The following is a 60948-nucleotide window of genomic DNA, read 5'->3' on the forward strand; positions in this document are numbered from 1 at the left end:
CCTCTGAAACTTCATCACCCAATAATAAACCATTTAGTGAAAACATGGGGTGTGAAATTGCAGGAGAAGATTAGGCTTATCTCTTTAGGTCTAATGGTATGAGAAGAGTATCGTTTCAAGTTCACATTAAGTACGGATCAGGAATGGGTTTGGTCACTTGCTTAAGTATATGATTCACAACAAATGAGTTAAACAATTATGCTGATTAAGCCTGGAATGAAACGTAATACAACTATCATCTAATTGTTCTCGTTCAATAATAATTATAATTCTATATCCATAAATGTGTTACAAAATAATTCATACCGCAAAATAGCAGAACTGTTTTTGACCACTTCTCGATTTCCATCTTGATACTGTATATGCACAAATGATGTGAATATGTGCGAAATAAAATGTACATACTATATATCTATTTCGCTTTAACTACACGTCTATTGAAAAATCGTGACTGTATTATTATTTTATTCTGATTTAGATGTGTCCTCTTTACAGCAAACCTCAGCGTTAAGAACAGTATAATGGGGGTAAAAAATAGCATCATGGGGTAAAAACTCTAACCCTAACTCTAACCAAGTCCCTCCATATCCCACTGTATATAAAAATATGTTAATTAAAAAAAGTCAGTCAAGCACCATTTGTTCTTATCATCCATCACAGTTTGGGAGTAGCATAAAAACAAACAAAAAAACATCTGATAAATGCACTATAAGAAAGGGAAATATTATACATATTGACTCCCTATGCATTGCTCAAGTGTTTGGTAATTTATTTTCCAATCTGACTCATTTTCTATTAAGGGCCTAAACAAAACTACTCTAACTAGTATTTTTGCTTTTTTCAAAATTACACCTGTAGATGTTTTAAATATTCTTGATCAAATTAGCCCTACCAGCAACGCAGGACCTGATGGGATTGAACCCAGATTCCTCAAAAATGCCTCACGTATTCTCATGTACCCATTGTCTGAACTTTTTAATATGTCTACTCAAACCAGTGAAATGCCTGCTATTTGGAAATACTCTCGTATCATACCAATTTATAAAGATGGGGATATTCTTGATCCACAAAATTATAGACCTATTTCAATAATTAGTCAAAATATTTGAGAAAGTAATTTACAAACAGATATTAATTTTTTTTTTTATATTTGATCTACTTTCCAGTCAGGGTTTAGACCAAATGATTCAACAACAAAGTGCTCCCCTGAAATTGACTAATCGTATATTCTCCATATTTGACAATGGTGATGTTACTGGGGCAATTTTTATTGACCGAAAGAAGGCATTTGTTTTATTTGTCATGGTACGCATGAAACAGAACAGAAGTGCAGACAGCGCTTTACAAAAAGACTCTTTATTTACAAAGGACAAGACACAACTCAAAATCCCTCGAGGGGGAAAAACAGAAACAATAAACATGAGAAAATTTTACTTGACTTAAACTTAACTTAGACGACAGACCAGGGGTTACAAGACAAGATGATGAGGAAGACAAACGATCCAACACAAGACAGCAAACACAAGGGCATTAAATAGGAAAGCAACTAAGAAGGTAATGAGGAAGACAGGTGTAGGGGTGAAATAATAATGGTCTAATGAATAAGGAAACAAGGGGGCAGATCTTAGACACAAGACATGGGGCTGTCATGATCTTGTCAGCCTGAACTAGGAAAACAACTACAAAGAGGACAGGATCATGACAGTACCCCTCCCCCATGATCGCCTCTTGGCGACCCCTAGGGGCAATGTAAAGCAAAAAACAGGTCCCCCAGACAACAATGCACTGTCAATGCACACCCACACAACAGGAACAGGTATGGTAACCCATGGGCAGAAACCCACACTGAAGGGCCACAAACAGGAACAGACTCTGGTGGGGAAACCGGTGGCCTCCACCCTGGAGAGGGGACTCCGACAGCCTTCGGCGCTCGAGAGGGACCCGGTAAGTTGTCTGCTGGGTTCATAATTGGCGGTTTTGCTCTGTCATGAATGTTCACCGGAGAGAAGCCAAATGCAAGGTAGCTGTGCGTGAAAAACTTTATTTAAATAAAAACAAAACCCATGATAGGGAGCAAAACAACATAACGAACATAACTCATATATTTAAACTTGAATCAAAAACTTCCCACAAGGGGGCAAAACACGAGCGAACAGGATAACTAAAATAATTTGTAAACGGCGGAGACAAGACTAAAGAACATTCATGGCATCAAGACAAGGAAATCCAAACTGGCAAGGTAATCCAGCAAGGTATGGCAAACCAACAAGACACAGGCATGAACAAAACGAAACACCACAGGACAGCAAACACAAGGGCATTATATATAGGGAACCAAATCAAGAGGGGATCAGGTGAGGGGCATGAAATCATTAACAATCAATGATGAGGAAACAAAGATGGGACAAAGACGAGACAGGAGGACACATGGCACGTCAAAACCAGCAATGCCATGTGTCTCACACAAAACACGTGGGGACTGCCACAATTATTTATTATTAGATAAGCTTTATTCAGTCGAGTTTTCTCGCAAAGGTGGTTCAATTCTTATTTACATAATAGTAAACAATGTGTGTCTATTCAAGGGAATCACTCTGATTGGTTTATTCAAGAAAGAGGTGTACCAAAGGGCTCTACGTTGGGCCCTGTTCTGTTTTCTAGTTTTATTAATAATCTTTCTGTGACTTTGTCACACTCTTTTGTTCCTCTATACGCTGATGACATCATAACGAGACTTGTGCCATGTATTTAATATTTTCCAACTAGATTCGAATTTGGAGAACTGGCATGAGTGTAATAAACTTTTACTTAATAAAACAAAATCACATCTCATGGTCTTTTGCACAAGGAATATGATAATATTAAAATCTCATGATCTGAATTTGTAATGACAGCACACAGGCAGAGTAGATCAAATTAAATATTAAGAATTTTGATTGGATCCTTAATTAACTTTCAAACCACATATTGACTATATACTTATATACTATATACATTCTTTTACATTCACTGTTCGTAAAAAACGTGCTCTTCAATTGATATTTCCATCATTTTATAATGCAGATATAGTTTATCAGATTGAATCTAAATCTTTAATCTTTTGTCTCTTATTGCTGCTCACAATAGTGTGTGCAGATTTGTTTTTGGATGTCCTTTTATTACAAACCATGGTGTTCTGTATGATACTTTAAAATGGTTTCCATTAAATATTAGAAGACACTTACATTGGTTACAATATTCAAACATCTTAACTATCCCTGCTATCTACAACAGTATATGATGCCTTACACCTCACAATACCAGTTAAGACATTCAACTCTATATTTTTTTTCTACTCCCCTAGTTAGATTGGAATAATTTACCACTACATATATGCTCTTTGACTTCACTTCACAGGTTTAAAAATAGCATTTTTCTTTATTTTAAAACACATTGTAACTGTTTTAAATGATATAATGTTAGTTTACACCTAATTACCGTCTTCTTAGTCTGTTAGTTATTTGTTAATTGTACTTTGTCTATTGTACCTATCAGGACCCCTTTGAAAACGAGATGGTGCATCTCAAGAGGTTTATCCAATAAATATATTTGAATTATCACATTTAAATGCATAGTTCACCCAAAAACTCAATATTAAAAATATTAAAACAATTTCTACTATGGAAATTGATGATGTTCCAGAACTGAAAATGCTCACATTCTTCTAAACATCTTTCTTTGTGTTCAACAGAATGAAGAAATGTTTACAGGTTTGAAACAACCTGTGGGTGAAAAAATGAAGACAGAATTATCTAAGGGATAACTAACTAACTATCCCTTTAAGACCATCATATTATACACACAATCAGCAAACACTATAATGAAAAACACAGACAAAACGTTTTTGTTAAATTAATTAATGGGGCAACACAAGGTTGAGTCAGTAACACAGTTGACTTTAGAGTGCAGACCAATTCAATTGCCTATTGGGTTTTGCTCTTTCTCATTCTCTTACTCTCAATCCATCATCTCTCTTCGACCTCTTAGATTGTTTGCATCCATTGTTGGAATTAACATTGAATACACCACCTATACCTGTTTATAATGTTATGTACAATTGGCTCAGTCTTAGTGTAATTGGTGATATCTGTTGTAGTTGTGTTTAACTTTTGCCACCTTTATTCAGGTGTTTCACCTTGTGAAATCTGTTTTAGTGAGGGAGAATGTGTTTCCAAATCTCAAAGCAGATAAGGTTATGTTTTCCAAATGCATTGTTCGCCATATGGTCTTAACTGCTGTCATTAATAGTTCACAATTAGGCGTTTCCTGAAACCATAGTTCCAATTAACACTGGCCAACTGCATGGCAAACTTGTTTATTTTGAACTACAACACTTCGTGACTAACGTATGGTTAGAAGCATAATTCCCTTTCCTGTTAGTTTGTTAATATGCTTCCTTGCTTTGGTTCTTAGCTGAGTATTTTTGTTCATCATTTCTTAACAGAGGTCCATCATGCAACAAAAAATCTAATTTAAAATACAATATACAGATATATGCCTATTTTTTCATTTATAAAAGTTAAATGTTGTTCACTATACATATGACTTACATGCAACATATGTGCAGATGTTTGAGAGAAATGTCAAAAAGTACTTTGCAAATGTTAAAGTCATTTATTCACATATTTGAGAATATAACAATTTATAATATAAAGTGTCATTTTTAAAAGGTCAGGCTAGAGGAGAACTGATGATAAGGTCGATCACTAGATTTGGGGGCTTAACATTGAAGACACAGGCACCATGTATCTATTCCTCCAAGAATCCATTCCAATGCCTCAGGTACCAGTTTATCCAAAACTTTTTTTTTGAATTGGAGGTAAGTCCTATTCAAACAAAACCAGCAACAGGTTCAATACAAAACAGTTAGATAAATAACTGTATTATTGTGCCAATATATTTAATATTGAAGAGCTTTATTTAAACCATCTGTACTTTAGTACAACTAAATTCTTATTTCATTCATTGATCACAAGAAGGATGAGGTTTTTAGCTTCAGTCTGTAGACCCCTCCTCTCCTACAATATTTATAAATGATGATGATGATGATTAATGCATGATAAATAGCATGGTCACAAGAACCTTACACTGCACTCCTGCAGTTACATTTTGCAAGCCAATTGCAAACGCAAGTGTACATTGACAAGCTGGGGGAAGCTGAATTTAGAGGAAGATTGCATAAAGAAACACTACAGTATGACTAAAAGTGCTTAGTACGCCCTGTGTCAAAGGTAACCTGTCGCTATCAGGCTTGCATTAATCCTATTTCATAAGATGACTCTGAGAAACAATGGAACAGATGTTGTTACTAAACAAGGTTCGTAGAAAGTAGTATTACATGTAAATGCAATTGTTGCAATAACATCAAGTTTTCGATGTCACTTTGAGATTTACAAATAACAGCTATTACTAATGTTTCTGATGCTCAGTCAATCATCACAAGTTCTCCATATTCCACTCTTTTGCACTGCACTGATCATGTGACATAAAACATGAATTGCATTTGTGCATTTTTGTGTGGTTTTAACCAAAGCTACTTCAAACTATTGTTGGTAGAATTTATAGCCAAATATTTCACTAGGTTGCAAATATATGAACATTACGACCCATTGCTCAACGGACGCAACCAATACGAGGGACACACGCAAACCAAGTATCTGGCCTAAAAAAAACTTTATTATTAACAGAAAAAGCTGAAGTTTAACATTAAATTGCAAAGCAAAACAATATTCAAATAAAGTCTACAATATATCTGAAGCAATCAGTAATGTCAGTGCGTAGTGTTAGATGCATGGCTGAGAATGTAATGGGAGGTTGTGTATAAAAATGTATATGCAAAAGAACCGTCCAACACAAAAACCCGCCCCCGAACTTCAAATGAATGTCCTCCCCAAAAGGAATGTCTCCCAAATGACTGTCTTCAAAGCCTCATAGGGAAGGTCTTTTAAGAGGAGCTTGACGACCACAACAGGTGCACATCATTGACTGCTAGTTTGAGCTACTTCTCGTAGGCAACTCCAAAACGAACAGCAGAGGTCCTCGCAATGTATAATACCTCATTCAGTTATCTTATAAAGCCAAAATCTTATAAAGTTCTGATGGGGGAATTCAGGAGAGATGTTGTTTACTGTTTTAAGGTATGGGTTTCGGCAGGGACAGGTCTTAACAGGGCTCACACAGATTCAAACTGTAGTGAAGTCAGACGGGACAGGTGCGGCTTTGACAGTTATGCAACAAACCAAAACTCTTCTGCATAGAGTGTGGGAGATGAAAACTGATAACAAGATTAAATAACTCCAGTACCTGGATACGGAGGATAAACATCATCTTGTAGATGCATCTTTTTGATGATACCCCTTTGCTGCTTTGGAATATTCCAGTAATTCAGCTGTGACAAACATATTGCATAATGTTACAAACAACACAGACACAACAGTATCAGGTTGAATGCATTTAGTCATAGAGTCATGTATTTGCTAACTAAACGGAAGAAAATGCATGTTTTGCAGTTATGTTCCAACCTTTTAAGTTGTGGTTTAGGAAATACCAGTCAACCTGGAAACCACAAGTGTGATGATGCAGGAGTCACCGCTCGCTTAGGGAACAGGTAATGTGAGTCCAAAGTTTAAGTAACAAAAAAAAAGATTTACGGTGCCAATAAAAAAGACAGGCCCCAGTGAATGTCCTCAATCTGTTTCTGACATTCTCTAATTATTTCGCCCACATTCCTATTAAAACACATTGTGCACCGTTTTCTTGGCTGTTGTCCATGAGCCTTAGTTATCCCTGAAATGAAATCTAAGGCAGGAAGTTCAGGAAGAACAAGAGATTTAAGCTTGAACACATAATTCTGCATTGGGTTAATGTGTGAGGCTCAACACCAAAGTCTGAACCAGTTCTAAGCATAAGTGCCTATCCTCTCCTTTTCCTTTTCCTGTAACTCCATTGTTTTCCTTCTGTTTTCATGCCTTGTTTGCTGTCCACACTATTCACATACTTTTCAAAGCTTACTTACTAATGGCCTCAGTAGTCCATTAACATTGGAAGACAACATAAGCATTTAGTCTTACATTTTAAAGGGCACTTGTTCGTTATAGAAAGGAAAATAATCGAAATATTGGTTAATAACAAAAACAAAACAACAAAACAGATGTAATGCTAAAGAACACAATTCAAAGTCACTTTTATATAACAAATCTTTTACAGTTATGTTTACACACTAAAACTAGACCTTGAGACACAAACAAAACCTGAAATTCAGGTTTTTCATTCTAGTATGGTTTCGCTCAGTTTACTCCCACGTCTGTCACGGTAGTTAAGTAGAATCTAACGCATCTTGTTGGTTACATCCTGCCTAGTTTTTTTCATCCGCATGCTTCTGTTTATATTATTAATTCCTTGTTGTAGTTGGTAATGTTTGTTTCTCGCTGTTCCATTGAACCTAAAAACTGGCAGGGTAACATTTGTTCTCCCGAAAAATTATTTTATCATACTTTAGCACACATACAGTATCTCTGATGTTCTCTTTATTACATCTACAAACACATTTACTTTCTGAGGACTCTAGATTGAAATTTTAGTGAAATATTTTATTCCAAATACATCTTTTATTGTTTCAAACAGATATTTTACAAGTTTATTATATTGATTATTTAATTAAAATAGTTGATATGTTAGAATTTCAGATTTTATTGTAACCTATCACTCACTCCACACAGAACTTTAGATCACATTGGCAGGGAACTGTAACACTCCCGTCCGTTTCCCTACCTGTTTTTCCATATGGACTTCATTTCTCACGATCCCGCACCTGTTCGTCATCCGTAATCACCTCGTTTCCCGCACCTGTCAGCCATCATTGCCATCACCAAAGACTTTTTATACTCTGTGTTTCTGTTAGTCCCGGGTCGGTAAATGATTGTCGTGTAAAGTCTTGCGTTACGTGTACCAGTGTTTGTTTATTAAAAGATTACCGGTTTTTGGATACCTGGCTTCTCGTCTGTCTCGTCCGGCACGTGAGCCGTGACAGGAACAGGGCCACATCTCGAACAGGGCCACATATACGCTTCTTTCCCAAAAGCGAAGTGTCTGAAGAGCAGTTTGTCGGTTAAGAGCTATTTTTTATTCAAGGGAATTTCAAGGGAACCTGTGGTGTATGTAGATAAAAATAGCTCATTCTAAAGTAATTATACCATAACGCTTCGTTAAATTCTTTTTACACCTCTGAAGACATAGTTATGTATATTTTATTACATTTCTATCAATACATTCAACATTACATTGTAATGTTACATACATTACATTCAACAGTTCCAACAGCAAACACATTACCACGAAAAACAATCTGAAGTGAACATCGTCTACATCGTGCTTTCCATCCTTGGACATCTTTTTTTATATTTTATTACATTTCTATCAATATATCAGGCAAAAAATACACATTGGACCTTTAAAACACTTTTTGGATATACATCTTTTTCAATCAGATGTTATATTCATTGCTCAGTTAAATACGCATGTCAGATTTTATGTAAAATGTTCATTAGCAATAGAATGTGTATAAAAAGTTGACTGTAGAATGTGAATTTCTATGGATGTCAAGATGCAAAAGATGTACATTAGCAGTAGTAACTGTTAATATAAGTGTCTGTGGGATTGTAAACAGATTTTCAGGCAGCATCGTGTGTAGGCAGGTAACAAGATATGGTAAATAGTGAATGCTAAATGGGTAAATCCATGCATGCAAGGAGTCAAGGATATGTAAGAACGAAACTTGGAAGGCAAGAAAGACATCTCACTTCTAGATGAGCACTTTCAACAGTTTTGACAGTATTCAACAGTTCCAACAGCAAACACATTACCACGAAAAACAATCTGAAGTGAACATAGTCAACATCGTCCTATCCATCCTTGGACATCTTTTTTATATTTTATTACATTTCTATCAATATTTCAGGCAAAAAATACACATTGGACCTTTAAAACACTTTTTGGATTAACATCTGATTGAAAAAGATGTATTATTCATTGCTCAGTTAAATACGCATGTCAGATTTTATGTAAAATGTTCATTAGCAATAGAATGTGTATAAAAAGTTGACTGTAGAATGTGAATTTCTATGGATGTCAAGATGCAAAAGATGTACATTAGCAGCAGTAACTGTTAATATAAGTGTCTGTGGGATTGTAAACAGATTTTCAGGCAACATCATGTGTAGGCAGGTAACAAGATTTGGCAACATAGTGAATGCTAAATGGGCAAATCCATGCATGCAAGGAGTCAAGGATATGTAAGAACGAAACTTGGAAGGCAAGAAAGACGTCTACAGATTAATATATAAAATTGAAATTAAATAAAAAGTGTCTATACTACACCAACTCCAACGGTAATGTGATTCAGTGTCACAAATCCCCAGACAAATATGATGCACGACAGATTGGAAAACGTTTTACCAGTTTATTAAATCCAAGTTAAAAAACAGTTGACTGAAGGGTATAATCCACAATAGGGCAAAAACAGACAAAAAACACCTGGAAAACAAAGACAATATATATTTAATATTGTTGTTTGTGATTAACTATTTTCTCAGTTTGAAGAATCAATTAAATGAAAATGAAATTAAATCATTTACAGTCTTTGAGTCGTCTTTTCATATTCACACAGTTAACGTTACTATCAATGCAACAACTGGAAAACTTCACTTACAGTATGACAAGTCCCATGAAAACAAACAAAACACCTGCATTCTGTAAACTTTTAACCCACTTAAGGTGAGTGCAAAAAGTTTCAACAAATCACCTTAAAACATTTACATTTATTCATTTGGCAGACGCTTTTATCCAAAGCGACTTACAAGTATTTTTTTACAGTGGCACATTACTGCAGAGCAATCAGGGGTAAGGTGCCTTGCTCAAGGGCACTTCAGTCATGACCTGCTGGCACTGAGATTTGAACCAGCAACCTTCTGATCACAAGCCCAACACTCTAACCCCCAGGCCACAACTAAGAAATCTAAGTATTCAACAGTTCCAACAGCAAACACTACCACGAAAACAAATCTGAAGTGAACATCGTCTACATCGTTGGACATCTTTGGACATGTTAGGCCAATAGTTAAAACTTCTCATTAATGTTAGAGTACTTCATTCACCAAAATGACCACCATGCTCATGCTGATTGACGTACACTGGATGCCTTAAGGGATCAGGAACAACCAGCTGGCATAATTACATCTGAACAACACTCAGCGATGCATCTGAACATGTCCAATATCTCTAAAAAGTTTGAGAATATTGCTCGGCTGGGCACAGGGTCACTTATTTGCAGTTTCATAATTTCAGCCCAGGTGTAACTATTCACCACTTTCATGACGGATGCTTGTACAGCTAGCTGAACACCAATATCTTCCTGCTTTGTTCCACAAGCTGGCCACAGACATGCATGCACTTCCTCAGAACTGATTCGTCTGAAATCCTTCTCTGTGTCATCTCGTTCAGGTTCTTCCTTAGTAGGTTACCTTGACAGGGCATCTGGATTTGTGTTCAGTTGACCAGACTTATACAATATTTCAAAATGAAACTCTGCCAACTGTGCCACCCAGCTCTGCTCGACCTGTCCCAAGATAGCGCAGAGGATAATGGTCATTCAATACATTGAACTTTGAAAACGGAGAACCAACAGGAGAAATTTTATTTTACAGCCCATTTAAGTGCCAGCAGTTTGAATGCACTGTAATTCTTATCATTCCTCTCTGACCCTCTTAGACCTTTGATCGCAAATGCAATGAGTCTCTCAAAATCCCCCTGCTTTTGGCTTAACACAGCTCCAAGGCCCTGGTGACTGGCATCAGTCGTGAGAATGAAGGGAACACAAAATTAGGGGTAAGCAAGGACAGGTGGGGACATCCGACATTGTTTCAGCTTGATATCCGAAGCTTGGCACTCATTAATCCGGATGAAGGGTTCACTTGCCTTTCTCTTGCTCAGTGGAGCCCATAAGTGTATGCAATGGTTTAGCTATTTGGTAAGAACTGCCTGTAACTGTCTCACTTCTTGGGGACGGGTCTTTCTCTGTGAGCATCCCATCAGTGTTTCATTCCTGTCACCTGCCCTTCACCGTTCCCTTTGGTATTGTCCCTTCTTAGTTTTCCCTATATCTAACCCCAGTTCACTTTGACACGTGTCGGTTCGTTAATTGTATCTTGGTGCTTTGTGCCTGTGCTTGTGCCACCCCGTAGCACATCGTCAAGGTTCCTGTCTTGTCTTGCCTGCCTTTTGGACTTATTATTTATCGTTTTGGGACTTCCTTGTTTTGCCCCCTTTCCCCCAGCAGGAAGTATTTGTTTTTCATCTTGTGCAGAGAAGTTTTTCCCCATCGTGGGTTTTTGTTTCTGTTTATCATAATAAAGTATTTCATCCCGTTTTCACATGGGTTCTGTCTTGCATAATCATGACACCTTGATTCCTTCTGAGAAGATTAAATGACCCATAAATTTCACGTCGGATCTTAGGAGGAAGCATTTGCTTGGTTTCAACTTTAAACCATGCTATCGTAGTTAACTGAGGATGAGCTCTAGTCTTTCACAGTGGCTCTGGATGTCCAGGAAAACACAATGACATCATCGAGGTAAATCAAGAGCACATCAAATGTCAGGTCACCAAGCACCACCCCCATATGGCGCTGCAATGTGGATGGTGTATTGCACAGCCCGAATGGCATGCGTGTCCACTCATACAGTCTAAACGGAGTAGTGAGGGCTGTCTTCACTTGATCTTTTTCACATTCAGCTACCCAGAAATCACCTCCTGTCAGATCTAGGGTGGATAAGGGTTGAGCATTGCCTAGGGCGTCCAGTGATTCTTCTTCTCTTGGAAGTGGGTATGCATCTTTGCACGTGACAAGGTTTAATATCCTGTAGTCAGTTAATATCCTGTCTCTGTTTATTCAGTGGAGCATCACCAGTGGGGATGTCATGCGTCACTGCTTGTGTCTACCCATAGAGTCGGACTAGTAACTAGACGATTGCAAGTTTGATTCTCAGGGCCGGAGGGTAACGACTGAGGTGCCCTTGAGCAAGGCACCTTACCCCTACTTGCTCCCTGGGCTCAGCAGTGATAGCCGCCCACTGCTCTGGGTTTACGTGTTCACGACTTGCTGTGCTCACTACTCTCTGGATGGTTTAAATGCAGAGGTGTCATTTCAGGTTTGGTTCACCAAATCTGACAAATAGGTCACTTTGTTAATCATTGTCACTCTTTCAAAATATATCTTTGTATTTTGTAAATAACCTCTTTAATGTGTGTGTGCTGTGTGGGTGTGAGCCCTTCGTAGTTTACCTGGACAGGTACTGGAAATTCTTCAGACTTCATCAGCTTGGGTGTACGTCAACTGTTTGACATGTTCCATTCCCTCCTCCTCTTCCAACTCCAGCATCTCTTTAGGTAACAACTCACATGGTTTAGACAAGACTAGCACTCTGCATCTTGGGGTAAGTCTCTCACTTGAGTTCATTACAGGGAAAGGAACTTTACTACCCTCTGTTCTTGTAAACATGTTGGCCCCTAGTAGGCCCTTGGGTAGACTTGCTTCCACTGTGGGCTCAACCAGTACTTGGCACTTCACTTTAGGCGGTACTCTACAGCAGCCTTCAAATACTCTTTTGTGATGGTGATGGCCTGCTTTCCACCAACTTTGACGAACCCAATCTTGGCATCTGGACTCAAAGGTTCTGCTTTCTCAACACTGGCAAGCACTCTCCTAATCTTTGCGTCTGGCTGTTGTCTATTCTTGTTGATCTCCTATACACCCTCTCCTGTTATGAACCATGACTTCAGCTGACTGCTGAAATTCATTCCAATGATCTTGGAAAGCCCTCTTATCTCTTTGGCCTCTGGGCTGTTGTCTATCAGCACAAAGATGCAATTCCCTGGGAAAATTTCCCCATGCATTCCTCATCAGCTTGCAAACACCCTAGGACAGGACTATCGAGCCCATTTGCTGCTTTTAGTATGACCCAGCTTCAGTTCTTGCTCCCTGAAGTGCCTTCTGAAGTGTGACTCTGTATTTATGGAGACTTCTGAACCTGTTTCAAGTGAGCAGTCTTTCTTTACACCATTTTAACATCAATTGGATTGCCGGCATACTGGATGAGACCAGAGAGAGTGTATGGCAAGCCATAAGGGCCAAAAAGAATTATGACATGTCCATCACTGTCTTTCACAGGTTGTCTTTTTGGGCAGCTCTGCTCAGCCTTAACCCTACTGTTGCCATGAACTGCCTGATAAAGCTCTTCTTAACAGACAGCAATTCTTTCTTTGGCCTCATGCAGCTTTTTAAGAGTCAATGTAGATGAACCATGTTCTGCATCAGCGTTTACTACTCAGACACAGGTACTGGGTTTCAAATTGCTTGGGCAATTGTGTCTCCTTTTCTTCAGACCATGTGATTGCAGCTTGCATTACCTGAACAAACGTTAGATTTGTGTCAGCTTTAACTCGCCTCTTCATCTCACGCCTGAGAAAATCATCCCGAAGACAGAAAACAAGTTGTTCCTTTAACACACTTTCAACATCGGGTACTCAGTTTGGCTCGCTGCGCTAAACTTTACTCAGTCTCTAAGTCTTTAAGTCTGGTTCCGATTGGCATTTTATCTCTGTATGTCTCCAGAAGGACTTTAAAGATGTTTTCTGCAGAACCTTCCTTGTCACCCAGCATGAACCTCACAGTTGCTTTGGTTTCATCTTTGTGATGCTGCTTTACTAACTCTAGGTGGTCTTCTGCCGGTACCCGGCAGGAATTTCATTGATGAAACACCATTCTTCACTGTTATGTCCCCTGGTTTTGTGGGGGCAGCCACGATTTAAGCTTCAAAACTCTTCCGTAAAATAAAACATTCTCGGACACGACACTGCAGGAATTTACATGTGCAAAATCAGATCACTTTTCAAAATAAAAGGTCTCCAAATATAAAAATATGTATATATATAAATATATATGTATACATAAGACATAAGCTGACAAAAAAAATTGAATCCTGTATAATGTTGGGGTTATATATATATATATATATATATATATATATATATATATATAGCTTATGTCATTTAAGTCATAAAACATCTAAGAAAACTGTTGAAATGATTACATGCCTGTGCAGCATTGAGAGGATTCACGAAGGGCGTCATGAGCCATTGTCGGCATGGGTAATCACTGCCCCAAGCAAGAGGCCACTGTAGATTTCAGTCTCGAAATCTCTCCCGATCTTGCTCTCTGACAAAATCTGGGAGTCACGTGTACTCCCTGGCCACGATGCAATGACATTTCTTATTCTGTACAGATTATCACAAACTAACTGCACATTAACTGTATTTTTTTTCTGTTCACATATTGATCTTTGTGTCAGGAATGGTGTCGGATGGAAGAACCCCAATGCAGGCAGCGACGATGAAGGGTTTAAACAAAATACTTTAATAACAACACAAAACAAACACCCATGATGGGGGGGGGGGGCTGAACTAAGGCAAGGTACAAAAACAATGACTTCCCACGAGGGGGCATAAAACAAAAGTCAAATGCTTAAAGCTAAAAAGACTAGGACATGACTCACTACAAAAACATCCAAACAAGGGTCAAGGTAGTCCACAGCAAAACAGGACATGATACAGCAATAAGGCATGTGAACACACGGAGAGAACACATATTATGTCATGACTGACAATAATATGTTTCTCTCCACACAAAACACTTGGCCCTGTCACGATCCTGCCACTAGACCAGGAAATCAAAACATGAGAAGGCAGGATCGTGACACTTTGTGCATGCAGGGCGCCTGAATTCTGACATGTGTGCCATCAATTACTTATTCGAGTAAACCCTGCTTTCCGAAAAAAATCAGTTTGAATAAGATTGCGAGATGATCAAAACTATATTCTTGCAACAGTTTTATGTCCTTAAGATGGTCCAGCGGGTTCTCCCGATCACGAAAAATTCACCCCTCACAAAATAAATTTCATTAACAGGATCCATAAACTCAGTCATGCCATCAAATTTGTGTTCGTGAAACTCTTAAGGTAAAGTTTTCCCTACGTTATTATACTAAGGGAAATTACAGTTAAGGGGCTTTATACATCACTTACTTAAGTGAAAATTATGTACTCACAGGAAATTCTAAGGGTTTGTTATGTTTCACTTAAAAAACATCTTAAGTAACCCTTAAGGGTTTTTTCTGCAACACTCTAAAGTTTAAGGGAAACTTAAGGGCGAACTAAAGGGAAAATTACACTTAAGGTGGCCCTCCCGGTTGAGACTGGTTTCTAACATGCTTTTTTTCTCCATTTATTTATCGTTAGAGTTTGGGTTCCTCACCGGGAGAGTGCTTGTATTAGATATTATTTATTAGAACGATCTTGCTTGTTCTATAAAGACCATGTAGTGTACTGTGTTTATCTTTTCTGTGTTTTAGTGTTTTTCTTATTTTCTCCTGCTGCTTTGGAACATTGCACGTTGTAAAAAAAAGCGCTATATAAATAAATTGAATGTAATTGTTTTGAAATGTGAAAACTTTTCATAAAATTATTATCTAAGCAATTATTTCTGCAATTACAATTAGGTACAATAATAATTAACGTTGTTGCTGGAAATTGGCAATATACAAACTCATTTGTACGTTTTAGTATGATACATCTTTCCCCGTGATGTGGATGTGATCAGGGGTGGGCCTTGTGACTATGTCACAACCTAATCTGTTAGGTTACAAATGTAATGCTAAAGTGAACAGCTGTTTTGTGTAACGGCAAAGATTACATAAATTTTCTTTCAGTCTCTGAGGAATGTTCCAACATTCTGTCACTGAAGTCAAGATTCAAATATGTGTTCCTGGAAAATGTTTTCAGAGAAGATACCTGAAGTTGGTTCATAAAACAACAGGTCAGCACAATGTTTCCAAGTGAATGCAAAAAACGTGTTCAACAACTGATTCTAATGTTCCAAATTATGTTCCTAACATTTCACTTGTTTAATTTTCACATTTTTTACCCACAGATCAACATGCGTATATTTTAATGTCAATCCATTATCATCAATTGCGTATAAATAACACGCACTGTGTAACGGCCACCTAGTGTTTAAGTATTCATAATGTTGGAGGTTGATGTCCCTTTAAGACGTATGTTAATATATGCGCGCTGTTCTTGGGAGCGCATGCGCGGAGAGAGTGTTCGCGCAACGGGCAGAGGTGACCGCTCTACTGCTGACTTGCTTTATGTTGATATGTTTTTTTCGTTTATTTGATTTGTAACGCGTTTCGCAGTGTATTCCCTTGTTAATACTCACCCATTAACATGTGTGTGAAGAGTGGGTTTAACTAATGAAACCATAATATAAACGATCCGTGAAACCAACAGTCCGGTTGTACTGTCTTCTATTTTTCATCTGGGCAACCATCAAACTCTGCGAGACGTTACAAATGTTGCAATATAGTGTAAAACGTCCACCAAAGTTCAATTCATACAATAGGCCTATTTGTTGTATGAACCTGCCCAAACCCTAAACCTTATGTGCGTGCATATTATAACCTCTACCAAAACCCTAAACCTGACGGTATTATTTTAATTATTTCAGTGTTTCCTTTTCATGTACATTTCTAAATGGCTGCTCTCCCCCAAGCTAGAAGCAAACACTGGCGTATCCTATGCACGCACAATTGAACTTTGCCGTACATATTACACAATTGCAACTGCTTGCGTGTTATTTACATGCAGATCCATAAGAATGGGTCGTTTTATGTTATTACATTTGAGTTTGGAAAAGATGTAAAAATGTCTTTCTACTTGTAATATGTATTCACAATTTTGCTTTCATCTTCATGAACTTAATGCACTCAAACTCATTTTGTGTACGCCTGATAATTAAATACAGGATGTTTGAAGCTCCAAGAAAACTCCCTTTCTTCTTAGAAAGGAGATGACACATGAAGCAACACGCTCAAACCAAAGACATAAAGACCTGTGTTTTACAGAAACATGACTGACTCGTGGTGACATGCTAGTGGTGACAACTCATTCTATATGTAGTGCAAAGTAATTCAATTACTTTTCTTTGTTCCCTTTTTTATCTAACAAACCGAAAAGGGGGTGTAGTATAATTTCTATTGATTTGTAATCTTTAATTTCATCCTTACAGTTATTGATCTAAGGTGTTTTTGTTTATAATCATGCCCTACCTTACTATTTATCTTCTCATTTTTTATTATTTTGACAATATTTTATAATTATATAGGAGTAAGTTATGACTATAGAATTTGTACATTATGTATAATTATTTCCTGGAGCAACTTACACATTGTTTTTATAAGGTCTGTTTTATTTTTCTAACATGCAATGTGTATAATATGGACATGCAGCAGTACTCTTTGGGTCCCAATTTTACTTTGGAGATTAGAAGTCACAATGACATCATCTTTGTGTAATAACATCCTGTATGACTTAAAACCACAGTTACTGACATACATATTGACAATGTCCTGTGACAACTACATTTAGTCATGTAGCATATGCTTTTGTCCAAAGCTAACCTTTGGTGTCAACCACTGACTTAAACGTCTTTTTCAGGTTTATTTAACTCCAAAAAAAAACTTTCCTTACAATTATTACATCAATGAATTAGACACTCAGAGGGTTGCCTGAAAACTATTGTCACAAGGTAAAAACCTCTAAAACAAATGTGTTTAGTATACTGACGTTTGAAAGGAAGAGACATTTACTCTCATCTCTTATCACACCCCTTTCAGAACGTTTTTTTTGTTTTTTCTTTACTAAGGCGAGGCATAATTATGACAGCATATTACAAAAACACAGTCCAATTTTAATTCAGAAACAGCAAACTCACTCACAGGTGTGCATGTTTACAGACTCACAAAAAAAAACATAACGAAAAGCAGATGTCATTCTGAGTGTATGAGCAGGCAGGGGGTTTTTCATCTTCTTCAATTTGAGTAAAGCTGATCTTTTAATCACTTGTCTGTTGCACTAAAGGCCTAGGAGTAATTCATCAGAAAACGTAGTAAAGCACAATATCAGTTTGTCCTTCTTATCTTGTGACATGTGAAACATTTATTTGTTAAACACCCCTGAGTAATCCAGACCGTCTGGTTTCATTATTAGGAAAACAATCATCAGGTAAGGTTTCTTTCTACTATCACTTATGCTCACTGAGAGACTACATATATTTATCAAAACAAAGGAAAAACTTAGCGCTATACATTGTTCTGTCAGAGAAGAATCAAAAATACGTTTTTCACTGCATGATTATTTTAGCCAAAATAATTTACAATATCGATGTTGTCTTTTTTGGCCAAAGAATCACACTCAGAATATAAGCACAGGGAGAAAGAGAAAGCCGTTGTGGTGCTGGCTCTCAAAGGAACATTTCACCCAAAAATGAAAATTCTGTTTTCATTTACTCACCCTGAAGTTGTTCCAACTCTGTAGAAGTGTCTTTATTCTGATGAACACAGAGAAAGATATTTGGAAAAGCTTGCAACTGTTCTTGGCATCCATTGACTACTATGGTAGGAAAAATGCTTTATATATTTCTTTGTTCTGTTAAAAAAGAAGATTGTAGAGTGAAAGCCGGGACGATAGCCGTGAGGTAACGTGCGGCCGGTGACACGAGTGATATTTTGTGTCAGCTGCACGTTGTGCCGGTCTCCTATCATTAGGCTGTGGCCTAATGGTTAGAGTGTTGGGCTTGTGATCAGAAGGTTGCCGGTTCTAATCTCAGTGCCAGCAGGTCATGGCTGAAGGGCCCTTGAGCAAGGCACCTTACCCCTGATTGCTCTGCAGGAATGTGCCACTGTAAAAAACTACTTGTAAGTTGCTTTGGATAAAAGTGTCTGCCAAATGAATAAATGTAAATGTGAATGAAGGCGGAATTGTTATTTTGAGTGAACTGTCCCCATGTGTTTTCTTCCACAGTTTCTCATGTTAATTATGGTTTAATGAGGATTTCAGTCTAACCTCACAGTAAAAAAAGGTCTTAGTTTTACTTCCCTTCAGAAGCCTCCATGGGTCTGTAATATTAACGTCTTGGTTATGTATGTAACCTCGGTTCCCTGATGGAGGGAACGAGACGTTGTAACGAGACTGACAGAATGGGGTTTGACTTGAGAACCTATCATCTCCAATTATACGTTTGAAAAGGCCAATTAACTTGGTGAATGGGATGATACGTTCATTCACCTTTTTAGGCTGAGGAAAGTGAGCCGGCGTCTCATTCCCTCCATCAGGGAACCAAGGTTACCTACGAAACCGAGACGTTCCCTTTCTGTCGGTCTCTTGACATTCTGCCGAGACTGATAGAATGGGGTTCATATTTAAAATGCCGCTGTGCTGCGCCGTGTCACGATTTTCAGCGGAATGACAATGACCAGCCTAGGCGCATCAAAATGAGCGTCCCCGTGAACTGTAACCATCCAGTGGTGTGGTAAGGCATCAATTAATGTGGTCACGACGAGAGGCTCTTATTATTGGCCGTACAGGCGGTGGCATTGTTACTCTAGAGGCGAGATGGCCGCCTGACACCGTAAGGAGCATCGGGAATCGCTTGGGAATTCCCTCACTGAGGAAACGTGCTACAGAGCACTTCCTACCGCAGTAAGGAGTTTTAGTGGAGACACCTACATGGTCTCGCCCGTAGGGGAGAACTCATGGGAACTGTAGCGAGGCCAACCAGTTGGAGTGGAAAAGGGAAATGACGTGCTGTACAAAAAATGTATGCAAAATCCAAAAATGGTGTTTTATTGGAAGGTGATAAATATTTACAGTGCAGGAGAAAACAAAAAATAAATAAAAACTGTAAAAAAGGAAAAGAAAACAGCAACAATGTGCTAATTTTGGCTAAACCAAATGGCCCAAGTTTGCAACACTGCTCAGTCTTAGAGTCCACCATTAGAACTGCCAGCCTTTCGGCCAGCAAGCCTATTTATAGGCTGAAGCCCCTCCTATAGAGCAAACCAAATCAATCTACAAACAATTTAGTTTGAAATCATCAAATTAAATAATTTAGATACTCAAAACAACACTTAAACCTTTCAAACAAGTTAAACAGCAACCATTAACAGAGGAAGAGTTTAACAACAAATTAAATAGCAAAAGCAACTGTTTCTGTGACAGGAACAATGTGCGGTTTTACCAGAAGAGGTGGAGGCCCACCTCGGGGAGGTCATGGGCTGCCACACGGGAGCCGGATCATGAGGATACATCAGACGGAACCGCCCTGTGGGGTTTTACTACATGTGGAGCACTAGGTCCGGTTAGAGCTAAACACCAAGTGCTCAGGTAGTACCCGGCCTAAGGAGGCAGGCTGCTCCGCTCACCCTGCTGCCACACAGTATGTAATGATGGATGAAATGCCTATACTTCGTCGAGTGGAAGAAGTAGGGAGGCTCAACGGGGCCTTTACGCAGGCCCACCAGGACCACTTAAAGCATGAGGGTGCAGGGTGGCCGGCAGGATTAGCCCCCCACCATGCCCCTTAGGACTCGCTGGTCGGGTCGTGCCATCCAAAACATTTACCTGAGGGGTCAGCACAACCCTGACCACACACTCTGTGGGTCTTCCCAGTGGGAAACACACCAGGATTAGAAGAGGCGCCACTTAAGCGTAAGGTCGCTAAGTGGTTAGCTCTTGCCTGAATGACCGTGCTCACAACTACGGGAGACAGGTCACTCAGGATCTCCTCGTTCCATCCAGGGGCCAGACGTCGAGGTTTCAGAGGTCTGGTCACGGGTACCAGGCCGTGCCCTTTCCCCGGGAACTACTTTGTCAGGGGGAATCCGCCAGAGGGGGAGTGATCATCAAAAGTGCTCACTTCCGAGAACCCAGTCTGGTAGTCTCTGCGCAGACAGAGCCAAAGGATTCTTTCTCGGACCACCAAAGTGGACATCGTCCGACCCAGCATGCATGGTGTCACCTTGGTCACCCAGGGGGCACGCAGTGACAGGATGCCGTCCCTGCCCGACCAAGGGGTCGTGCTTACCCCTGACAAACTACTTCAATGCCTTCGCCTTGTGGCAGGATGGCCATGGTGTGAAGGGAAACAGCTGGATCCGAGGCAGTGCAAGCTCCCGGCATTAGCGATGATGAGAGTTTGCAAGCTTCGGAAAGGAGCCTTAGCCTGTCTCCCCAGGTGGCGGCCCTCTTTGGGCACAAGTGTACTGCGACAGTACAATCCAGCTGGGGTACCGGCTTAGCCCTTAGCTGCTCCAGAGACGAAGGAAGCCAGGGCAACCGAGCTCGTCTAACGTGAACACCCGAAGGCCTGGCGACATGTGCACGCTGTAGGACAATCTGCTCTTTTAGAAATCTGCTCTTTGAAGACACTTCTGACAGCTACGGAAAAGTTCTGAGTTTCGCTGCTCTGCATCTTAAATCCAGTAGGAGAAATCGAAGATCGCTCAGCATAAGTCTTGCATTTTCCGAAGAACAAAAAGGTGAATGAATGGGCACTGGCGTGCCATTGGCCTTTTCAAAAGTATAATCGGAGATGATAGGTTCCCAAGTCAAACCCCATTCTGTCAGTCTCGACACAACATTGAGAGACCGACAGGGGAACACTTGTTAATTTAAAGCCACAATATGTAAATTTGGACTGCTAGATGGCGCACTTTCAAAACAACAACAAAAAGCAAAGCTAAATGACGTTAGCCTATGTAGGAGAGTGGAATTATGGGGCATGTTGTTTTCACCATCCAAAGTTGTATGGAGGTCGCCCATCATGTTCACGGATGAGGTAATGAATGAATTTTATTTTATGTCATCGTAATGATTTAGCATGCAAGAAACGTGGAATGCAATGCGACGTATGCTGTTTACACTTCCGCATTTGCGTGTTGCCGTTGTTACTCCAATCGGAAACTAAGGGTACTGCGGAACACCAGATATTAAGTCACTGATATGCAACCAATACAAGGGATAAGGGACGGGCCATTATTTTAAATAGGAATTTCAAATGAAATGAAATTAATTTCAAAAACTTCGTTATCTCATTTTGGAACCAAACTCTTCATATATATTATATGAAGAGTATGGTTCCAATATATATACATGTAACCAGGGAGCTTAGCTGATGTTCAAGCATTGCAAAACTGATACAAAACAAGGCACAAAAATGTTTATTCTTGTTCTATAGCGTTCTTATAGTGTGCTAAGTGCACAGATGTGGTTTTAAACTCTTCCTTGAACCCTATCAATAAACTCATCTTATTACACGGCTCATTTGTATGTTTGATTCTGATTGGCCAGTCGCGACATTCCAAAGGTTATTATTTTCAAATACAAACCGCTCAAAACTATTAACACCCTGTAACCCAGATGCTGCAAATCATTTCGAGAGGGGCAGTTTAATACTAAAATTATTTATAAATATGTCTTTTAATAACATACAGTATATGACATTATATTTACAAATGATTAAACCAATTTGCCTGTTCGTGGCGTTTGAACATCGTTTCTTACTTTACAGCCAAAATGAAATGGCTTTTCCACAAAGAATGTCAGCATTCGGTAATACAAGACCCTCCTGATCACACTGTTGAGGCTTATTTTTGCGATACAATCGGCAGCCTGTACATTTTCCCTTACTTGATAGCTCATGCTGGCTGTTAGTTCATGTGTTCAGCCTAAGGACTCAAACTCAGCTTCTGTTTAGTGCCTTTTTTAGCTCATTATTGCAGTGGATCATGCGTCAGCAGCTTTTACAAAGATCCAGATGTAGGCCGTTGGTAAATGTTAGGCCCAGAATTTATTTGATCTTGCAACTCTAGCCTCTTCATTTGAAAAACTATTTGTGTGTTATTTAAAAAAGGTGAGCCAAAATGAACTACCGGGATCTTAAATAAAAACCCAATAACAAAAAAGAAAGCTATTTTGATCTCTTGTATACTTTTATCCTCTGGCAGGCTCAGAAAAATCTGTTCATTGCTGTTTTCTAGAAATGAAATGATTTGTGGGGATTTCAAAGACAAAAGGAGTCATAAAAGTGTTCACCTGTAGACTTTCCTATTGAAGAGGGAAGAACAATCAATCATCTTGGCTTTATTACCATGGAGATTCAACAGTCAAATAATAACATTGGAAGAGATGATTTGAGGTATTTGGCTGGTGCATATCTTTAAATCCAAGGAAAAATACATGTGTTTGTGTGCTAGAATTTGGTAGTCTTATTTAATTAACACTGCATATAGGAATTTATTGTGTGTCTGATATTTGACCTGTGTTTTGAATTCCATAACCTTTTATGTTTTACTTATAGTCATTTTTTCTTGTACAGCTGCTTTGTAACAATGAAAATTGTAAAAAGCGCTATATAAATAAAGCTGACTTGACTTGACTTGACATGTGCAGACTTACTTGAAGCCAATATATACATACATACTATTTTAATGCACACTATAACAAATGTCATTTCTAGGGCAGAGGTATTTGTCCCTACATGCATAGTATTTACATAAAAACCTCAAAATCATACACAAGGTGTATTCTAGCACTGATGGCATAGGGATGCCTCAAAAGTAACGTAGTTCCAGCACAGAAATAAATAATGTTCATTCTAAAATGGGTCATATTTCCTGTCCATGTACTGAACCCCTTTCAAGATTTACGTGTTTAATATATACCTTTGACTAATATGCAAGGTATTTTTGGTAAACTAAAAGTATAGGCTGCTATGTACTGATTCATGGCGTCTACTCCTGACATTTGGCAGTCAATAGCATTTAACAGATTACACTTCAAACATAAACTAAAAATAAGTAAATTGCAACGGAGAACTGTTCAGATATATAACAAAATACCATTACTGGTAGACATATGTCAATTTGAACTATGACCCTATGACTAAACAATCTTACGTGTTCTTCATATCGCTCTGAGAATGAAAATTAAGCCACCTTTGCACATGAGTTAGCACAGTATCAACTGAAAAGAATGTATTTTTTTGTCTTTGCAAATGAGATTCTTGATAAGCACCTGGAATGATGCCAGTTCACTCCTGTCAAACAAGTCCAATTCTTGGAAAGAGGGGCAGTCTCTATGAACATTAGTAAAACCTGGCTCAGAGACTTAAGGAGGATCTAACTGTCATGTTCAAAGATACGTCAGGAGATGTTTCGATTGTTTGAATTGCCTATTGAGAACATTGCACGATTACTAAACTCAGACACAGTGTATTCATAGTGCAGCTGATAAAAAAGGGCCCATTGTGTTCGTGTTAGATCCCATTCATCACAACAGATCCCTTAAATTCAAACAAAATCAGCTTGTTATCAGAACGAGGCAATATCACAAGGGTGATGTTGTACTGAATATTATCACAGCTGCCATTTGACCACATGGTTGTACCTTATCACAAGTGTGCTCATATGCACAACGGCATTTGAAACAGAAAATATCTTCGACACATTCTATTTTACTTGGCTCCATCAACAAGGATTGTAAAAATTCAAATAGGATTGTGTAAAGAATTTGAGCACCATTCTTGGAAACAATGTAAACATACACAAGCAATACAAAGTTTTAGGGAACAATAAATTATTCAGGAACTGTCTAGTAACTTAAGACAAAAAGAAAGATCAAATCTTTATGAGGTAGCAGTCAGAAGAATGTGTTGAATAAGTCCTGATACAAGTAGAAATCTGTTATGAAACTAAACCTTCAGGCAATAAACTAACCAAAGGGGAAAATAAATCTCTTGCCAAAATGTCTCTTGGAGGAGGACGAGCTTTGTGTGGTTTTATCAAATCACTAGAAGATCGAGTTGAAATGCATGCTTTAAAGAACACAGAACATGCAGTACAGAAAAGCGATTTCGAGACATATGTTAAAAAACAGAAATATATCAACTGTATGATGATTCTATGCTGAACTAAATATTTGTTAAGGAGTTTTGGGCTGATCACAATTCAACTCTATTACATGTCAGCTCAATATGTGACTGGATTAATTCTTAATAGCATTATGCAGCTAAACCATTGTCTGAGTCTAAAGTCTGAACCACTGTTTTTAAACAAATTATTTTGTCAAATTTATTCAAAATTAATTTTACATTTTGATCACTACTTGTATATGAGATTTGGAATTCCATTTCTTTAGGCCAGTCGTAAGGTAAGTAGGCTACAGTGAGGCAAATTTCAATCATAGATGTTCAGTCTCCCTCTTCTGGGTACCTTTATGTGTGCAATTGAAAATGTTTATTTGGATTGAGCAATAGAGGTAAAAAGGCAAACATTTCTTCATTTTAATAATAATAATGTCTGCACCGCAAACATTCATAACAACAGTAAATGCGCAGACCAAGCAATTGGATTCAAGAGGATTAGTGTCAGCCCATGGAAGGGAATTAATAACATGATCAGGAGTGCACAAACTGGAGTCCTCTGCATGATGCCCCGAAATATCCTCAAACACAGACAGAAAGCTGCACCATATAAACAGCGCAACAAAAAATGAAACTTAAATAAATGCATCCTGTAAATGCAACAAGTACAGTAATGAATCATTTCAAATCATTTAAACAAATATTATCCGAGACGTCAATACCATAAAAATCATGGACATCTAAATGGAATTACAACGCATCAAATAAACTCATAAAAAGCTTTAAAAAATATTCTGGGAGTGGCTAAATAGTCTTCCAGGCATTTCTGGAGTAAGGCAGGCACTACCCAAAACAGGCCACGTGCTCTTTGTCTTCAGGTGTTTTCTTTAGGTAGAGTTATGGGAAATATGGGAAAGGCTAGACAAGTATACTTACAGGAACTGTTATGCAATATAGAAACTTAATTTTACTCAATGCTTGCTTGTTGATAAACGAATGCTTGTTTTCAGGAAATAAGTAGCTATCTGGGGCAAATAACATTTACAATACCTGGCTGTTGTGACTTTTTTAATGTTTGTGGAGTAGCCTAAAAGGATTTGTACAATATGGTGCGTATTGGAATACTGTATTTCTTTCCTTTCCATATGACACTGTATACAACAGATTTTTGCATTTTAAACTAAAATAATATGCACAAATTCAAATTTACCTTTATATAAAAGTAATAGTAATTTTATATAGCATAAATACCTGAATGAAAAAAATGTAAAAGGCAAATCTTTTTAACAAGGTTTATTATTCTATAAACAGCATTCAGCATTGTACCACAAAAATTCAGCAAGTGAAGCATTTCACGTTATTCCAATTGCATACCTTTCTGTTGACATTATATACATCTTGCGATCAAAAATGTGTAGTACAGTTGTCTATGATAAATCTTGAACTGTTTTAAAACGGAGTGATGTAAAAATCGTTTTAGCCATTAATTCAGAATAATGACATTTTCAGTAACATTCAGATAAATCAAAATTCACGGGGTAAAACTGCATAAAGACCAAACATATAGAAAATTTAAATTATAGCAGGTTGTTAAATTTACTCATTTCAAATGACATAAAATGGGTTGAATTTTCATTCACCTCATGGAATTTTTGTTAAAGATTTCATTATGGATGTGTGAAAGACTGAACAGAACAGCAGGGCAAAAAGCAAGAGAAATGCATCATCTCATTAGGTTTATTGTGGGCCTGTGTATGGAGTAGGAGGAACGTTTTTTGAAAATAATTTAAATGCCTGGTATATAAGAGGGTATCTACAAAAAAGTAAATAAATAACAGGAAATACCAATCTTGCATAGTCAGCTCATTTTATCCCAGCATGTATCAGACAATCCTTGAAACACTGGGAGTCTGGCTCATCAATATAAGTACTTTCCAGAAGTAACATAACAGTATAAAAGCATTTTCACATAACAGCAGACCCAAAGGTACATTTCTTCAGTGAATGGTGTCACAACAAGCAAGGGGCCATTCACTGGGGGCTAGATAAAATAGGAAGCAAACAAAGCCGTTCCACGACAGAAACTGAAACAAAATTTCCAAATACCTAATGAGACACATGTAGTAGTTAAAACACATCCAAGATTTTTAATCTTCGTATTTGTGAAAATTAGTGTATGCTTCATTCAGTATTTTTATCTATAAACTTCTAAATAAATCCATCAAGAGAAAACAACATGACACTATTTATCATCAATATGCATGTACTCCTAAAAAGTCAAAAGCATAATAAGTGGTGTTATCGTACAAATGTTAACATTTGCAAGTGGACATATCAGGCACTTAGATAGTGTTCGAGACAACTTCAAAAAGACTTTAGTATCATTCCATTGTGACCTTGACCTATGGTTGAGTTGTAGCTTGTCAAGGGATTTTTTGAGTCAGCCTATTTCCAACTCTGAGGAAACATTCCCACGCACCAGTCAAAAACAGAGAGTAAAGCCAGGCTGTCTGTATACAGAAATGGGAAAAGATGTGCTGACAGGAGCAGATTTATCTATCCTTGGATGTGAGCTTCTCAATCAGCTCCTGAAGGGGTGCAAGTTCTTTCCTGTCAATCAAATTAAACTCCTAAAAAGAGAAAATAAATCAGTAGTAATTATAATATGACCACAAGTAAAAATACAAGGTTTAGCATTAACGACATAAATCAATTGCAAGACTTTACTAATTGTTTAAAATGTAAAATATTATTTATCCTAATCCTAAACATATAAATGAATATTCAGTTGTTTGGTCTAACACTGCAAAAGACCAATCCCAAAATGAACAAAAGCATGCAGCCAATGCTTCACTCATGAGTCATGACACACCTGAACAAAGAAGATAAAGTGCTTGAAAGAGGTGTTGAGGTGCGCCTCCTCCTGCAGCTGGATTACAGAATCAAAGTGCTGGTGGTAGATGTGAGCGTAAACACGAAACAGTCTCTTCAATATTGTCTTGGCCACTGACATGAAGTTCTTTGGGAAAGGAACCCCTGTGAGAGTCAGAGAGTAAAAAAAACACTTAAAGCTCCACCTTGTGTCCAATTCACTTCTAATTTAGTAAACAGTTCCTTGAACGTGCCTTTACTATATATACAGCCACAGTTTCTTTTTTGGCATGGATTATGAGTTTCATGCTTATATATTTACTGGCATAATAGCTATTAAAATGTGATTGGCTGTTGGCTTTTGTTTGGTCATTTGCTTTTCAAAAAAGAAAATCAATGTTGCTAGTTGTGAAATTTGTATAATACCTATTTTTGAAGGAAAAAGTGTTTCATCGTCAAGCTGATCTTGGACCCAAGTCATCAGGTAATCAATGTATTTCGGAGCGGAACATTTGATTGGCTTTTTTATGTTGGTGCCATCCGCCCAATGATATTCATACCTGCAGATAACAAACAAGAATCACATTTAATTTACAAACGTAGACACAAACAAAAGGTTTGCAATTATTTATTGTGATAATACTTACTTGGGTCCAGCAGACATTAATGGGCAGCTTTCCTCAGTGCAGAAGTCTGTGATGGTCCCATACAGCATGTTGATCTGGTTGAAGAAGTCAACAGCTATGGGCAGTAGACACGTGCAGCATTACAGTATGAACATACAGGATCAACTTTACCCTTATATATTTTTTCCTCACACAACAACTGCACATCTGTAAATGTATATACACACACAGGGCCAAAAGCCATCATACTTCATAATTCGGTTTCGAATGTTAAGTTTGAACTGCTAGTCCCCAGCAGGTGTCTGCTGGTCTTTTCATTCATTAAGATCATACTTGGTACATTTATTTTTTAAATACATTATATGAACTTTAGGGTATTGTTTTTTGTGCATCAATCCCAAACGCAAGTGGCGCATCATTTCAAGCCAAGATGACATCTCAAGATATTTATAAGCGCACCATTTGTTCATCTTCTACAAACTCCCTGCAGTATCTACACACGAAAGGCGGGTTGAGAAAAACCCATCTGGGACACCCTGTATATTATATAGGATATTCTGGGAAACACCCACCTTTACATGAGCCTCAGTAATTACATGAAACCAGAAACCCTGGCAACATCAACTCTGCCGGAGTCTGTATTTAGCCTACTGTCCCTGAGGCTAATGAATAGAGATCCACTCTACAGTACATCTCTATTGTTATAAATAGAAGAAGCCTCAAGCTCTGAAGTTAAGGTAGCAAAGCTTGCTTCAACATAAATACATTTCAGATTTTGGTCCCACTTTGTATTATGCATCTTAAAATACTGCATGCAAAAATATTATTATAATGCATACAATGCATTTGTATCAAATAAGTACACTGTTGTTATGCAGTAACATAGTTTTTAAAGGAACCTGATATAAAGTGGGTCAGTGATTTTTACTCCAATCTCAGGTATGCAGAATGAACATCAGCTCATATTCCTTGGTTTCTTTGCCAAAGCTAAACAGGACATCAAACCACGACCAAAAGAAGTGCAACACAAAACGTACAACTACACTCAACTGGTACAACTAATCAAAAACAAGACAGACCTTTCTTCTAAACTGAAAGCGCTATTTTGAGAAGCTTCCAGATTCGGCTAGCGTGTAACACTGATGAAAGTCACATGCTTACTGTTTACTGCCACCCATTCATTAAGATCTTCTCCATCGGGCAGCATGACAGCCATGCGAAGGTTTCCGCTGCCCAGCGTGGCCTCTGCATGCTTCAGTAGCTCGTACTGGTGCGAGCCCTCTGGAATGTTTTTCTTCGGCTTGAACGTCTTCGACGAGCGGCTTCCACTGTGGAATGACAGAAAAGTTTGAAAGCAGCAGTTTTAGGTGTAACGTGGGGTATGAGCTTGGAAGACAAATGATATCCTAGAACTAATGAACTTGAATCGGTTTACCGTTGTTATGACAATGGTTATATTTTTCTAGAAAATACTTCCAAATACCAATTCAGTTGCCCTCTTTATGGTTAATTACAAAGGCTAAAATTCATTTTTTAGACTATTGAAATTTGGTCAGTTTGGCTCTCATGCAAGATTTTGTCTGGATTATTAGTTAAAAAATAGCGGAGGTATATTACAGCACTGCAAGCAAAACTCCTGAATCAGCAAAAAAAGAACAAATTTTTCACATGATGTAAAATAATAAAATGGCATAACAGAGAACAGATAACTTAAAAAATGCAAAAACTTATTTGGTTAGTTCATATACAGCATTTTCTTATTGTGTTAAAAAACGGCTACCAAAAAGTATCGACTTTTCACTCTCAGATGACAAGATTCACAAAAGCTTTTATCGTTGCAAAATTCACAGCTCTTTCAACAAACAAAATCCTCAGGGGAGAGTAGAAAGCTACACGGAGATCGTCAACAGGCCCTTTGCATTAACACTGCTGAACATACAGATTCAAGTCTAAAAGCAGCTTGATAAATTGTGTAATGTGATGAACAATGTATTAACTGTAGCCGAGATACTGCTCTTCATAAACTGACTCAACATGTATCACACATGGGGGCAGTTTCCCGGACAGGGATTATCTAAAACCAGGACTAGGCCTTAGTTAAATTAGGATATGTAAATCGTTTTTTAAAGACATACTTTACAAAGAAACATTACTGGTGTGCATCTTGAGACAAAACAATTGCATTTATACCAGTTTAACTTGTTTTCGATCAAGACATCTCTAACATTTAAGTTAGTCTGAGACTAGGCTTAAAGGCGGAAGTATGGTCCGTCCGTCCACATGCAGCCCATTTTGAGACCGTGCTGACGTGCCGTGTACAACAGCGTATGCCCAAAAAAAGTGCACGGGTCCACTAGTCGTCAATACACACACAGAAAGTGTGCAGTTTGCTATTGTCGAAGAAGAATGATACAAAACCAACAAGCCGAAACCAAGAACAGTAAGCTTAGAAGCATATCCTTCTCCATACTGTTTGTTTGGAAACACGAAAACACTTCCTCAATGATTAATTCGGAGTCGGTCTGTAAATGACACGACTCAGCATTGCCCTCTGACGGTCTAGTAGAGCGCACATACTCATTTGTATTGTGCATGTGTTCATTCGGACGTGATGAGTATGCGCAGGAAGCTGTGCGGACACGTTTGTGCCCGACACGGACGCGGAAAGTCAAGTATGCTTGGGCCTTAAGCACTGTCTGGGAAACTGCCCCATGATGTCTGGCCTATGTGCTTTTGTTTTTCTATCAACACCACAGAGCTTTGTCTTCACCGGGTAAACAGCTGCTGTTTAGTTCGTCCACCTGTTCAGAGAGAAAAACACAGGGCAGAGTTTGCACAGCAAGTGATGAAAGAGGCGCAAATGAAGCCTTTAATGCCCTGCACAGTGCCTGCGTGCCATAATAAAACAAATGGAATTCTATTAGGCTGGACTAGTGTAAAAAACACGTTGACTCTGCTATATGATCAATGATTCAAACTAATCACGATTTGATCATTCATATCAAGCCATAATAACGAAGTCACAAATAAAGAGGCTGTATCGACTGAATGTATAGCCAAATCTTATAGCCCCAATGAAATTTCATCAGAGCACAGCAGAGGCTTTAAAGCACCAAGCAGATGTCAAATTTCCAGGCACAAAATAGCTAAACAAACTTAAAGACCTTCTCTGAGCAAAAACTTGTCCTATGTTCTAGTAAGCAAGAAAAGTGGTAAGAAACCTCTAGCACATGTTCATTAAGATAAATTGAGCATATCAATTGAATTATCTTCCCTTGTGCTGTATGTGGGTCCTGTAATGCAAGTGATGCAAATTGAACAATATTAAAAATGACTTCTATCAAATCTAATGGTTTATGAATGGCACAGCATAAGTTAAAACATAGCCTACTTCTGATTTCTATGGAAAGCAGAAGAGATTTGTACAATTTAAACTGCTGACGCGTTACATTTTTGCTTCTGAAGACATTACACCAACAGACAATGTTTTGGCTAGTATCACCCAATTCATTTGATCACTTCATTGAGATTTCAGATTTACGCACATGACAGCCAGATCACAGAAATCGGAGTAAACAACGCGTAAACAAATTATGCTTTACGCAGCTGTTTCTTGGCGTCATGTAACGTTAAGGGTCAAGTACTTGAAGTATTGTTCAATGGCTAGAATACAGTGTCACATATGACGGCTACGCACTAACGTTACCATCACCGACCTGCGACAATATTAAGCAGGGTGTTTCTATGAAGTTATGAAGGCGCAGTTTTAACATATCAAGGCTGTGAGTCACGAGTGATCATGTACATACAGGTTCTGTACACAAGCAGTATTATATTCGCTTGCTTGCTAACTAGCTATCAATGTTTCCATGTACAGAAGCCAATCATACTCACAATAAAAAGCTCATCTCTCTTTGAAGAAACGCGTTGGGCTTCAGAAATCGATATCGATCCGTTATTTTGACCGTCAGAGGATGTAAAAGCCAGATATTTCAGGATCAATGTCCTTAACAATCCGACAACACTGATCCTGTCTGTGCAAAAGTTCTCCTTCCTATCCAAAGTCTCAACAGAAGCCAAATCTCGCGATCATACGAACTGCGCATCCCTCATCCACAAGAGTCTTGACTTAAAAAATGATGGTCTGGTTTAGTTTTGTCCGTGACTTTAGAACACTCATAACATTCATTTATTATAAAGATAACACGATTTTAATTCAGCAATTTGACCTCATAAATTGTGGATAAGCAAAATTCACATTTGCGTTCATGTAGTTGGCACAAAACCATACATTTAATTTAATTTTTTTATATATTTATAACTATAATAATGTCTAGTTCACATTCATGTAAAAAAGTTCACATTTATGTTTAATGGGTTCAGGACTATTATTTTGAAAGCACAGTCATGTCGATGTGCGCACGTGCTCTGTACGTCATGTTGTCCTCTGATGCCAAAGGTCAACGTGGGTTGAATGAACGCAGCTCCTTTTGAAGTTTAAAGTTGAATTAGAAAGATTTCGACCGTACAATGTCTGTATTCAGCAGGAGCTCGATTGTGTTGTCTTTCTTCCGCTGTGTTAGGAGACAGCAGTTTTCCTGCTTGGAGTCTTTGGATTATATTAGAGCTGCGCCATCCGCAGCAGCACGAACTCGATGTAGTCATTCCTGGGCAGCGAGGTGCTTAGCAAACTATAACACCAAACATATCTGGACATCATACCAACGAAATCTGTCTTCTGAGGTACCATTTATGTAACGTTATGCATTTTTTCAAGCATGATTCTTGTTGACATTTTTCTCTCGAGTCTGACACTTTCGATGTTTTTAGTCACCACCTAAACAAGATGAGTACCCACCTTTACCAGAATACACTCCCCTTGAAGAGACCCAGACTAAAGAAGTGTTCATCATCCGTGCCAAGGGTCTTCCTTGGTCATGTACTCCAGAAGACATCATGAGCTTCTTTTCTGGTACCTTCAAGATTATTTGCAACAGATTTGATTTACATATGTAAATCCCTATTTATATGATTGATTATATGATTTCTATGTAATTCCTTTAATAGATTGTAGGATCCGTGGTGGAGTTCAAGGAATCCATATTTTAAACAATAGGAATGGCAGGCCGTCTGGACAGGCCTTCATCGAGTTAGAGCACGAGGAGGATGTTGGCAAAGCATTAGACCAGCACAAACATTACCTAGGGCAGCGCTATATTGAAGGTGAAGGGAATTTGGAGGCGTACCCAGCTACAGTTCTCGGTTTGGTGTAAAAATGATAAATACAGTGCGTTTGTGAGATGAATTGTTCACTGTGCTCCGTTATAAATGTCATCTTTCAGTGTATGAGGTCACAAACAGTGAAGCTGATGCCATATTAAAGGCTACAGAAGAAAGTTCAGCGTCGGATGGGGTGATCCGACTCCGAGGTCTTCCCTTCAGCTGCACAGAAAAGGATGTCATTCAGTTTTTCTCAGGTAAAATCCCTTAAAACACGTTAGATAAATATTGTTTTGCTGATGATGTTTAATTTGTGCGTTTTGACATTTTCAAAACAGGGTTACAGATTGTAGAAGATGGAGTTACAATAGTATATAGGAGAGGCAAAAACTCAGGGGACGCTTTTGTGCAGTTTGCCACAAAGGAAATGGCAGACAAAGCCCTTGAGAGAGACAGAGAGGTCATGGGAAACAGGTGGGTAAATCATGAATTAATTCATAATGCAAAATGTTCATTATTTATGTATATGCGATATGCTTTCCTGTTGTAATTTTTGTACAGTTGTCGCCGAATGAGAGACTTACGTTTATGAATTTGGCAAATACCTTTAACCTTTAATGCTGTAGTTGAAAATGTGCGGATTAAGTTTGACATACTGATGATTATATATTTTTGATTATTATATTCATTTTTATGATATGTACAGGTACATTGAGATCTTCCCCAGCAGAAAAAGTGAGATCCAGGCACAGAATGGAAGAGGGCGAAATGTGACATCAGAAAACACAGCGAGTGTCTTGCACACATCCACGTTGCACAAGTCGAGAACTGGTGAGAGCTTAATTGAGTGAATTACTATATGTCCTGTCCCTTTACAACCAAACTTGGAAGTATTGATTGTGTTATGCCAAGTGTAAGATCACTGTGTTTATTTCAATGCTCAGCAAACCAAGTGTCAACAAACCATCAGAGTTCCTCTAAGCCTGATAACCTGATTCACATGAGAGGTTTACCTTATGGATGTACAGCAGATGACATTGTAAATGTAAGTAAGGTTAGGTTCTTGATTTTATGCCATTGAAACTATATCAACTTTAATTTAGTGCATTCTCATCTCTCGTTTTTTGCTTCTCATAACTGTTACATATATTAATTTTTTTTATTCACCAATGATAATTAGATTTTATTTACCCCATTTAATGTGCATAACGTTTTATACAAGTGACCAAAGTGGTATTTCTGTTGCAGTTTTTCTCTCCCATCAGACTGGACAGAGTTCTTATAGAGTATGGTCCTGGAGGACGACCCACTGGTGAGGCTGAGGCCTATTTTACAACACATCAGGATGCAGTAGCAGCCATGTCCAAAGACAGAGAGTACATAAGTAAGTGATACAAAATAGTCAATTTATGTTGAATTTATATTAGTGTCATTGTTGCCTAAAAGTAGCACTTGTAAAAAAACATTGTAAAAATTCTGTAATTACAAACATAAGTTAACCATGTTTTCTTATATTTTTGTTTTGTGTGTCATCCAGTGGAGCGATACATTGAGTTGTTCCTGAATTCACCATCAACGAAGGAAGAATAAGACCGAAGTGAACTTGATTTAAACCGTCCTGTAACATTTTATGTGATGACTCAACATTAAAAGATATTGTTATTGAATTGCCTTGAATTTATTTTTCGGACAGTAATAATAAGACCACGGAGTCATGTAGTTTATGCAAATTTGAAATAAGTTCTAGCTTCTGAAAAAAATATTTTCTTGTCAAGCATTTGATTCATATCAGTAGTTCGCATTGGGTAGGTTAGGCATGTAACCAGACACTTTAATCAATATAATTTTTAAAATTCATATAAACGTGTCCAGGAAAGTCTTTCCTTTGTTAAAGAAGGATTTTAAAAGCATTTGTAGATTTAGACAACAATATTATAAAAACTGCATGCACAATTATTATTTCTATAATGTAATTTAGCATGTTCTTATGTCACCACATGATCAACTACCTATATAAAAAATAGACAGACTGAGTGATCGACAATATAATAAAACTGTATTGTTACAAGCAGGCCTACCCTTTTCTCTTATTTTATAATTATGATCTTAACTTAGCTCAGCTTCCCAAATCAAGTTATGAGCTTTGAAAGAACATTAACAAGTTTCTTGTGTACACACCCAATATGTATTATAAACTCATGAATGACAAACTTGTACATGTGCTTTGCTTTTCAAGTGTTTAACAAGCTAAATATACTATTTTGTATACATCCCCTTATTTAGATTTTTTTTATTATGTTGTTTATCAACACTTGAATTATCCCCATGCCATTTGTTTTTCAAGTAAAAGACCTGCATTAATCCACTTGGTGGACAGCTTCAGTCACCTCAAGAATTACATGTTGATATACTCGCATTAAACAATCTTAAAGCATTTTTAACAGCTTATATCATACATCATCCCTTTTTGGCAAACACTGGGTAAAAATAAATGAGATGTCTGGTACTGATTGATAACCAGAATATTTACAAATCTAAATTGCACTTAATCGATTAATAACCCGTTACTGGTGCTGATAGAACAATGCTCTCAGGAGGAGGAGGAGTCTCAGGATGGTGTGGAGGCGTACTGTTGCAGTAACTGCGAATAGCAGACATCACACACCTGTTCAGGGTTGATGGAGGAAGGCAGAGGAAGTTCTTTAGCCATGCAGTCCTCACAAAAAATCCCACTGCAGTTCTTACATTGCTTCTGAAATTGTTTAAAAAAGCAGAATGTATCTCTAATGCACAAAACCGCTATAAGAAATATGACCATCAATAGTGTGTTGTAAATATTTTGTAAAATACACAGTAGGGTTCCCAAGTCCAAGACCACGTTGGATTCTGGGATTTAAAATATTACATATATACATAAACATTTACATTCTGTTTTAGTCATTAGGTTGAAACAATTCATACACATTTACATTTGCTAAGGTACAGATTGCGTTGGTACCTTAGGTGAGGTCAGTGAGGTCTGGTTTTCACACATAGGACAGATTGAAGGGACTATGTCTTCAGACTGATCCTACCAAATAAGAGTTAAAACAACATTAAAAGGAATTTCAAATAATCTAAGAAAAAAAATGACAAGGATAACTGACAGTTAAATGGAGCACCTGTTCGCCGTCATGTGACGGTGTCCTAAGAAAAGGAAAGTTTTAGTTTCCTTTTAATAATAATGGACAAGATAAAGGTATACAGTTTAGTGTCTGTTTCAGCATTTATAAAGACTTACAAACTAGATCCAAGGCTCGACTTTTCCTCAAGCACAGTGCGTAGTGTGTCATTTTCTTTTCTGACGCTTTCTAACTCCTAAATAAACCAGGAATAGTACATTTCAGGAAACAGTATGTTGTACATCTAGAACAATAAACATGAGAGAAAGTTGCAGATCAGAATGACTGAGAAATCACAAAGCAACTCTCACCTTTCTGATCTCCTCCACATGTTGTTTCATATCTCCCTGTGGTGGCGTTTTTCCTAACAGAGAATCAGAACCATGGCTGCCGTGATGCTCTCTCGATTTCCTGAGCTCCTGCTCCAAACCTGATCTATTGCACATACAATTTCATTGTACAGTATAATAACTTATCTGCATAATATCTGCCATTTGTCAGTTTCTTTAGATACCGGCACTGGCCAGCTTTAACACCGGTCAACCATCAGTTTTAATGTCTAGGAAACCCCACTAACATCAATCTCTGTACCTCTGTTTTCGTAACTGTTCCACCTCTTGCTGCAGACTTTCAATCTTGTCCCCAAACTCCTGTTTGAACAATCGATTCGCCTCGTCCGCCAGACCTCGCTCTCGTTCCGCCTTCTTACATCTGAAGTTGGGCCACATTAACTTAATGAGGTGAAATGAAAACTAAAAGCCATTGAAAAGGAAGATGAATGAAATCATAAAAGCATATGGAAGGGCTAAATGAGGATTGTAAAGGACAGTTGGAAAACGGGAGGATGCTTACGGCTACTGCAGAAACCGTAAACGCTAAAGAAATCAAAGCAGTCTGACAAGGGTCTGTTTTTTTTATTAAGCTATATTTGTACTACAGTTCACATCTACGTTTTGTTTACATACACTTCAGTCCATTCACAATTTAGAAGATTATCATCCAGATGTTGGTAGATTTGATAAAGCCGGGTGTCAATTTTTATCATTTGGCATCAACTTCCAGTGTGTTCCAAAGCTTTAACATTAAGCTTTGAAATCATTCAGGCACGCATTCTTGCACTCGCATAATTTCTTGCAAAAAAGCTAACATAACCTGCTGAATATACCTTGAAGAATCCTATTCAGTTAGTATGTTTGGCTTGTGCATCTATCAAAGCACCCAACATTGTGAAACTTAGGCAAGATGGTCAAATATTCAGGTCCAAGGTTTTTAAACAAGGGTTGGAACACGGTTAATGTGTGTTAACAAATGAAGCTAATAATATGGTGTTGCATACTTTTATCTGTACAACGATTGTATGTTTTTCTTAGGACTGTATCCCCATGCTGTTTTGAACTGAGTTATGTTTTTTTTATTAAGGAACCAACATTCTGCCAGCCTCTTACAGTATTGAGAAGTAGAGAAACCGTTTAATAGATATGCATTTCCATGACTTGAAATAAACATAACTGACCCCAAGCCATGTGGATTTGGAAACAGGCCATTTGTAAGATTGGCCGAAACGGTTGCCTTTTACTTCTGTTAAAACACACATAGAGAGACTAGAGACAGGAGCACTGAATTAACTGTACAATATTGAGAGATGATGCGGGGGACACAGAAGCAACGTCCGTAGTTTTCAGTCCATAACAAAATAACGACAATGGATCTGAAACCCAGTAATAAAATAAATACCCTAAGTCATCTATGTTATGCAAAATCAAACTGAAGATCTGTTTTTTTATGTTGGCCTATTTGGAAACTATCCGGGTGCAATATGTTTATTGCTGCCTTTGCAGGAGTTTTTCGGCGGTTGTGTTCAAGTTCCGTGCCTGTTTGGCCATGTCTTTTTCGCTGCTCAGGGAACAATGAGTAGAAACACAAGAAAACAAGCATGGGAGAAAGACCAAATTAAGAAGAAATACCAAAGAAATGATTCACAGAAGACAGAGATGAGGAGAGAAATTACTGTAGGTCAAGATTATTGCCATCCTTTGGGAGGCATACACATTTGTGAGAAAGAATAACCTGTCTGGGAATTTTGTTGTTGTGTTGCTGTACTTCTGAAACCTTGTATCTCCATATTTCGTGATTTTTCGTGATTATTAGTCACCCTTTATGTTTGTCAATGGGTTCTGTAAACATCTCACCAATATAAAGTGCTTGTCAACTTTGACGACACATTATTTAAAAAAATACAGTGTCTTTTCTATTTCCAAAAAAACCCCGAAGATTTTGACATTTCAGAAGGACAGCAATGATATTATGAACGTTACCTACTGTATAACTAAGCAAAGATAATATGCCTATCCCAAATAATAATCACATTCCTAGCAAAGACGTGTTACAGTATTTACCGTGGGGTCCTAAAGCCTGAGACCACATCAAATCTCGAAATTTACCACTGGATCAAACCTGTTATTTATCATCAGGTTTGAACAATGCCTAGTCAGGTTGTAATTAATGCAAAATAAAAGGTCACAAAGAATATCTAAGCAAAACTATGAAATTCATTAGATTTTTTTAAAACAACTTTGACTTTGATTCAATAATTTATTATAGGATAAAGTGGAAACAATACATAATTTAATAGATCAAATAGTTTCCATTAGTAGTCTCAAACTGTTGGATCTCATTGTAAATAGTAATTTCCTCAATCCATGAATGCTTAGTTTAAATTTGCTCCTGTGAAGAGTCAGTAAGATATTCTCACCTGCTCTCCAGCTGTTTAATGGCATTTGCCATCTGGTTTGTTTTCTCCTCCAAGCGGCCGATGATGTCGCTCTTTTGTTTTGTACTTGCATCAGAACTCTACAATTCAAATACACATCAATAATATATGACAGTTCACATCAATGACATAATCGTGGTTATAAGCATGGACATACAATACACAGGGGACACATTTAATCAAATGAAATTCATCCGTTACATTTTTTGAGCAAGTGCGTTCACATGTCGGATGGCTTCACCCCGGTGCTTTCAAATTTGAATGTTTTTAATCTGACTAAACTTAATGTGTATTTGGCTTGTATATACATAAAGTAATCTTCTAATAGCAGGCATGTTGTGCTGGGACAGGGGAAAGAGGTTTCATGCTGTTATAAAGGAAGGAGGCTTATTTATGAATGTCTCTCATACCTGTGACTTGACAGAAAGCTCATGGTTGAGTGTACGCATGTCATCTAACTGCTGTCGGAGTTCCACCAAAGCGTCGTGTTTTTCACAGATGTCTTTCTCCAACATCTTCATAGACAACTCCATCTCCTGCTTCATCCCTATCTGCAGCTCTAGCTCCTTCTCAACATCCTAAACGAAATGAATTTAAGAAGGATTTAGCTGATCAAGAATTTTCCTTATAGAGAACAGTAAATATTTTAACATCCCCAATGACAGATAAAATAATTTCACATGCGCTGTACACACAGACAGAAGCATCATGCTCTTTCATTTTTTGTAGATTTCAAATTTAAAGCGATAGTTTACCCCCCAAAAATCATGAATTACTCCCTCTCGTTGTTCCACACCCGTATACATTTCTTTGTTTGGTTGAACACAGAGAAAGATATTTGACCCCATTGACTACCACATTTCTGGAACTCAAAGATGAGTAAATGATGACACAATATTTATTTTGGGGTGAACTATTGCTTTATCTTTCAAAAAGCACCAATTGTATATTTGAATATTAATGTACTTGATTATCGAGTTTTTTTTCCCCAGACAAATTTTTTTCTATACATTGAAAGTTCATGGTGATCAATTTTGCTTGATTAAAAACAGCATAGGCACAAGCTTAACAAATACAGTAAGACCAGCCTGGCTTACACTTTCACAACATGTAAGTCATTACAATGTACTGTACAGTACAGTTTTTATTGATTGTTTTTCTGGGTTTTTTTCACTTTTTGACATGTTTAACGGTGGCATAGGACTGCCACTTATACCCCATGCCCCACACAGGCATTAATGTTTTACCCACCAGTCTGAGCTGAGTCTCCTCTTTGAGTTGTTTGCGAGCGTCTCCAAGTACTTGACCATTAGCAGTACCCTCTGCTCTTGATGCCTTTAAGTGGAATACAGGTCAAAATTTCAGACCAGAGAATATAACCACTCATACCGTGTAACTGTGTACATTTACAGTTTAAAAGTAAGCTTGTGGGTTCGCTAAGGAATGAGCAACAAAAACAGATAGATTGCTATGCAAGTTAATAACTGTTGACAATCCATACTTCAACACCATTAGTGTGGGTAAAAACAAAAAATTTACCTTGCGGCTAGATTCCACTATATAAGTGCTTTCCTCCTTCACTCTCTCCAGTTCCTCCTGCAGAGTGATGATCCTGTTGTTTGCAACAGCAAGCTGAATAAAAGGTTAGCTGAGCTATTATCACATTTTAACTCAGGGAAACAAATCTCACAAACCCAGAACAGCACTTAAACACATGTGGACAGAGTGCACAACAATATATCAATTCTGTTAATAATCTTGTACTGCACAAGTTATGAATATTACCCACTTCCTCCGTAAGTTTTGTGTTGGATTTTTCCAATGCGTCTACTTTGGCTTGCAGGTTATTCACTGATGCACTGTGAAACGGGAATTAAGATTTGAGATTATTCATGCATCTAGACAAGACCACACCCCATTTGTTAAATCATTATCTTATTCGTTGTGTCCTCTTGTCATTTCAAACCTGTATGACTTGTCTTTTTTTGCAGAAGACAAAAGAAGATATTTTGAAGAATGTCGGTTACTGAACAACGTCAGTATGCTGAACATTCACTTGCAATGGCTTTGTGTCTGTACTATAGAAGTGAATGGGTACCGCTACGCCGTTGTTCGGCTACCAACATTCTTTAAAATATCTTCTATTGTCTTCCCCATGAAGAAAGAAAGCCATACAGGTTTGAAATGACAAGAGGTTAAGTAAATGATGTAAGAACTTAAATGTTTCGGTGAATTATCACTTTAAGAGCTGATGTTAGGTAAAGTTGACTGCACCTTAAATGTCTGTTCAGCTCTTCAACGTAGTTCTTCTGGTCAAGAATAGCTGTGATCTGTCCATCACTGCAATCAAAGAACAACTTTAGAGCTTTTCAAACCAGATCTACAAAACCGTATGAGATAAACACATCTGGCCTAAACTGAAAGTTAAATGTGAACTCACCCCTCTGTGCTTTTGCTGCTGTGAGCTCCATCTTTCAGATACATGGAAAAATCTATGACTCCGACCTAAAGAAAGTACAAAAGAAAAACTTCTCCCATCACAAGTACAAAGGCATTCACCTGTTGGCAATTACGTTTTATAAAAATGTATCCAAAGAATCTAAAGTGCATCAAGATACAGCTGTATTTCATTAGTTGTGGTCCTTCATTGTCTCACTGTACACTAAACTGTAAGTAACAGATACCTGTGAGTCTAAATCTTCTCCTTTCATGCACAAGTTAGCATCAATGACATTCAGGCCCACCAACAGCCCAGCGATCACGGCTCCTTCCTCCTCCATCATTAGAGCGTTGGGCTCATAGAATTCACTGAAGAACACAACAGTTCCAAATATGAGAACGTGTGGAAGCAAGACTACAACTGCAACAAATGGTTAACCAACATGATCCGTACCTGAGCAAATCTTTTCGGTTGATGATGGTCTTCATATAATCTGAGAGCTTCTTCTGCATTAATGCCAAGCGAAGCCATGCTCTGCCTCTTCCTAATGGAGTTCTGGGGAAAAGAATAACTTCAGAGTCATAAACAAAGACTTAACTGAAGGAGACACCATGTTTGGGTTAAAAGTCATTTTTCTTACTTGAGCCCAGGAAGGTCTTTGACACTGGCTGTGATCTCCCCTGCTTCTGGAGTTAACTTTTCCACCAGCTCCAAAGGACCCCAGAAAGACTTATTTTGACCAAGGAATGTCTTCTTACCTTCAAAACAAAATATTCAGAAAATAATACATAATGTAGATGAGAAGAAATTAAATAAAGATTCAGATTTACTGTACATTAAAACTCACAACTAACATGTCATCTTTTTATGCATAATCAAAACACTAAAGGACAAAAATTTGGACCAGGGGTTCCTATCTGTGGATAGACCCTTTAGCTTGAGGAATTCTTTTGCTCACTTTTAAGTCCGTGTTTCAGGCAGTGCTCCATGACCACGAAAAACTGCTGCAGTGGGGCATAGTCTGAGTCCAGCGTGCGTCCCAGGTTCAATGCAGACTCAATCAAACCCTTGATGCTCAGCTTGGCCATGTTCATCAGGTTAAGCCTCTCGATGGCAATAGGGTCCTTCGGATCTAGAGTTAAACAGAAATCCAGGGAGGGATGCATTAAAACATTGGACAAGGTATGATGAAATTCTATCACTTTGACTAAACAATGTATTTAACAGGTCTGCGACATGAAGAAAGCAGTGTATGAGGGTCTACAAAAAACTACAAGAGAACTTCATATTGCCTGTAGCTACATGGTTTCTCCTTTAACTGGAAATAACTGGTAAAATGTTCCTCAGCTTCATTTCAAACAGCACAGGTTCCCCCACAAAAAGCATTCTTTTCAGAGTTACAAATCTCACTCAAACCTACAACAAATCAGTTTTTTAAACCAAAGGACACTCATTCTACTGAATTAAATTTCCAGTTTCTGTTCTCAAACCTCACCTTGCCACCAGTTACAGGAACAGTTTGACCAAAAATGAAATCTTGAAAAATAAAAAATATTTTTTTGAACAATGTGGGAAACTGTTCTGGGACACCACGACTACCAAAGTAGACGTCTTTCCTACTATTGTAGTCAATGGTGCCCCAGAATGGTTTGGTTACAAACATTCTTTCAAGTAACTTTATTGCGTTCAGCAGAACAACAAAATGTATACAGTTCTAGAACAACCAAATTGTTACAGAATTTTCATTTTAGGGTGAACGATTTCTTTAATCCTTGTCTGCATTAGTCAACAGCGGTGACTGTCTATCTAGTGATAACCCTGCAGAATAACCTAAATAAGTTCAGTCTTCTCTTTGAAAAGGCATGGGTGTATTTAACAAAAGCACAGAGGCTTGACTCAATGCCAAATAAGCTCATCTTCTCAGTGAATATTCAATGCACAAAACAACTTTTCATTCATTTCTTAGGTAAGGCAAGGAAAATAATTCAGGAAAAGGCATTTAAACATTCAGGACAGTGTGTGAAAATCTAAATGATGTCACAAGAGAGGCTAATAGTGCAAATCTTGTCATTTAACCAGTTCATTTTCAACAGCCATTACTCATACAGGAACGTAGCATAGTAATGCTCAGAGACCATCTTTAACAGGTATGCGATGTGGTTTTACACCGAGCATGCTAATTTTGAGAACTAATTTATTATTGCTACGCAAAACTACCAACATGATCTCAGGTAATTCGTACAAAACGTTAGGATCATGAGAAAAAAGCTATATTTAGGCCCCTCCCCTAACCCCACCCTTAACTGGGCCAAAACCAAATATAACTAAAACGCACAAATATGATTGTATGAATTCATGAGTTAGCCACGTTGCAAAATAGTTACAAATTCCAGTGAGATGCATGTTGAATGATCTACACATCACAAAAGACGGATTGTTTAAGAATTATAAGGAAAAGATACATTGAAATTGAAACTGTCTTATGACAATCAAAGTCTCTCAGACAGTTTGCAGTCGATAAATCTGAAGAACTATAAACTGCTAGCATGAAATGCTGGTAACACCATGCAAGTGAAAAGCCAAATCAGCCAGAAAACAGGGTGCAGTAGTCATACAGCAAAGACAAACATGAAGGGTGAGACAAAGCAGGCCATACAACAGCAATTCAGCCAAATGAATAGCCAGATATTTTGCTATCAAGGAAAATAAAAACAAAACCATTGACTGAAACAGAAAGGGATAGACAGATGCAAAGAAGGAAAACAATCATAGGGCTAAAGGTGCCAAGACTGTGGTGCCAATGTGCCATTCAGGGAAGCCGTTCTTCAGTACAGACAGGGCAGCACGGCCACGCCTGCTCTAGTTTTAGGATGGTGCCCGCGACTGGGATGAGGTGGACTGGGGAGGATGAAGCCACCATACGCACCTTTAAACTCATCAAGCATTTGCATTTGCTCCATCAAATCTGTGAAATCCTCCCATGAGTCTTTGCAAAAGGCAATGGAAAACAGAAAACAAAGCAGAAGAGGATTGGGTCATGCACATCGTGGGAGTAAACCAAAGAAACTTTAAAAGGGAATTCCAATTTTTGGTGTAAAAAGCATTAAAGGTCTGTTCAAGCTAATGCTCTTTTTCTCTTACTGCCATTCTGCACTGCAGAAATACTTTCAGGCTGAATGTTTGGAGAATAAGACCCTGTGTCTGAAACGAATAATAGCTACAGGAGTGTTGATAGTCATTACAGCCATCCATGTGTGTCAACAATTCTGAATCAAACTAAATGCTTTGAGTAATATTTGGAAAGCAAAACATTCACAATTCAGACTACACTAGACAATGTGGTATTAATAAAAATGCTCTACTTGTCCTGTAAGACTCTATTGGCAATTTATCAAAAAACAATCTGTCAAACAAAAAACCTCAAGGAAGAGATTTTCCAATCCCAGCAATAATAGTCCGTTTTTGTATTCATTCTTAATATGCTTCCAAGCTTTAAGAATATGTTTGCCTTGCGTTTTTGAAAAGTTTCACGTTCACACGACAATGTTCTGCATTTACATGGATCTGGGAAAACGAGTAAAAATGCTGTATTAGGCATGCCAGGCCAGGGTATGGCGCAGTTGCACCACAAATAAACCCTACGTGCCTGCGGACATACGCATACCCTATTTTAAGCTAGAAGTAGAAGCTACTTTTTCGGCATGCATGTGAGTTTATAGTTTGTGTATTGAAATACTATGTCTTTGCTGGTTGTAGTGGTCCAGTAAATATACTTTTTGCTGGAGAAATGATAATGGGTATGTCACGTAGCACAATCAAGCAGCATGGAGGCCGCCATTATTGTTTGGGGAATACTAGCACAAGCCTATAGACTGAACACGTAATACGCATGCGTATTTTATTAGGAAAACCCCGCCTTCAAAGTTTACATGGAAACGATAATGCCGTCGTTTTCAAAAACTTTGAGACATGTTTCAAACGTTTGCGTTTTCAGCCCCCCAAAACGTTTCGTGTAAACAGCCTCTAGGTTTTTACGTGGCTTGCCTGTGAGGAACAAACAAATCAAACCATAAATGACATTCGATGAGGCCAAACTCAACTAAAATGCATTATAAGCAAACATCGGCATGCAGTAAAACAAGCATTCTTCACATATTCCATCGGTGTAAATGTCAACATGACAGACAACTAATGATAAAATTAGAAATGAGAAAAGGACTAGTCTTAAATATTTCCAGAGTAAATATAGGGAATTAATAAGTTTGTGGGGGTATCTTAAGTCAGTTCTATGCCAATGTAAGGAGACTAAATGTTTTTAAAGCTTGAATACGAGGAAGTGTCTGAAAAGGCATAAACAAAAAAATAATCAATAATCAAAAACATGCAAGCTGTGCAGACACCATATCAGATTGTTTTGTCAATTTCCTATCTTAGTACATGGCTGTCTTGGTCTTTTATTGCAGAGGAAATATTGTAAACGGAGATGCCGCTTGTTCTCCATGTGGCCTCTGCTCACATCTCACTCTTGCCAATTGATCAATCCTTTCAAAGCCATTTTAGGCCATCTCCTGAGCAACAGTACTGTTTCCATACAATTGTGTTTCTCAATGGCGCATTATAACAATTAGCAAGGTAAACCCTGGCTCTACAGTAATGGACTGGATGAGTAGAACATAAAACAACAATATATTGTGAGCTCCGAACACTATTCAAAAAAATGATTCTTCAAAATTAGGAAATAAATAAAAGAACTAATGATATAAATTTGTCAAATGCCTTTTATTTGGTATTAAAACATATAAAAACTAGTAGCACAAAACAAACTACCGCACATTAGAATTATATTTTCTGCATCTAAAAATCGATGCTCACTGAAAACATTTGTACAATGATATTAATAACTTAAATGGAGCTATAATCTGTTACAAGTAAATAATTTTCTGTTAAAATATCTGTTTAATCAGATTAAAACTTTAAAACTGACAGCTTATTTATAGTTTATAAATGGCTTCTCAAATCATCCACAAGAAAATAAACTAATACACACTCCATAAAAACTACATTTCCAAGCATGCCCCGCAGGAATGCTGGGAGCATGATGGTGGAAGGCTAGGCCAGCACCGCCCAGTACAGTAAGAGCAACAGAGGCCTACTAGTGTTGCCTACCTTCATGAGCCGGCTCGGGATCGGGCGTGAGCGAGATGTCGTTAAGCTCCCGCAGGCACAGCCATTCCCCATCCACCGACACACGGAAGTTGCATAGGTAGATGGTCTCCCTGGCAGCCTGTGTGATTTTGTCAGTAGTGGGGGTGGGGGCCTCGCTATGGGCCGTCAGATCAGACATGGTGACTCAGCTGATAGCTGCTGCGTCGACAATAACAATCACGATGGCGGCCCTCAGCAGGGAGACAGATGCAGTGCAAAACACAAGCAAAACAATAAAAAATCAAGTCCAACCAACAGTCTTCTCCAGTAGAAGCGAGGAAGAAAAACAAAGGAGGTGGCAAGGAAAACGCACTAAATATCAAACAGCAGTCCAAAGCAAATCTGACAGAAAGGATGCTATTCTTCTCCTGGTGCTCAACAGCCTCGCAGCAAGAACGAGCAACAAAAGCTGAATTCCAGCGTGTGAATAAAGGCTTCCCCGATTCTGCTCTGGCTCGGCAAAGCCAGGGGATTGAGATGCTGTGTGAGTCGAGCTACACTCAGAGATGTCTCTTTCTCTCCAACTCCCTCCCTCTCAGCCCCTGCTAGCATTAATTGGATTGGCTGAGCACACTGCAAATGGGAGGGTGTTGACCAAGATGGCTACTGTGATGCTGAGGAGGATCATGGGAGTCACGTGAGCAGATGGAGACAGTGAAGGGGGCACAGCACCCGAGGGGCCTGTCGGAGGCGGGGGAGTTGGTGTTATTGATCGGCAAGAGAAACATGAAGGCCTTAGTAATCAAGACTAGATTTAGATTCTTGCTGATAAAGCTGCAGTTTATTAGACAGACAAACTGTTTTCAAGAAGCAAGGCGCATAAGGTGCAGATAAACATGACACGGTCCTGTCACATTGAACTAACCTATGCACAGCGTCTCAAGCGATGCAAGAAATTATTTGGGAAACCAGTAAAACTGGTCATACATTTTATTACCGATTGATTGTTAGGTATATTATTATGCTCTATTATTTTATATTCATAGACCCACTATTCAAACCATATTCATTTTATTTTAATCCTCATAAACCACACATTTTGTAAAACAGCTCCATTATTAGATCTGTAAAATTAAAACATGGCTCAACGTATAAGGATTTTCAACAGGCCACTTCTAAAAAAAAAACAATTATATTGCAAATATTCAAACATTATGAATGGGATGTAACCATAAATTCAGAATAAAATTTTACATTGATTTTAGTGATTTCCATCTAGATGAATTGGCCATAGCCTTAAAGCAGCCCTAACTCAAACAGTTTCTGTACATCTCATGCTAATCTTGAGTACTTACAGAATAGTCTCGCACCCTACAATATCTGCAGAGTCTTTAGTTTGATCACATTTATAAAAGACAAATAAAGCTGTATGATTATTTTCTGAAAACATGCGACGCGTGTGGGGGCAGAACTAAAGCATGTGACCTCGCATTGCCATGAAAAAAAATACATTAGTTTTACTTACAGCATGTGGTTCATGTCCATTATGTTTTAGCGCTGGGACCGCCGCTCCATTTATCAGTTTCAAATGATCTCCAAATCCAGCGTTTTAGCCAGAGTTTATATAACATTCATCACCCAAATGCAGCAAACAAACAACACAGCTGAACTTCGCAAACATAGTGCTCGCTCTATATCTCCTGCTGAAAGTGACGTGTGCGCATGCTCCTTCTCCAGCTCTCTTTGGTCGATGCATGGGCATGCCGCGTGATTTTCCGGGAGAATTGTCCAATAAGGGACTAAGAAAAGATGTTATGTAACGATTTTTCATATTCTAAAAAAACTTTCTGAAACCTGTACGAAGACTGGGGGAGTGTATGGAGCACAGAAATACTACGTAATACGTCCAACAAATTTTTTGACAAATTGTCAAGCATGAGAATACAGGAGGTTTAACACTTTAAGAAGTCAGAATGAATGACACACCGTTGAACCACCCCTTTAAAACATGTAATGTGTCGTAACTAATTTATTTTAAAATTAATTCATTTCCTTAACATGCTTAACATTTTTTTCTGAGTTTCGCAATATTTAAAGTGTAAAAGTATTTGCATTTCTTTGATTTTTGGTAAATAATGTTTTGTTATATAATTTCCGAGTTGTCTTCTGAAATGTAGTTAACAGGCAAATTTTTTCCTGAAAAATCACATACACGTACAACTAAGCATATACTATATCAGTGATTAATATTTCAGCCATAGACTCTAGACTGCGACCAAATTAGGGCTGGGTATCGATTCTTATGTTTCCGATTTAATTCGATGATTATAAATTTAATACAAAACCAATAAATATTTCTAAAAAAAGATCAGTAAATATCAGATTACAATGGTAATTTTTTTATGAAAAGCCACAAATCTGTATATTAAACTTGAAACACACTTATGTACAGTGAGGGAAATAATTATTTGATACACTGCTGATTTTGTGGGTTTGCCTGCTTACAAAGAAATTAAGGGTCTACAATTTTTATTACACCACAATGTAGCCGATTTTGGAGAAAATCACTGATCCACCAGCGCGGACGCGCTTTGCATAACTCTTTATGCAGGTTGGAGAAAAAAGAGGCTCTCTTTCTCGGAGCAGCAGTGTGGTTAAGGAACCACATGTCAAGTTTGCTCCTGTGGGGCTCCTTCGGGCTGTCCTGCACAGCCTTGGTCAATATCCAGGCAAGCTGCTCATAAAAGGGCGCAGGGCCCTCAAATTCCCTGAAGAGGATCGATTCAGAAGCCCCTGACGCAGTCCCAGGCTCTCTGCACTGGTGAGCGGGGAGTAGGAGATTTCTGGCTCGCGCCCTCTCTCCCTATCCGGCTGGGCACCCACCATCCGCTCATTGGGGTGGGGTGCTGTTTATCGAACACACCAAGCGATACGTTGCGCCTGGATCTGAGTGCCCGCAGTGTAAGGTCTTCACCGTCTAGGCCGGCCGACCTGCCAATAGCTGTCTCTGCATGAGTGAGGCCCAAGCAGAGAATACAGTGCATGTTGGTGGGGTTGATGGGCCCCTCACAAACCACGCACATCCACAACATCTGGACCGCCAAGGTGGAAGACCTTCTTTTTTTTAAATCACAGTGTCGCTGGATTCCTTGTGAAAATACTTGTGATGGAAAATAATCTGAGTAATGCCGCTCGGACAGCGCTTATTATAACAGAGGTGGCTCCGCTCCTCAGGACCGTCTTGAGCACCATTGGCCCAGGACAGTTTGAAATGTACTGGTGTTGTGCAATAAGGCTTCAGGAGGCTAGTGATTGGAGGATAACCCCAATAGCGTCAGCTTAATGTTAATAAAACAACAAAGGACAGGCCCAAAAACGCACACTGATATTAAAGGAATTGTGTCCTCTTATAAGAGTTGTTCACAACAATAAAAGGAAGAAAGTAGCGTAAAGAAAGATGTGCTTTAAATAGAGGGTTTTCACAACGCATCCTCAATCCAGAAGTCGGCCATATTGGAGGCATTGAACGTAAACACTGTTACTGAACCCAATGGAAACTGCCCATTTTGGACTGATTACCCAATTTCCATATATTTCTCATCCCAACATAGTGAACCACTTATTTTGTTCACCAATCATGCCCTAACCCTTATCCACATAGAAAACTTTTGGCAGATTTAATTTTTTTTAAATCTAAATATAATCACGCACATACACACACTGGCAAGTCTGGTCCCTTTTAACTAAATTATCTCTTCTGGCAAGTCTGGTCCCTTTTAACTAAATTATCTCTTCTGGCAAGTCTTGTCCCTTTTAACTAAATTATCTCTTCTTAATAAAAAAGCGTGCCTATTTACTGTGTTACCGTGCTTCTTTCCCCATAAATGTGTGTGTGTCTACATCCATGTAGAATAGATTTAAATAAACTACAAACAATGTAAATCCTGCTGACTCGTGCGTGAAGTTCAGAGTAGAAAATAATTAATTGAAGTGCACGTTATGCTACAACATATGGCTATAGCGATTCTCGGGTATTATTGACTTGCATTAAAGAGCCTTATTTCTAAAGAAGAGTCATGTTTTCAAAATCAAAATGTGCGATTTCTATTCAGTGCCTCCAACATGGTAAAGTGTTGAAAGAGAGTTTACATATACAATAAAAACAATTAAACCATAAATAACGGTTTGCTTAATTTCTAATAGATTTATGAATGTTTTAAACACATTTGAATTAAGTTTTAACAATTCGTTTTCTTACCTCACCCCATGACTCTGGTGCTACCAAATTAAGAGCTGGAGCCACCAACTGGATAACTTGGTAGCACCAGTGCCACTTGTCTCAAATGTTATCCTAGACTCTAGAGCCCTGTCAAATAACATATATTATTGGTCCCAACACATGATAAGTGGTCGTTATACATCATTGACCCACATACTACACAAATCACACCATCTACCAATTCAACTCTATGAAGTTAATGCACTGTAAAAATATTTTGGTGCACCGCAATGCAGAAAAAGACAAATGATGCATGTGCAATAAATATAAAACAGTTTGCAAAACCTTCAAGTTCATTTGTTTGACATAAGAAAACAATTTATTTGTGACTTATACTATAATAATCAAATAAAAACATTACAGGGTTGTCTTATGGGATTAAATCTTATGGTCTGCCTTCTTTGACTAAGTGCCTGTGTTTATAATGCGCAGTATGCGGTTCGTGTAGGCAGCTAACTAGGTTTACATCACTGCCAGTGTATTTTACATCACCACACTAAAGCCAAAACGGAAGTAACGTTACCTCACAGTACTGTAAGCATGAGCTCGGCCACAGAGGACACTGTGGCTGCTTTATGAATGATAAATAAATAAATAAATTGCAGAAAAATAGGCTTAAAAAGAGCCGCACACTGCAAACGTGCATAGACCCTGTAGTAGCTGTCATGCTGCAATGTTGTTGACATTGAAAAAAGACAAGAGGGAGAAATGCTGGACGTATCAAATACTGCTGCTGAAAGCTCATGTGAAACAAACACTACCACAGTGTGTTAAATGACGCTTTAAACAAACGATCATATCACATACTCACTTCTCGTTTTCTTGGTCTTCTCAATTTGGAAATCATAACGCACTGGTGCGGCAGAAGAGCTCGTCTTTGAAAACTGTATACTTGAGTTATAAGTTAGCGCCTCCTTAAAGAAAATGACCGAGGCCGGAGAAAGCGACTCCTCCGGACTGTTGGCTATATGTCCATCGTGTTCCTTCATGTGGGGTTTAAGGAATTCATTAGATGAAATTAAAGTTTGAGCAACTTCAGTGCTCTGGTGCTCCGATGCTGGTGAGCTCCGATCCGCCATCTTCAGTTCAAATTCATGTGACCGCTCTGCGTCAACACAACTGTGTGCTCAGCAGTTTAACACTGATCTCTTATACACAACATCACCGCGTATTCTGTGAGGCTTTTTTACATAGTAATCATCTGTCGCGTGTTTATATTCCTGCCCAAGAAAAGGAAGAAATAAAAATGCGATTCAAAAACAGGTCATTTGCTGTGACGTCGTACCTCAGCTGATCGAGCGCGATTTAAAGGAACAGCAGTTCAGTTTCATTGACCCGAATAGAAAAAGATGTCGTTTGTCGTTGTACAAATTAAATTCAAATGAAACAACCGTTACAGCATTCACTTTTTATTTGATCGATTGTTTTAATTATATGATGGACGATCCATCATTTTCATATAGAGTTGAAACACATTGACTAAGCCTTGATGTTTATTACGTATAGAGAGAAGTTCCCACAAAATCACTGCCAACGTTTGATGGTCTTGGGGAGGTGCAGATGACACCTGTATAGGTTTTAAAATCTGTGCCACATTATTACTGGTTTACTTCAGTTGTTTTCTTGAGGGTGAAAATGAACAAAGCACATTTTTTTTATTTAGACAATCTCCAGAATTTACTTTAGTTATTTGTTACGTGTATGCAGATAGTCCCAAGCAACAGCAGGGGGCGCCATTGCCTTTCCTTTAGTCTTACCCATCTTTGTGTACTTGGTATATTAGAACCTTACATAGGAGGAAACAAATTCCGAAATAAACATTTAAAAAAAGAAATAATGGAATCACAAACATTTTGATTGACTTAATATATTTGGTATCCATATAAACATTTTGATTGACTTAATATATTTGGTATCCATATGAGAAATGCTCCTTAAATTATGTTTTTTTCAACATATGCCAAAGAAGAGAGACTTAAGAGGGAAGCAGGAGCACATCCTTGTCACTTCGACCTTAGAGGAAATCTCTGACCTTATAAAGCTTGCATTGCTGAGATGAGGTATCTTTATTTTCTCTCTGTGTTTTTCAATACAAAAACATAAGAAAAACAGCTAACAAATACAGAAAATCTGAATACAATTTTGGAAAACACACCATTGGTTGAAAACGGGTTGTGAAACAGGATGTTGGTTAACATCTTGAAATATTCAAGAAGCATTGATTGCAGGGTGTGTAATCATTAAAAACAAACGTATACCGTGTGTTATACTACTTTATTAATAAATAATTGAATTAATAAAAATACATAAAATAACAGTATATAATTTCCAAAGCACTGTAAGTAAATGGTAGAGTGGGGAACAACCTAGCAATCAAGCAGCGCCAAAAACATTCTGCATATCGAATCACAAATCCAAAAGGCCATTCTCATCCTACTCGTCAGATTTTGGGCATGCGCACATCAACGTGACGTTATAATTTTTTTGCGCCATAAAATCATCAAATCTGTTTTATTATACTGCAACGGTAATCTGATTGTATATTTTCATTGTTAAATCATTCTGCATGTTTATTTAATACTGGTAGTACAATATGAAAGGGTATTGCGCTGTCAATAAATCCTACATGTTTATTTTTTGCTGGTCGAATAATCTGTATTTTTCTGAGTATTTACGATGTAAATTTATTTTATGTGTTTATTTTAAGATGGTGGAACTATCTCACATGGTATTTTGCATTATTAAATCATCCGACCTGTTTTTTTTTGTCGATGCGGTTAAGATTATATTAAGATTTTCGGACATTTTTGACCACTTGAATACATAACGGCCTAGGGTTTACAGTGGGAAAAGTGTGTGGATATATTTTATTCATATGAAAAAGAAAATAAAAACTGCTCTCTTGTAAATCAGGATGCATTTTTTTCCATTTGAAAAGATTATGGTGGGTCTTGAGATTGTAGCCTACTTGTCTAGGTGGGTCCCGGAATGAAAAAGTTTGGCATGCCCTGCTTTAAAGCATCAAACCATGCATGGTTTTCTAAAGAGCTTAAAAAGGTTCTTTGTGGAATTTAGAAGGGCTCTCCTATATTAACAGGCTGAAACATTTTGGTACAGAGAGAAATTAGTACATTTAACTTCTGCAATTTGTTGTTAGGCATACACGTGTATTTTAATTTGCATATATTTTTATATTATTTCTAAAAAGAGCTTTACCATATCTGTAGGTATGGAGATTAATATAAGCATGAGATTTCAAAATGCTTTTTTCTCTGATACCGCATTAAAGATCTTCAGTCTTTAAAATAAAGAGGTAAATATTGTACATTAGATGCCAAAGAGGGGAAACACCTGATCCTATGTTGGACATTTACATTTACATTTAGTCATTTAGCAGATGTTTTATCCAAAGCGACTTACAGATGAGGAAACATTGGAAGCAATTAAAACAACATAGGCAACAAAATACATAAGTGCATCAAACTAGTCCATTAAAGCCTAGCACAGTATAAAAAGCTAAGAATAGTGAGGTTAGTAAGTGGTTTTTTTTTTTTTTAAAGAAGGAAAGGGAAGAGAATTAGGAAAAAATCAATCAGCGACGTGTTGACGGAAGAGATGCGTTTTTAGGCGTTTTTTAAAGATGGCAACCGAGTCTGCTGATCTTGTAGCAGCTGGTAGATCGTTCCACCAATGTGGAACAGATCCAGAGAAGGTACGGGAGAGTGACTTTTTTCCTTTTTGGGATGGTACCACTAGTCGTTGTTCATTTGCAGACCGCAGTGATCTGGCAGGAACATAGATCTGCATTAGCGAGTGGAGGTACGATGGTGCAGATCCGGTGTTGGTCTTGTAGGCCAGGAGCAAAGCTTTGAACTCTATGCGGGCGGCAACAGGGAGCCAGTGTAACCTGATGAAGAGCGGAATTACATGCGCTCTCTTCGGTTCATTGAAGACCACTCTTGCCGCCACATTCTGGATCATCTGGACAGGACAAGAGCCTGGACTAGGACTTGCGTAGAGTGCTCCGATAGGAAAGGTCTAATTTTCCTAATGTTGTAGAGGATGAATCTACAGGACCGGGTGGTGCTGGCAACATGACTTGTGAGGTTAAGCCGATCATCGATTACCACTCCCAGGTTTCTGGCTGTGCTGGACGGTGTAATTGTTGATGAGCCTAGTTGAATGGTAAGGTTGTGGTGAATCTTTGGGTTGGCCGGGATCACAAGCAGTTCCGTTTTTGCAAGGTTTAGCTGCAGATGATGATCCTTCATCCAAAGCGAGATGTCACTCAGGCATGCCGTGATGCGAGCAGCGACCGTCGGATTGTCCGGTTGAAATGACAAGTAGAGTTGTGTGTCGTCGGCATAGCAGTGATAGGAGAAGCCATGCTTCTGAATGACCGAGCCGAGGGATGTCATGTAAATGGAGAAGAGTAGCGGTCCAAGCACTGAGCCCTGTGGCACCCCCCTGTTGAGCTGTTGGGACGCGGAGACCTCATCTCTCCAGGATACTCTGAATGACCTACCCGAGAGGTAGGACTCAAACCATTGCAACGCCATTCCAGAGACACCCATAGCACTGAGGGAAGCCAGGAGGATGTGATGATTGACAGTGTCAAAGGCAGCAGACAGATCCAGTAGGATGAGCACAGATGACATGGATGCTGCTTTTGCCAGTCTCAGGGCTTCGATGACTGAGAGCAGTGCAGTCTCTGTGGAATGACCGGTCTTGAACCCAGACTGATTGCTGTCCAGGAGGTTGTTTTGCATGAGAAAGGAGGAGAGCTGATTGAACACAACTCGCTCCAGGGCTTTGGCGATGAAGGGAAGAAGGGAGACAGGCCTGTAGTTTTCTAGAAGTGCAGGGTCCAGGGTGGGTTTCTTTAGAAGCGGTGTGATGCGGGCCTCTTTGAACGCTGTTGGAAATGTCCCAGTGGTGAGCGAGGAGTTGATGATGTGGGTCAGAGCAGGCACAACCGTTGGAGAGATGGCCTGGAGGAGACGGGTGGGGAGTATAAGTACAGTATAAGCAGCTGATATGGAGAAGTTTTCAAAATAAAACCATCAAAACATTGAAAGCACAATGAAGACTATTGCTGTTTTTGTTTTGCTAGTCTGTTTGCTTGCTGCAAATGTAAAAGGTGGATGTTTTATATAAAACATTCTCATTTAATTGCTCTAACAATAAGTCTGTCATCTTGCTGTGGTTAACCTTATCTGTTTTTAGGCAACAACAAGGTTCCCAAGGCAGATGCCTCTGTACTGACAAAGGTGTAGATGTGGTTTCCCGAAAGATGATTTAGAAGGTTGAAATTTTCAACTCAAGCACATCTTGGAAATTATGTAAGAACACAAAGATTTATGCATAAATATTAATGTTGCACATTAATGATCATGAAGTTAAGATGTGCTCTTTAATAACTTACCTTACCTTCTCATATCCAGTATCACTGTGAACGTTTTTAAATCCAGAGCCTAAATTCACACAGAATTTATTCAGGTGGGATTCTTAAAAAGAGGTTAGTATTGTTTGTACTTTGGTGTTCACCAATGGGATGACAAGGGCAATATTTTATTATTTCCTTAATGAATAAATTATGAGTAAGCAATGTTTCTGTACTCTACAGGGCCCGAGATAAATTAAAATCATCTTGCCATAACAAAATGCCCTGGTATCAGCACCAACTGCTTGCATATACTACAAAGTAACTGATTTGAGAGGAATATCTTTAGAGAACCATTTAGTCTAGTTTAATAACTTATGTGTCCAACCACTAAGCATTTAATATTTCTAGATAGACATTATGTTATAATTGTTTTATTGGTTATGCAATAGGTTTTAACGCTGTGTAAAAAAATCACTGCTGTGTTGTGCTCCATTTGTAATTTGTAAGTCTGGATCTGTTTATGTCTATTGTACAGTTTTGTCAACTAAATATTTGTGTTCTTAAATTGACTGTAATAACATTATGTCAATATATATTATATAACTAAATACTATGCATGACAACATTGTTTGGATGTAGTCACCTTTTAATAGCACCTAATATGACTATGCAATGATTCATAAAAAGTAAAAAGATATCTCAAAATGTAATTTGAAAATGAAACGATAAATGAAGAACTACTGAATTAAGATATTAACATTAGATTACTTAAACTTACAACATTTTTTAAATAAACCTTATTTTCAATTCTAATTCAAGGAAATGCAAGCTTTTGTCATAGTTACTTAAGTAGAGTACTTAAATGTACAGTACCAGACAAGCACAGGAACTTATTGGTCTCCTTAACTGACCCATCCTCTCAGTGCAGTCTATATAAAACCTTCAATGTAATGAAAAACAAAAGAAACAAATGTTGACTATTTACAGACCAGATGGATATGTCCTAAAAGGTTTGTCTATGCAATGTTATGTTCTTGTAAATGTGTGCAATATGTACATTATTTTTACATAGCAGGGCAGGACGAGAGCAGTGAGAGAATGGCATGAGGCCGGTGACGGGAGTGATACCAAGCATCAGCTGCCCGTGCACCGGTCTTGCATCTCTCACAGAGGAACTCCAGAAGCATAAGAGAGGAGAGACAACAAGGAAGGGCTACTGCATCCATTCATTTGTCTGTTCAGTTGATGTGTATGGATTTGTCATGCATTTATTTCAGTGTGCAGACATGAGGGGTGTGTTATATACAGACCTTTGAATGTGTTCTTATCCTTTTGTTGTATAATATGCTTTCCATCTTGTAGAGTCACTGTGTGACTTCAGTTTCGGAAGGAGCTGATGGTTTACCTGCTTTGTTTTTTTACTATAAAGGATAAAGTTATTTTTTTAACTATACTATATGAGAAATAGAAAAGAGACTATGTATATGCAAGTATAGAGTAGAAATGTACTGTTGAATGTACATTGAATGAACACAACTCTACTTGTCATTTCAACCGGACGATCCGACGGTCGCTGCTCGCATCGCGGCATGCCTTAGTGACATCTCGCTTTGGATGAAGGATCATCACCTGCAGCTAAACCTTGCAAAAACGGAACTGCTTGTGATCCCGGGCAACCCAAAGATTCACCACAACCTTGCCATTCAACTAGGCTCATCAACGATTACACCGTCCAGCACAGCCAGAAACCTGGGAGTGGTAATCGATGATCGGCTTAACCTCACAAGTCATGTTGCCAGCACCACCCGGTCCTGTAGATTCATCCTCTACAACATTAGGAAAATTAGACCATTCCTATCGGAGCACTCTACGCAAGTCCTAGTCCAGGCTCTTGTCCTGTCCAAACTGGATTATTGCAATGCGCTTCTGGCTGGACTTCCTGCTTGCACAATCAAACCTCTCCAGATGATCCAGAATGCGGCGGCAAGAGTGGTCTTCAATGAACCGAAGAGAGCGCATGTAACTCCGCTCTTCATCAGGTTACACTGGCTCCCTGTTGCCGCCCGCATAAAGTTCAAGGCTTTGCTCCTGGCCTACAAGACCAACACCGGATCTGCACCATCGTATCTCCACTCGCTAATGCAGATCTATGTTCCTGCCAGATCACTGCGGTCTGCAAAGGAACAACGACTAGTGGTACCATCCCAAAAAGGAAAAAAGTCACTCTCCCGTACCTTCACTGGATCTGTTCCACATTGGTGGAATGATCTACCAGCTGCTACAAGATCAGCAGACTCGGTTGCCATCTTTAAAAAACACCTAAAATCGCATCTCTTCCGTCAACACGTTGCTGATTGAGTTTTTCCTAATTCTCTTCCCTTTCCTTTAAAAAAAAAAACAAAAAAAAAAAAAAACAGTACTAACCTCACTATTCTTAGCTTTTATACTGTGCTAGGCTTTAATGGACTAGTTTGATGCACTTATGTATTTTCGTTGCCTATGTTGTTATAATTGCTTCCAATGTTTCCTCATCTGTAAGTCGCTTTGGATAAAAGCGTCTGCTAAATGACTAAATGTAAATGTAAATGTAAATGAATGTGAAAAAATATCAATATATTATAGCAGTTGATGAGATAATAAGAAATGGCTCATGAAGTTGCAAATGTGGTTTAAATTAAGTCCGTAACAAGGTCAATATGTAGTATATATAGACTAAAGTTTTGTGTTTCTCCGATTCACAATGGCTTGCCCTTTGTTGAATGATGTAGTTGATGAGAAAGTTTTAATACTCAGACGAGCATTCAGGCATGAAAGAGTCTTCCGAGATAGGGCAGACCCATTGGCCTTTTCAGACCAATATCTGACGGAGAGGTACAGATTCTCAGGCGATGGCATCAGATATTTGTGTAGGCTGCTGGGTCCAAACATACTGCACAGGACAGCACGGAGCCATGCTCTCACTGTCCCACAGATGGTCTGCGTAGCACTGCGATTCTTTGCAAGTGGCATGTTTCTGTATTCTGTCGGTGATGCAGAAAACCTCAATAAAGCCACTATTTTCCGCACAATAAGAAAGGTAAGTCTGGCATTGAAATCTCTTGTGAACATATTTATCACCTTCCCTGGTCACAGAAGATTCATCCACATCAAGGAGGATTTCTACAAGATTGCAGGTAACACGAATAATAACATTACTACAAACTGTTACATTAGCACAGTCACAGTATGACACTCATTATTTTGTGTTACAGCTTTTCCTAATGTAATTGGGACAGTGGATTGCACCCATATTTGTATCCTACGCCCCTCAGGGGCACATGAGGGAGATTATGTTTACAGGAAATCCTTCCACAGTATCAATGTTCAGGTAAGAATGAGTTATGGTTACTGTCAGCTACCTAATTATTCTGTGCATTAAATGACCTTAATAGGCTATATATTTTTACAGATGATCTGTGATGCTGACTGCCTTATCACAAATTTAGAGGCAAAGTGGCCTGGCTCAGTCCATGACTCCAGAATCTTTCGGGCCAGTAGAATTTACCAGAGACTCTCTCTAGGTAAGCCACCCCATTTTTTAAGCACCTTGAACATCTAGAGTACAGTACATGTAAGAATTATGTTTTGCATTCGCAGGGGAGTTCTCTGGTGTGCTGCTGGGGGACAAAGGCTATGCCTGTGAGACATTTCTGATGACTGCCCTTACAGACCCCCAAACCCCAGCACAGCAAGCTTACAACCATGCCCATGCCAAAACCAGGGCTCGAATTGAAATGACCTTCGGCCTCCTGAAATCACGATTTCAGTGCCTGCACCACCTGAGGGTCTCCCCAGACAGAGCATGTGACGTGACTGTTGCCTGCACAGTGCTGCACAATATTGCAAGCCTAAGAAAAGAAAGGGCTCCCAGAGTTGCTTTGGATGTTGATTGGGACAATGGTGCCATATTCCCAGATAACAGAAATGGTAGACTTGTTAGAGAACAATACATTGCAAATTATTTCAGTTAATTTAGTTTTGATTTAGCCCATCCATTAATAAAGGATAATGTAGGCTATATACATTTTTCATGTGTACATGCATTTTATTTGGCATCGGTAGCACACACTGTGGTCATCTTCCCAAATTCTAGTTCCACTT

At 38.4% G+C, this 60948-nt stretch overlaps 3 protein-coding genes across 15 annotated transcripts; 1 reads left to right on the forward strand and 2 right to left on the reverse strand.

Annotated features, from left to right (window-relative positions):
* Window positions 1-26160: 26160 nt before the first annotated feature.
* Window positions 26161-33594, reverse strand: mob1ba (MOB kinase activator 1Ba). Of its 5 annotated transcripts, none has more exons than XM_079484914.1 (7): window positions 32302-32475; window positions 31178-31208; window positions 29569-29735; window positions 28429-28522; window positions 28208-28341; window positions 27783-27946; window positions 26196-27540 (listed from the first exon to the last, which is right to left on the reverse strand). In XM_079484914.1, exons 3-7 carry the CDS (start codon window positions 29621-29623, stop codon window positions 27463-27465), a joined length of 525 nt encoding a protein of 174 aa, XP_079341040.1. In that variant the 5' UTR covers window positions 29624-29735; window positions 31178-31208; window positions 32302-32475; the 3' UTR covers window positions 26196-27462. The 5 variants fall into 5 exon arrangements, with proteins under 5 accessions (XP_079341038.1, XP_079341040.1, XP_079341037.1 ...); XM_079484911.1 differs by having other exon boundaries at window positions 30985-31208; window positions 32302-32473; XM_079484912.1 differs by lacking the exon at window positions 31178-31208 and having other exon boundaries at window positions 26161-27540; window positions 32302-32514.
* Window positions 32803-35292, forward strand: grsf1 (G-rich RNA sequence binding factor 1). Its single transcript, XM_079484901.1, has 9 exons — window positions 32803-33150; window positions 33238-33379; window positions 33475-33630; window positions 33750-33884; window positions 33966-34101; window positions 34334-34458; window positions 34572-34672; window positions 34876-35011; window positions 35165-35292. Exons 1-9 carry the CDS (start codon window positions 32938-32940, stop codon window positions 35215-35217), a joined length of 1197 nt encoding a protein of 398 aa, XP_079341027.1. The 5' UTR covers window positions 32803-32937; the 3' UTR covers window positions 35218-35292.
* On the reverse strand, window positions 35292-52740 carry rufy3 (RUN and FYVE domain containing 3). 9 transcript variants are annotated; one of them, XM_079484823.1, is made up of 19 exons: window positions 47165-47756; window positions 44925-44984; window positions 42957-43130; window positions 42639-42756; window positions 42452-42553; window positions 42243-42366; window positions 41999-42063; window positions 41833-41898; window positions 41348-41417; window positions 41098-41190; window positions 40810-40893; window positions 39969-40136; window positions 39541-39638; window positions 37380-37499; window positions 37100-37223; window positions 36908-36984; window positions 36789-36813; window positions 36626-36697; window positions 35446-36379 (listed from the first exon to the last, which is right to left on the reverse strand). In XM_079484823.1, the coding sequence occupies exons 1-19, from the start codon at window positions 47340-47342 to the stop codon at window positions 36236-36238; spliced, it is 1962 nt and encodes a 653-aa protein (XP_079340949.1). In that variant the 5' UTR covers window positions 47343-47756; the 3' UTR covers window positions 35446-36235. The 9 variants fall into 9 exon arrangements, 8 of the variants coding, with proteins under 8 accessions (XP_079340948.1, XP_079340947.1, XP_079340951.1 ...); XM_079484822.1 differs by lacking the exons at window positions 44925-44984; window positions 47165-47756 and adding an exon at window positions 52234-52740 and having other exon boundaries at window positions 35292-36379; XM_079484821.1 differs by lacking the exons at window positions 44925-44984; window positions 47165-47756 and adding an exon at window positions 52234-52735 and having other exon boundaries at window positions 35431-36379; window positions 36774-36813.
* Between the last annotated feature and the right edge of the window lie 8208 nt (window positions 52741-60948).

Source organism: Barbatula barbatula, assembly GCF_947034865.1.
Source record: "Barbatula barbatula genome assembly, chromosome: 2".
In the NCBI taxonomy this organism is placed as follows: Eukaryota; Metazoa; Chordata; class Actinopteri; order Cypriniformes; family Nemacheilidae; genus Barbatula; species Barbatula barbatula.

Coding starts and splice junctions, on each gene's coding strand:
- mob1ba (XM_079484911.1), bottom strand. Junction 28,523..29,568: donor TGAATGGGTGGCAGTAAACA/GTAAGCATGTGA, acceptor TACTGCCCATAG/CTGTTGACTTCTTCAACCAG. Junction 27,947..28,207: donor ACTTTTTCCTTCAAAAATAG/GTATTATACAAA, acceptor TGACTCTCACAG/GGGTTCCTTTCCCAAAGAAC.
- grsf1 (XM_079484901.1), top strand. CDS start 32,938: ATGTCTGTATTCAGCAGGAGCTCGATTGTGTTGTCTTTCTTCCGCTGT. Junction 33,380..33,474: donor CATCATGAGCTTCTTTTCTG/GTACCTTCAAGA, acceptor TTCCTTTAATAG/ATTGTAGGATCCGTGGTGGA. Junction 33,631..33,749: donor AGGGCAGCGCTATATTGAAG/GTGAAGGGAATT, acceptor GTCATCTTTCAG/TGTATGAGGTCACAAACAGT.
- rufy3 (XM_079484821.1), bottom strand. CDS start 52,501: ATGGCGGATCGGAGCTCACCAGCATCGGAGCACCAGAGCACTGAAGTT. Junction 42,554..42,638: donor AAAGACCTTCCTGGGCTCAA/GTAAGAAAAATG, acceptor TCTTTTCCCCAG/AACTCCATTAGGAAGAGGCA. Junction 41,191..41,347: donor ACACAAAACTTACGGAGGAA/GTGGGTAATATT, acceptor CCTTTTATTCAG/CTTGCTGTTGCAAACAACAG.